Genomic DNA, 72,089 nt, shown 5'->3' with positions numbered 1-72,089 from the left:
GTCTAGGTATATAAAGCAGGTGGCTACCCTTAGTAAACAAAACCCACCAGTCACTTGCGCTTTGTGAAACACCTGCAGGTGTTCTAAGATCCTTTCTCAAAATTGAACAATAGAGAAATGTTTGAAATTGAACAATGGGAAAGATAACACTGTAGATAAGAATATTTTAGGACACCTGCAGTGTTACATTTTAAAACGGATGTCGGCGCCGCTTTTGATACCTTTCTCATTGTTCAACTTTGAAAATTTAAAGGCTCTTCAAAAATAAATTTTTACCACCTGTTGTGTTTGCTCAATTCAATAAAAACCGGCAGATAAGTGAACATAAAGGGTGTCGGCTTTGCTTTTGATAAATATAACACCAGAGGGGTCGGCCTCGCTTTTGATAAAATCTTTTCTATTGTTCAATTTTGAAAAATAAATTTGAAAATTGAACAATAGAAAATATTTTAGAACCCCTGTGGTGTTACATAAATTTCGAAATTTAACTGACGGCGGCTTCGCTTTTGTCGGCTTCCCTTTTGATGTGGCCCTTTTCCCCTTTTTATTCTTTTTTTGGTACAAATTTTCGTAATTAATTGCAATTACTCAAGAAGCTAATTGAGTAATTGCAATTATAATTACGGCGTTCCATGCCTCACGTTAGACCACATCTACGTGTGAAAATTTCAAGAAAATCGGCCCCTCCATCTAAGAGAACATTCGTTCCAAAGAATTTTTTCACTTTCAGACCGAAACTAATAGTGTGCTACGCACACTAAAAATGAGTGATTAAAATAAATTTTGAAAAACCAAAATTGAACTTTCATGGTGAAAACTCGGCTTTTAACGATGAATTTAAAAAAAATGAGAGCTAAAAATTTGAAAAAAAAAGTTTTTATAGTATCGTTAAAAAAAATTAATACTCGACGAACTTAGCAACCAAAAATTGGGAAAAAATCTGTGAATCAAAAGGCACAAATAGGAGCGGGGAGGGGGCTCAAGGATTAGATAAAAAAAATAGCCCACACATGTGAATTCACCACTTCCAAATTATTAGTTACTAAAAATAATTGGTGCACTATACTACGCTAGAAATTCATTTTTGACTTGAAAAAAATTGCATCTCTAAACCTCTCTAAACCTCATAGGGACCTATAAGTACCCCTCCTCTCCCGCAATTTTGATCAAAATTTAGAAAAAATTGTTATCGAGTAGCGTATAGATTTTTCATTTTCTTCATCATGAAAACGAGTTTAAAAATCAAAAACATCACTTTACGTCTTATTTCGATATTTCAGTATTTATTTTGGTTCGACTTTTGATTCAACATTTTTTTTCTATCTGCAAATTAAATGAGTTTTGCAAAATTTTCCAATTTTGAAAACAACTGTAGTCAACTTTTATGATATTTTTTTCGTGTTAATGGATTAAAATCTCAAAAATATCGAATATTGTTGCATCTAACATAAGTGAGTGCCTGCCTATTCCTGTCCCCAAAAAGATGGCTCACTAGTTTCTCAAGGGTGTTAAATAAGTTGCCTATACCTTGTGCCCAAATATGTGATACAGATGATCCAGGAGAGATTTTTACGGCGTCGATATAGGCAACTTATACAACACTTAGTTCGATAATGACTGGGAAGTAGGCTATGTTACGTGTGCGGTGCTTTTTATGCAACATTTGAGTTTGTTAGCTTGCCTTGCCTTTTGATACAGAAGTTCATTTTTTAGGGGGAGGGGTGAATTAAGGGTCGTCGAAGTCGAAGCAGGTTGGTATTTTAACCGATTCTAAATTCTAATAATGACAAAGTTTGGCAATTTATTGAAAACTGGACAATTCAAGGATTCGATGATGGAGGCGCCAGAACAGTTCAAAATCGAGACAGATCGACTTTGAAGGTATAAAACAAAGTAATACTTAAATAATAATCAAGAAACTCTTACTTTAATTTGATTGATTTTGCTTATGGGAAATGAATGCATGGGTCAAAGTTGATCTCTTGAAAAGGTGCCAATTGAATTTCAATACCTGAAATTGTCACTAGTGGTGCATTTTAAGACTCATTCAATTCTTTTTTGTCCAATCCAAAAAAATTTTGTGCCAGTTTGGATATGTTTTAAAACTTTACAGAATACGAGCTTGAAGATTTTCTAAACCTGATCTTATCGATTCTCAATGATGAGTGTAAATGATCCATTTTCCGAAAAAAAAATTGAAAATGTCCTTCCGGAATATAAAATATGTACAATAACAATATTCCTTCATAAAAATAACGATAGAGCAGTAAAACTCGAAATGGATTATTATGCTTGTGAGCCTTTCTCAATCCAGACTCTGGTGTGCTACTGCTACTGTATTGTATAAAAGGAATTTAAAAAAAACAAAAAACAAAATGAATTAAACGAATCTTTTTTATTCTACCCGTTTATTGTGATTTTCGCCTACAAGGTATCCCGCTCCCTGCGATAAGAATCATTTACAAAAGAGGAAGAATAACAACTGGGCTTGATTTAAAAAACCAGTTCAAGTTCAGCTATGTATTCGACTACTTAATTGCGAATGCGTTTTGGAATATTGTGTTGTTGTTTATTCCTTTTTTTTTTGCTTATTTACATTTTTTTTTCTCGACACAAATATTTTTTCAGCGGCGTGTAAAATTTGCATATTATACCGTACGAGAGCCGAGACGCGCGAATGCTAGAAAAAAAGTCAACATCGCGAACAATGCTGTTGTATTTGTGAAATGCGACATTATTTAGGTGGCTTAATCGTTCAGGGGGTATTAAATTGCTTTAGAGGTTGATCTGTGGTTGGGAAGGGGAGAAGAAATCATTCTTTGAGACATTTTTTTTTGTGTTTTGTACTCGTACACCCTTTGGTAATGACTGAGGAAGTTTTTAGGTGAAGATGACATGTTGATGAAGTTCTCAATAAAAGTAACTCTGGCACAGGGCTTTTGAGGAAGGGAGCATTTGCTTCGGATTTCATTTTTCTGAGGAACGTGAAAAATGAAGGATCTGATCCAGATGATGAATTATCAATTTAGCCCAGTCAAAATGCAATTTGACCCAAACATTATTGCAATCAAAGGGTTTTTTTTGGTGAATATTGTCTAGGGTGGTATGCTGAACAACATACTAAAAGTTCCCGCCCCTACCCCACGAGCTAACCCCTCCACAGTGGATCAAAGCCCCCCCAAAATCAGTTTTTCATCAAGAAATCCTGAAATATTGAATTTTGAGTAAAATGAGCTCAGTGGTCATTTCATCTCCTCTCCAATACCTATCAAATGAGCTATCGACCAACTCCCTAGCCTCAAGGGGGGTGGCTCTACGACCCCTCAAAGTGATGTGATTTCAATAATTTTACAATTTTATGACTTTGGACTTGTAACCTGTTCTAATTGATAAAATGAAGTCAAACTTGGGGAATGGGATTCTTTTGGGAGCTGGAGTTGACCTCTGGAGTGGGGAGGGTCAAAATTGAAAATTACAGAAAGGTCATTTTTTTGGAGGGGCATAACATGACCCCAAATGGATGAAAAGGGTCCAAAATCATACCATCGGACAGTACCCCATCTGTGATCAACATATCCAAATTTCAGCTTCCTAGGTCATCCCCACTCCTTATAAGATGGAAAAAACCGAAAATAGGGGCAAAATAAGGGGATTTTCACCTTAATTCCGCTTTAAATGGGGCGAGGATGACCTAGGAAGCTGAAATTTGGATATGTTGATCACAAATGGGGTACTGTCTGATGGTATGATTTTGGACCCTTTTCATCCATTTGAGGTCATGTTATGCCCCTCCAAAAAAATCACCTTTCTGTAATTTTCAACTTTGACCCTCCCCACTCCACAGGTAAACTCTAGCCCCCAAAAGAATCCCATTTCCCAAGTTTGACTTCATTTTATCAATTAGAACAGGTTACAAGTCCCAAGTCATAAAATGTAAAATTATTAAAATCGCGTCACTTTGAGGGGTCGTAGCGCCACCCCCTTGAGGCTAGGGAGTTGGTCGATAGCTCATTGGATAGGTATTGGAGAGGAGATGAAATGATCACTGAGCTCATTTTACTCAAAATTCAATATTTCAGGAGTTCTTGACAAAAAACTGATTTTGGGGGGCTTTGATCCACGGGGGGGTAGCTCGTGGGGTAGGGGCGGGGACTTTTAGTATGTTGTTCAGCATACCACCCTAGACAATATTCACCAAAAAACCCTTTGATCGCAATAATGTTATGTGTTCTGTGATGAAATAAGTTATCTAGAGTATAGAATCAGATATATTCATGATCTGAAGGCATCAGAATCTTGAAAGGATCTTCCTGAATTCTTCTGAAAGAAACATTTCTGCGTTTCTCCATTAATATGGTTCTGATTTTTACACAAATTCCCAAATCAGAGTTTTAAAATGTGTTCTGGGGTGAAATTAGTTATTCTAGAATGGAATCAGAAATATTCATGATCTGAAGGCATCAGAATGTTGAACAGATCTTCCTGAATCCTTCTGAAAGAAACATTTCTGAGTTTCTCCATTATTATGGTTCTGATTTTCACACAAAGTTCCAAATCAGAGTTTTGAAATGTGTTCCTGTTCTCTGATGAAATTAGTTATCTAGAATAGAATCAGAACTAATATTCATGATCTGAAGGCATCAGAAATTTGGAAGGATCTTCCTGAGTTCTTCAGAAAGAATCGTTTCTGAGTATTTTTGGTGATATGATTCTGATTTTCACACAAATTTCCAAATCAGATTGTTGAACTGTGTTCTTTATTGATGAAATTAGTTATCTAGAATAGAATCAGAAATATTCATGATCTGAAGGCATCAGAAAGTTGGAAGGATCTTCCTGAGTTCTTCAGAAAGAATCGTTTCTGAGTATTTTTGGTGATATGGTTCTGATTTTCACACAAATTTCCAAATCAGATTGTTGAACTGTGTTCTTTGATGAAATTAGTTATCTAGAATAGAATCAGAAATATTCATGATCTGAAGGCACCAGAAAGTTGGAAGGATCTTCCTGAGTTCTTCAGAAAGAATCGTTATCCATTAATATGGTTCTGATTTTTACACAAATTTCCAAATCAGATTGTTGAAATGTGTTCTTTGATGAAATTAGTTATCTAGAGTAGAATCAGAAATATTCATGATCTGAATGCATCAGAAAGTTGGGAGGATCTTCCTGAGTTCTTCAGAAAGAATCGTTTTTGAGTATTTTTGGTGATATGGTTCTGATTTTCACACAAATTTCCAAATCAGATTGTTGAACTGTGTTCTTTGATGAAATTAGTTATCTAGAATAGAATCAGAAATATTCATGATCTGAAGGCATCAGAAAGTTGGAAGGATCTTCCTGAGTTCTTCAGAAAGAATCGTTATCCATTAATATGGTTCTGATTTTTACACAAATTTCCAAATCAGATTGTTGAAATGTGTTCTTTGATGAAATTAGTTATCTAGAGTAGAATCAGAAATATTCATGATCTGAATGCATCAGAAAGTTTGGAGGATCTTCCTGAGTTCTTCAGAAAGAATCGTTTCTGAGTATTTTTGGTGATATGGTTCTGATTTTCACACAAATTTCCAAATCAGATTGTTGAACCGTGTTCTTTGATGAAATTAGTTATCTAGAATAGAATCAGAAATATTCATGATCGGAAGGCATCAGAAAGTTGGAAGGATCTTCCTGAGTTCTTCAGAAAGAATCATTATCCATTAATATGGTTCTGATTTTTACACAAATTTCCCGAATCAGATTGTTGAAATGTGTTCTTTGATGAAATTAGTTATCTAGAATAGAATCAGAAATATTCATGATCTGAAGGCATCAGAATGTTGAAAGAATCTTCCTGAATTCTTCTGAATGAAACATTTCTGCGTTTCTCCATTAATATGGTTCTGATTTTTACACAAATTTCCAAATCAGAGTTTTAAAATGTGTTCTGGGGTGAAATTTGTTATCTGGAATAGAATCAGAAATATTCATGATCTGAAGGCATCAGAATGTTGAAAGGATCTTCCTGAATCCTTCTGAAAGAAACATTTCTGCGTTTCTCCTTTAATATGGTTCTGATTTTTACACAAATTTCCAAATCTACATACAAATTTTATTGAGTAAGTATTTTTAATACTTTTCAGGTTGTCCATCAGTCCTGCCTTTTTGAGTATTTTGGTTATTTTTTGCAAATTGCAGATTTGTTTACTTCCTCAGGATATTGTGCTGTCTCTTCTCTGCCACATCAACAATACTTGTCTGGAAATTGAGACATTCCTGTGCAATCATTGAGTGACGTCATCGTTTAGGTTGTCCTTTATGGTCTTTTGATTTAACCGCTTCATTTTCGATCACGATGGTGGTCAATGGTCATCTTTAACGAACAACTTACCATCTATTACCAAGAACCAAGATGCACCTTACAGGTACCTATACCATACACTATAGATCGAAGATGATTCAAAATACCACCACCATGCCTCGATGGTTCTGCATTCTGCATCTTACCTGTACAGTGTACACGTATCTACCGTTTGAAAATATCACGCGCGGATTAAGTCGCACTCACACTGGCGTACATTTGCATACGCGTCGCGCCGCCAGCTTGGTAAAAACTGCATCGGCAGACGAGCCAGCGTAAACAGGCAAATTCCAGTTAAATGAGTAAATTCTCTCGATATACCATGTGAACTTTACACATAGGTATCTCTCTGTCTCTCTTCTTTACCCTACGTGTTGTGGTGGCTGTGGCGCATATCACAGAGAAAATGCCATTCGACTGGCTCGTGCCAATGCCGATGCTGATGCTTACACAGACCAGCGGTTGTTTAATCCTCGCCTCGTACATTATGTGTCCGTTGACTGGCTGTGGCGCCTGCAACGGTTGGCAATACATTTCTTCGGACCTTGTTCGCGACTTTCTGACTCCAAACTTATATATTTGTACTCAGCTTACCAGATCTCGACGTATACGAGTACTATTCTCTTACAACTCTTCTCTCGTGAACCCATCGTGAAAATTAATTTCAACCTGTTTGTTATCTAGCCTATTTGCCTATACGAACTGCAAGAGGGAAGACAGAGATACACACAGACTAAACGAGATGCTGTATCGAGTACTTATACTACAACGAACGACAAATGCTATTACTACGTACGATTAGGCAGTGCGATTTTATCGCGTGTAGACAACTATCTCTATACGGTAGCAGTAGCCTGATTTTTCTGCATTTATGTATGAGTAGCGAGAGACACGTCGATTGTAAAGTAAAGCGAAGAAATTTTCTTTTTTCGTCGAGGTTCAGTTATTTGACCAAATTAGAATATTGGAGAATGACCGTGCTGTATCAAAATCCAGTTTCCATGGGTCTTTTCCCCTCCTCTTCTTCTTTAATCGAACGAATATGGAATGGTGATCGTATCAGAATCATGGAACTGTTCGTAGGGTTTTTCGGTCAACAAGAACTACTTTTTTTTTTCTCATTTTGTCAGTTGATTAAAATATTTGGCATGTTTTTACGATTTGTTTTGATGGGGTTGATTTTTCTGGCACTAAATCAATGATACGAGGAAACATAGCGTTGGCAGCGCCCATGAAAGACGAAGAAGGGCGTAAATGCTCTCCTCAAACCTCCTGTGACAGGGGTGATTTCATAGTTGTTTGAAAAAAAATGAGCACGTTTCAATACGTGAGAGCTCGAATGATACATATTTTGATAATTTTTACTTACATCATTTTTAATGACATTTTTCTCTGTATATTTTGATCAATTTTTTATTTTGCAAGTTTTTATTCATTTACTAAACGGAATGTTTTCGATATTTTTTCTTTGTTTCGACTATTTTGGGTTAATTTATAGTTGAAAATTATAATGCCCTCCTTTTTTCATGATTTTTTTCAAATGATTTAGTCGGGGAGCCCGCATAAGGATCAATTGCACCCCCTGCCGAACCTCTGGGACAACTTTTTTCTTAAAGTGGGAGTCCTAAGGAACATTTATAGCCCTTGTCCTCAAAAAAAAGTGGCCCTGCTTACAAAATGGCGGCCATTTTGATTGACAGGTCAGCCGAAATCGCAGATTTTGCGTTCCAACTTGGGACTAGCATAACATTTTTTAAACCGTACCTACAAAGGTAGATCGAAAGAGCAGGCAAAAATTCATCACCTGTCAAAATTTCAAGTGCTAAAGCGCCTTTTCTGATTTTTGGTGAATTTTCAAGTATTAAATTTTGGCAAAAAATTCACTGGAGGCTCTAAAATGACTTGAACTCGCTTGAAGTCGTCTTCAGAGGGTGTTAAAATTGGAGTGTATAGTTAATTTCAGCTTTCCATCTCTATTTGATGAAATTTTGGGGAAATTTCAAGCTTCAGAAATTTACTGGAAGCATGGTTTTGAAGCTTCCAGCATCCAGCTACTTTTTGGAAATCTAAATTTCCCAAAAAACGCCATACGACCTTTCAAAAAGTTGCTGGAGGCTCCAAAACGACTTGAAATCCACCAGCAGTCGACTTCGTAGCGTATTGAAATTAGTTTGCAGAATGAATTTCGACTTTCTATCTCCGTTTGATGAAATTTTGGGAAAATTTCAAGTTTCAAAAATCTACTGGAGGCTCCAGTAATTTTCAAAAAATCTCTGGAGGCTCCAAAACGACTTGAAATCCCCCTGGAGTGACTTCGTAGCATATTGAAATTAGTTTGCAGTGTAAATTTCGGCTATTCAACTCCATTTGATGAAATTTTGTGGGAATTTCGAGTTCCAAAAATCTGCTGGAGCCTCCAGAACTGCTCAAAACGGTTTGAAACAGTTTCCAATCGATTTGGCAGGTCGAAAATAGGGTATATCCCAAATTTTAGCTTTCTAGGTCAATTTGGTAAAATTTTGATTTTTTCTCACTCTTTGGCCAAAATTTGATTTTTGAAAATTCACCAAAAATCGAAAAAGGCACTTTACCACTTTAAATTCTGACAGGTGATGAATTTTTGCCTGATCTTTCGATCTATCTTTGTACGGTTTAAAAAATGTTATGCTTAGTCTTATGTTGGAACGTAAAATCTGCGATTTCGGCTGACCTGTCAATCAAAATGGCCGCCATTCTGTAAGTAGCGCCACTTTTTTTCGAGGTCTAGGGCTAGAAATGTTCCTTAGGACTTCCCCTTTCTAGAGAAAAGTTATCCCGGAGGATCGGCAGGGGGTGCATTTGATCCTTATGCGGGCCCCCGACTAATTTTTATGGCGTTTTTTTCCAAGATTTTTGGTACTCAATCAATGAAGATGTTGCCAATTTGAAGAAAAAAAATAAATATTTACTCTTTATTTTATTTGAATATTTTTAGGTTGATTTTCTTAATTTTTTCTAGCACTTTCTGAATATTTTTCAACTGCTTTCATCAATTTTTTCTATTTTTCAACAATTTTTTGCTGGCAATTTGGGCGGTATTTTGTATCGTAGGTAGTTTTTGGTAATAACATCAATGACAATTTTCATCAGGTTTTTTTTTTGGGGGGGGGGATTTTTGACGACTTTCATGTGCATTTTTTTTTTTTTTTGATGTTTGTAGATCGCTTTGTAGAATTTCAAAATCCCCCCCCCCGTATTTGGTATTTTTTTTCATCATTGTTCTATCTCCATGGTAAATTTGATAATTTTCGGATGAATTTAGCAGATTTTTTGTGAACTTTTGACAACTTTTGAGTGATTTTAAATAATAGGTAGGTATGTTGTCTTTTGTCGATTTTATACAATTTTCAACAATTTTCGTGCAAATATCCATTTTTTGAGATTTTAGTCAATTTATTGATTTTTTGGTTTATTTTAGGTCATTTTAAGATAATTATGTTTACCGCATGTTTGTCATTTTTCGTGCGAATTTGGCCAATTTTCTGTAAATTTTTTTTTTTCAAATTTCAGGCACTTTGTAGATATTTTACGACATTTTACCATGAAATTAGCCATCTTTCATGTTGATTCAGTCAATTCTTTGACTATTGCACCTATTCAATTTTTACGACGACGTTTAATTAATTTTGTTAAATTTTTACTCAATTTTGCTGATTCTTCGCAGGTTTTTTCATGATTTTTGGTATTTATTCTCCTGAATATTTTTCCAACTCTTGTGCAATTGAATTTTTTCTAATTCTTAGATTTTATACATTTAGCTATCTATCAATTTTTTTGCAATTTGTATAATATTATGCAATATTAAATTCGTTGCGGATTTTTTGCAACTTTTGGCCCAGTTTTTAACATTTTATCAATTTTTTTTGGATTTTTACTCATTTTTATCGATTTATTAAAATGATTTCAAGCATTTTAATTATTTTTATGCAATTTTTACAGCATTTTCAATCACTTTTTGAAAATTTAGAAAATAAAATTCCCAAAAAACCACAAAATAAAATGATTTTGAAAAATATTTAGAACCATTCAGTACCGATTGGGTTTTGAGGAAAAGAACAACTTGTATCACAAGAACCAGATCAAGATTTCAATAAGAGAACCATCATAAACCCTTTACAGGAATCGGTTCTTTTTGGTCCCCTTATCATTGAAGATTGAACCTTTTTTTCACCAAACTGAAATAAGAATTCGAGTATTTTGGGCAAAATAAGCGAAGTGAAAGGAAAACTTTTTTTGAATTTTTGATTTTGTGCTATGTTTTTGGATTGGATTTGAGGACTGGACCCTGGAACTTCTTCTTTTTAAGAAAACCATCACCATCATCTCCAATTTAAATTCAAACGGTTTTCATCCCTGATTTTTTTTTATGCTAATTTGGTGAACTTCCAATCAATCAATCAATCAATCAATCAATCAATCAATTGTATGGTTCTTGCAATTTGTACAACATTTCATCAGTTTTTTTGTTTTTTCTTTCGTTTTTATTGATATTTTGAAATTTTTAAAAATGATTTCAGGCCCTTTATTAATTTTTTAATTTCTCAAGTATTTCTGGCACCATTTCATCAGTTTTTCTGAATTTTTACCAAGGTTTTTACTGATTTTTTTCGACAATTTTAGTCGATTTATCGATTTTTTTCAAACGTGTAAATACTAACGATCAAATTTAACAATTTTCGTGTTATTTCAATGAATTTTCTGTCAACTATTTGCAACTTTTAGGCCATTTTCGTGACATTTTATCAATCTTTCTGAATTTTGTTTCCATTTTATTGATCTTTTGCGATTTTTCTCTTGATGATTTTGGGTAATTTTTACATTTTAATATCAAGTTTGTCATTTTTTATACCTATTTATTTAATCTTATTTTTTTGTAACTTTTTGAAATTTTTGTGTAATTTTTATGACAATTTGTTAGTTCCCCCCCTCCTGAAATTTCATTAGTTTTTCGGTGGTTTCAGGCAACTGATCAATTTTTAATATTTTTCAATCGAAATGCTGCAACTTTCATGTTAATTCAGTCATTTTTCTGTCAATTTTTGGTCAATTTTCACCATTTTTTTCGAACAACATTTAGCTTTTTGATACAAATTGAACTTTTAGCCCCATCATAATAGAACAGAGAGACCCATAGGTCATGTGGGTCATTCCACGTCAATTCGATCAAGAAGTGGTAGAGGAGTTCGGCGATTTTTCTTGAAATTTTCTCTGTGGAAAGACCTTCCGAAGGGATTACCAATGGCGCAAATCGCAGCCCTGTAGCCCATTTTTAAAGGCAGCCAGGGGGTATGTCACAGTTTTCAGTGAACCTAAAATATCATCCATTTCAGCAGTGGATTACTCGATAACCGCGATACCTACCAAAATGGAACTTTATCCCATTAAACATCGAAAAAAGTTTAAATTTATTCAGTTGTCTTATTTTGACCTCTTTCTGATGTATTTCATGAAAAAGTTTATAAAAATTACACTCACAACAAAAAAATAAAAATTCTTTCATTTTTTGAATCTTTTCGAATTTTGATTTTTTTTGTGATGAGTTCATTTCATCGAGTGAAAGGGGGGTTTCAACTTCTTCAACAGGTACGTGAAAATAGGGGTCAAATGGGTCAACTTCACCTATCAAAACTTTTATTCAAAATTTAAATCAGAAAATAGCATTTTTTCGCAAACTTAAATTTTTTAAAAATCGACTTTGCAACATGTCACCATCCCAATTTTTTAATATGTTGTTCAGCATGAAAAGTTGTGCATAATATATTTTTTTCAGAATTTTTGAGAGTCGGAACGATATGAAAACTACGTTTTGAAACTTTTTGAGCTAATTTTTTGTACGAAAAAAAGTGGCAACACTGATTTTTAGGATATCACCAAAAAGCCTTTCGAAACCCTTAGCTATGGGAAAAAGTTCCATTTTGTTAGGTATCGCGGTTATCGAGTAATCCACTGCTGAAATGGATGACACTGTTCACTGAAAACTTTGACACCCCCTGACTGCCTTTAAAAATGGGCTACAGGGCTGCGATTTGCGCCATTGGTCATCCCTTCGGAAGGTCTTTCCATAGGAAAAATTTCAAAAAAATCGCCGAACCCCCTACCACTTCTTGGTCCAATTGACGTGGAATGACCCATGTGCAACATCACAACATGCTGATGCAGATATAGAAACGCGAAATTGGCGAATTGATCAATAGCGATATTGATTCGATGTTTTCGAACCATTCACCCATGATTTGAAGGGTCGGGGGGAGGGGGGAGTTGATCGAATGCAAAAACCAAACAAAGAAAGAAAAACAAGAAGCCGAATATGATACAGATGATGAAATCAACCCACGATTTACGATTAGTCATAGCATATCCAAATCTTCTTCGCGGATGCTGCATGTGAGGAGTTTCGAGTATATCGGCGTATTTATGTATTTGTAGCGTGTTCATCAAGCGCGTATATTAACCTTTCGTTTTAATGACCATGACCATGTTGGCTTAATAAAAATATAATACCACCAGATAGTTATACTATAAACGAATCGCGAAAACCGAAGAGTTATCCGTTTTATGGACCGCATATTTGTACGATGTGTGTGTAGAGTAGAGCTAGAGAGGTATTAGATTAGGTAAGGTACTGGTACGTGTATTTTAAAAATACGCCAAATTTACGATTCGCGAATGACGTGACGAGTGAAGAGTCGATCTACCCGGCGCCAGGTTCGCGATTACTCACGTTGATAAGGAGTTCTAATTGTCGAAATAGCACGAATACTACGGTGCTGGAATTTTTGTTAATTATCTTTTTGTCAAGTTAGATCAGTTGGTTAGATCATGGACTATAGTAAAATTTTTGTCTATCAGAGAGCCACCATGGGTAGTATTTATAATGAGTAGGTGAGGTTGATACGTTGCTAAATTTTCGTCGAAGCGAAACTATCGGATTGGATTGGATTTTGCACGAGTCAATGACCCCCTGGGTGGGTCTTGGTCCTCCTCATCGTCGTCGTACCCTTATGTTTGTATACACGATTTCCAACTCCAGCTGCGATGACCTCTCTTGTTACCTATTTTTAATTGGTCTCGTAAAATGTATTCGGTCGTCGAGAGAGGGAAGTAGGAAGAGGGGTTAGAATACGATCCAGTAGTGTGCTCCATTTTGTTTTCTGGTACTTTGAAAATTATATTAATATGCACGAAAGTTATTTTAAATGTAGAAAAAAAATCCAAGAGATGGAACAAAGGCCAAAACATCAAATTTGATTGACATGAGTCATTTTTGGAGTAGGTACTTTTCATCGAATAATCCGGAAAACGGAAAACAGACCACAGAGAAGGTAAATGGAGGATAATCCGAGCGTCACAATATTGGCTCATCGCAAAGCACACTTTGGCATTTTTAGCGATACATTCGTCTATGGTTTAGAGACGAAAAAAAAATTTAATGCGCCATTAAACAGCGTGATACGCGCGTCTTTCTGACACCCGGTAATCCCGTTAATATTACGCGCCATCCTGTACCCCGCCACCATCCTCCGGCCCATTTGGATGCAGTACTGGGTACCTGTGGACCCATGCGTGTGCACGCAACTCTTGGCCAATTGGCGCCATCGTCTCAAATGTTAACGTACGATAAAATATCCGCGAACAAATCGCCATCGCCATCATAGCCTGATCCTCGGCTGCTGGCTCCGGCCTGCATTCGCACTGATTAGCGCCAGGCGCCCGCCGCCAGCGCCACTTTGAGTCGTATATGTAAACAATGTGCATTCTGGAATGTCGTAGTATATAAGGACGACCGAATTAAAAAAAAAACTGGAAAAACCACTGGAATCGGATTTTAATCGTGTAATGCGAGTTTAGTTGCTAAAAAAAGCTAAAAATAAACTCCCACGCTTTTGCCCATCTTTGCCTTTCTCTCGCTCGTTCGCTTGTTGTACTCTTATACTCTGTAGGGCTTCTTTTTTTTTTTTTTTTCAATCTTATTAGTTATTACTAATATATCTGCTGCAAACATGAACCGGTAATTTACCAATATTTTTTTTGTCATTTGAGCATTTTTATACGTAAATTACTCGAGTTGATCTGAGCACGCGAGATGCGAACAGCTTTTTTTGTTTGATATTTTTGTTGTTGTTCTAACGAAGCAGGGTGCATTTGGATTTTTTGCAGTGATGATCTGTTGTTTTGTTCTTCGACATTTCTTTCAAGTTCATTGCGTATGAAAACGACAGAGTAAGGAATCTGCCCATGAATTCAAAGTCCTTAGACGAGGGCATTGATATTAATGAAATAACGATTATGTTGGATTTTGAAAAATTGAAAATTTTTCTCAATAAATTCAGTAAGTAATTCTTTCAGAGTTGATTTTTCATTGGGGAAGGGTTGAAGGGGGTGGGGTGAGGGACAGAATCTGAAATGAAATTTTCTCTGCATTTATTTTATTGCAGCTCTCGAGATTGGGTGTAGAGAAAAAACTGGTTTTATCAAGTTCTTTATTTTTCTCGTTTTGGAATATTTTTGAGAATTGTCAGAAAAATGTAGGATTTCTAGTTTCTGGAAACTCGTGAAGAGGGGAGGGGGATTTCGTCCTCGCGAAATACGAAGATTTTTAGCCCCCCAGTGACCCTGGAGGGAAGAAATGAGCACTCAAAGAGGAGGCGTCGTATTAATTATGCCAAAATATTGAAAGGTATCATTCCTCAAATTGGGGAAAATTTTTTTGGAATGCAGTGGTACCAATTTTTTTAATCGTTATTGGCAATTTATTTAGAAAAACTGGAAAAATTTTATAAGTTTTTGGCTATTTTTCTCGATTTTTTGAAATTGGAAATAATCACCAAAAAAATTGGCACCCCTGAGTTACAAAATATTTCCCCAGTTCAAGTAATGATATCTTCGAATATTTTGGTATATAATTGATGCAAAGTATTGTCGAAGAAGAAATCCGCAAAATAATCTCTGATAAAGAATCCTCCCCCCCTCCCCGCCTTTTTTACTACATTGACTAATGTCCTGCGGTCTACATTACAGACTTGCAATTTATTCATGATCAATTGATCATGATGTACTTTTTCAAGATATCTCACTTTAAATTTGAACATTTCAGTAAAAAAAATTTCTGATATAAAAGTAAGAAAACCCTGCCTCCGGAGGGTGAGCCCGCTGCGTTTTGAGTGGTCAAAGGCTTCAAATTAAACTTGGCTAAACTAGCCTAAACCGAGAGGCTGTCTTCCTCATAAATTTTGTAAATTTTTTGTAATACTTTCATTTGGGACTGGACAATTTTTCCACAAAAGAGACCAAGTAAAAGCTAGAGCGAAAAATTACTATTTTTTCGAAAACGTCCCCTCTCTAAGCGACAATATCACCCCCTCCAGGAACATCTCCGGAGCTAAAAGTTTTTCTGAGTGACTTTCAACTCAAAATGAAGGTCTCCTGAGTTTGGTTAGAATCAGTTGATTTTTTTTTTGAACAATCCACCCTAATGTACTTATTATTTGACCCCCCCCCCCGATCAGAATTTTTGGCATAGATAATATTTTTTTCATGTTGGAAATCTTTCTAAAGTGATGCTGATTTTTAAAACCTGGAAATAGAATTTAGCTGACTTTCTTGAAGAGGAAACTCTAAACCAATTTTTTTCCCAAAATTTGACAGTTTTATTGGTGTTATTATCAATATTATATGTAAATATTTTTCTATCAAATTTTCTGAATTGATAGTTGAGTACATAGATTAAATCATTTTAAAAATTTTTTCAAACTTGACAAAAATTTTGGTCATTTTTATTGAAACCTGGTAATTTTTTTTCAAGATTTTGCATGTTTTTCAAATTGACCCATTTTTGTGGCAATAAATTGAAATTGAATTGAATTAAATTTGTTTTTTTTTCAAATTTGTAATTTTTTTATAAAACTTGGCATGCTTTTAGAGGCAATTTTTTAATAATGTGACGTTTTAATTCCTCAAAATTTGACAGTTTTTTTTTTGAATTTAGCAGGTATGATTATTTTTTTGATGAGATTAGATGCAAGAACATTTCGATGGCTTGGGATAAAAACCTCGTAAGTCCAGATTTTTTCGAAAATGCTTTTTTTGTGGTTTCTTTAGTAAAAAAAAACGAGGAATCCGAATTTAAAAACCTCGTAAGTCTAAAACGCATCCTAGCGCTCTAATCGGCGAAAATCCAACATTAAAAAATACGTAAGTCCGACTTACGAGGTAAGTACATGAATTTCATCAATTATAAATTTGAAAACCTTGTAAGTCGTACGTAAGTACAATGAAAATCTCGTATGTCGTCTCTAGAAACCTCGTATGTCCTTCCAAAGCGCTTTAATCAACTAATTATATTTTATCAACCTATAAAATATCATCAGGCCACACCATTAAGACCTCTAAAACATAATAATGCAATCTAAAACTGCAAATAACGAAATAGGAATGTTTTAAACGTTTTTTGTGTTCTCCTGAAAAATTTAGGATTTTGGACTTACGTGTTATTTATACTAAGCCCCCATCGATTTTAACCCCTCTTTCATTCAGTTCTTTTCAAAATCGCATTGCCTCAAAAGTTTCTGATTTTGTTGACATTTTTTTTAAATATTTTGTAAAATTTTTACATTGATCATTCAAAATTTTGTAATATTCTTGCTAGATTTCATCAGCTAACTTAAATCACGTCACTAATTGGTTCAATTCGTTCATCCCCTAATTCAATTAAAACTCTGAATCAAAATATCTACTCACGCTTTGAAGTTCATTAAGAGTTGTAAATTAAAAATCAAAACACTTACCCATGGTTTTCGAGTCAATTAATAAATGGTAAAAATTTATAGCTGTGAGCTCTTCAATTCCCATAGCCACCCCAATTCACACGATAATTTCAGTTTTCATAAAATGTTGAAACTTCAAAATTTTTATGGCTCCGGGCTCACATTTTCACCCTCACGCTCGCGACCATTTTCAATATGATAAAACCGAAATTTGAATAACATTGATATTTCTCATATAAAAAGTTGACATAATTGACAATTAGTACAAAAGCTAATGAGCTTTAAGTACTTGTTAAACCCCTTTTAAATTAACTACAAGTACATTCAAAATATTGACATGACATTTATGAGTTATGACTTTTTTATCACTTACTAATTACAGTGAAACCTCGATAAGTGCAACCTCGATAACTCCAAATTCGCGTTAAGTGCAACAAAAATGTAATCCCCAGTCCCTACAGTCAATTTACCATGTAAATTCACCTTCATAAGTGCAAATAGTAACCTCGATAAGTGCAACAATTTTTTGGTAGTAGAAAGCACTTTCACCTCTATAAGTGCACGTTGCTGTACGTTTCACCTCTATAATAAAAATTGTAGGCGAATTTAACCTCTGTAACTGCAAGTTTCTCTACGTTTTGCCTCTGTAAGTGCAAAACTACCTAGACAATAGAAATTGTAGATGAATCTAACCTCTATAAGTGCAAGTTGCTGAACATTTCACCTCTATGATTACAGGAAAATTCATCGCGCGAAATTCACCGCGCGAAACTCACCGCGCGAAATTCATCGCGCGAAACTCATTGCGGGGTAAAATTAATCGCGAGGGAAAATTCATTGCGGAGGAAAATTCACCTTTGTACTAAATTGATCGCGAGGGAAAATTCATCGTGGAGGAAAATTCACCGTTGTACTAAATTGATCGCGAGGGAAAATTCATTGCAGAGGAAAATTCACCGCTGCACTAAATTGACCGCGAGGGAAAATTCATTGCGGAAGAAAATTTATTGTGGGGGAAAATTCATCGTAGTATAACGTATATCTTGGGCAACGAATGCAAAGTTGGTGTAATCTAATGAATAATAGAAATGTCCTCCACTTCCAACAACTCTAAGTGAGATTTCTTTTCCACCTGATTTAATTGAGACAGCTAAAGGTGATCGTTTTTTGCTGCATGACTCCAGGAAAGATGACTCAGAGAGACTGTTAATGTTTGGCACCCATCAAATTTCATGTTAACAAAGTTGTAAAGAATTAAATTTCCAATTGACATAATGTCATTAGTTTTTTTCTAGAATGCTTAGTTTTTGAGTTTTTCTCAAACAACTAAAATTTCATTATAATGTGCAAATTCATTTTTCTGAAAAGTAATCAATTTAAAATTTTTATGTGTATGTATAATAGGTATGAAAACTGAAGTACATCTATTTGTATGTTGAACTTGAAAAAAGAACTCCCATCTTACGAATCAAAAAAAAACTGGCATTGAATTGGACTAATTCGCGAATGGTAAATGAATGTAGCCCTCGAATAAATTTTGAAAATTTAGCCCAGCAGTGGCGAAATGGTTAAATTCAAATCCCCTGACAGTGAATTTTCCTCCGCGTTGAGTTTTCTTCCGCAATGAATTTTCCCTCGCAATCAATTTAGTACAACGGTGAATTTTCCTCCGCAATGAATTTTCCCTCGCGATCAATTTAGTACAAAGGTGAATTTTCCTCCGCGATGAATTTTCCCTCGCGATCAATTTAGTACAAAGGTGAATTTTCCTCCGCAATGAATTTTCCCTCGCGATTAATTTTACCCTGCAATGAGTTTCGCGCGATGAATTTCGCGCGGTGAGTTTCGCGCGGTGAATTTCGCGCGATGAATTTTCCTGTTACCCACCTCTATAAGTGCAAAATTACGTAGGCAATGGAAATTGCAGGAGAATTAAACCTTTGTGAATTGTTTACCTCGATAAGTGCAAATTGTGGAAAAATAACCTTGCTAAGTGCAAACCTTTTCAAGTGAAAAACTTGATAAGTGCAATAATTTTTCCTGTCCCTTGAGTTTGCACTTATCGAGGTTTTACTGTATTCAGAATTGTAACCCTTTTTCATTTGTCGCACGCATGCACCCTCCAAATTCCAATTTTACAATGTCGTAAAAGTCACCCACATTTCGAAATTGCGCATCCTTTTTGATCCTTTCCCAAAATAAATTTAAATCAAGCAGTCTTACCAATTTGCCCAATTTGAAGCCCTCCCTCTCAAAAACGAACCAAATTTTATTATAAATAGAATTAGGGTGAGTTTACAAATTCTCAGTTGTTTTCGTATCACCAAAATAGATACTTCGAGTTCTGTTTAAATGTTTGTTTCTCAACTACTGAATTTTTAAGTTCTTACTTACGTAATTATCAAATTTTCGAATTCATAAGTTTTATTTATTTTGTTCACTAATTTTCAAGTATCGTTTTTTCGGAGATTTATCGAGTTTATTTGCGAATCAATTTATTGGTCAATTATTTTTAATCTCGAGTCAACGAACGTTTTTTATCGTGCATTTTATAATTTTTCACGAGACCATTTGAGAATTCCGATTTTTGGTTCACAAATCCACTTATGGCACCAGAGATTTCCTGTCTAATTTTACTAGTTCAATTTATTCAACATTGGTAAGTCTCCTTTTTGGAGTTTTATGTATTTATTTAAAATGTAGTTTAATAAGTTTTTCCTTACTTCGCCTAAACTTAATTTCAAATTTTTGTATTTTTGTATAAATAACAATTTAAACATTTTCCGAATTTAACTGTACATAAATTTAGATTTTTATAAAATTAGATTTTTATAAAATTAGATTTTAATACTTTTTATCCAAAAATTTGTAAATTTCTATCTTGAATTTATCAAATTAAATTTTGAAAACTGGAATCTTCGAACGTTATTTAATTAAAACTTGAGGAATATAACAATTTCAAGAATTTTTTTGAAAATTTTATCATCTCTTACGAATTTTTGCAGTCAGTTTTTCTTTAATTTTTGGATAGTTTTTTCATCGTTTTACACATCTTTGATATACTAGTACTTTGTAATTTTCCCATCATTTTCATCGATTTCTAGACCCAGTAGATTTATAAAATTACCTATTACGTATTCCTGAACTTACCTTCTATTTGATTATTTTTGTGTCCTTTTCGTGATATTTTAAAACTTTTTTTCTTTGTCATGTTCAACTCGGTGTCAATATGTTTCTGCTGAAAATTCAAAAGTTGTGCAGAATTTCGCAAATTTTCAAAATTATTCATCAAATTTTTTCGTCATTTTTTTATTGTTTTATGCCAATTTTACCTATTTACTATTTTTTATGTCAGTTTCAAACGAGATGATGATAATTTTTTCCGTTTTGTCGAAAAAAGAGTCTTGAAACTGACCATTTTTCTCAACAAAAAAAAAGTCAAGTACATATGTACCTCCAGACTGAGGCGAAAAAACCACAATTTTTTTGAAAATGCTTCGACTTCGAATACCCATATCTTCCTAACAAGGACACCTCCAGGGTTGGAAATTTTTCTGGGTGACTTTCAAACTAGGAATGTAGATTTTCTCAAAATTTGATTGAAATCCTTCGACAATGAAGAAATTTTCGAAGACAAGAAAATAAACTTTGGGCTGACGAGTGGTAAATTTTAGATTTTGTTACCTTATTGGGATCTTTTCAAGTGTTCTCTTGGAAGCCAGATGGTTAAAAATGTACTTACAGTTGAAGTTTGAAAAAAATAATAATTAGCCGTTCCTGAAAATTCCTGCATGTTGAGTGAAGCTTGAATGACAATTTTCAATTTTCTTGGTGTATTTCACCACGTTCAAAGGCGCTAGTCAGGAAGAAACAGGTGTCAGATCGAGTCTAATTTCATCATTCTATTTCTTTGCTAGTAATTAAATAAAGACAGTTATTTTATTCTCGATTCTCGGAACACATCATCTTTCTGAATTTTCTCATTTTGTACCAATTTTCTCAATTTTTTCCCCGCAAAAAATACATGCGTAAATTGGCTCGTAAAATTGTACAAATCACCCTGCTGCATCATTTTCGTATACGTACGACCGACTATAGGTACCTAAATGAAAAATGGTACAATGTCGCCTTGACAAGGTCGTCGTGCTGGGGCAGAGAGACAGAGAGAGATGAACATGTAAAAATTTCAAGTTCGCAGTTTCTTCTTTATTGTTACGCGCGATACAATTTACAAGCTGCATAATATTATTTGTATTTCCTCTTCGGCGTACGTAACCGGTTTACTATTTTATACCTATTCGTATTATAGGCTGCTACGAGCGTACGTATTTTATCGTACTTATTTACTCGTAAGATTTGCTAGTTCGATTAAATTCTTGCGTTTTTTTCTCTCTGATTTTTTTTTTTGGGCGAAAACAGTTGTATCGGAGGAACGAAATTTATTACCTTTCGTTCGGGAATGTGTACCTAATTTTTTGCCTCTTTTTCGTGCATGTGTTGTTTTAGGTTCGGGAGTAAGAAAAAAATGTGTTTCGGATTGCGTCGTAATAATAAATTTATGCCTTGAAGTTTATTTGCTCGTACGAATAACTTTACTTACTTATAGTGTATATCCATTACTTGTACGTTTACCTACGAATTTTTTATCAAATTAAAATATGTACACGAAACGTTTCATGAGGTGGGCAGAAAGGCACTAGATTCTTTCCTTCGGATGTTGTGGTGGAAGGGAAGAAGCAAAGATTGCTTCCTTCTCCTTTAATATAGTGCATTTTCGTTCAAAAGTTGAAAAAATTTGAATAAATTTTATGAAGCTTCTGTTTGGTCATCTCATTTTTTGCCTCTCAAAGCCTACTTTTGTTAAGTCTGATTCCTCATTTTTGAGTACCTAAAAGTTAGGGAGGAGGTATTAAAAAATTAATCCTATTCGTTACTCATTCGAAAATGTGTATTTTAAAAATTATTTTCATATCAATTAGAAAAATCATTCAAATGGCATCACAACAATAAATTAATATTATACTGCGTCTAGATACACATTACTAAATACATGTACATGAAAAATTTCATTTAAATAATAATACGATGCTTTGATTGGAGTATTTAAAAATGATACTTAGTCTCGCTAATCACTTGATACATAATACGCATAGGGTAAAATTAAATTAATATCACATTCGAATAATTATATTTACAATAGACTACTTAAAATTAAAATTATAGGTATCTCTATAATATCGTAGTAGGTAAGGGGAGAAAAAAAAATGCTTTCACAGAGTGTACGAGCACCCTACCTATGTTTACCTCAAAAAAAAAGAAAAAAAAACATCTTGAATTCGAATAGCTCAGCTTCGTCGTTCAACACAACATTCAAAAATTTTCTACACCCCGAGAGAAAATTCGACCTCGATTGAAGCACATACCATACGTAAATGTGTACTACTTACAAATTACAAAACAGGAAGAAGAACATGCTGTTTGCTGTTGTTGTTCTTGTTGTCCCCCCCCCCCATTATCTTATTTTTAAAATGTTTTTCATCTTACAAAATGCAAATCAGAAATCACAATTCGCATAGAGATATTTTTATTCGACGAGGCGTCGGTCAGGCAAATTTTTCGATTATCGACCAACAGCATCTTGCATAATTACCTACTCGTCGTTTGTTCTACATAATGTATTTTCGAGATCATAGCAATGCAGATAAATATATCGTAGAAATGGAGCGAGCAATGGTGACCTTGGTTCTGACAAAAACGTTGGTGAATTCCGGAGATTTTTCGTGCAGAGTTATGTGTAGGGCTGGGATATTGTACTGAAGCGTACACAGATGTCGAAGAAGTTGCCTAATTTAATTTGTCATGTGATCGAGTAGGAGAATGTGAAACGTGTAAGTTGGGCACACCCCAGGTTGGTCAGACTGATTCCAATGAATAGTTGGATGGGAAGAGGGGAGAAGAGGAAGGTGGAAATCGAAGTCCATATAAATTTCCAGTCTTTTAATTGGAAATAAATGTTTAAAAAATTTGATTTTTTGCCACAGATTTTTGAAAATTTTCAAAATTAAAAAAACATGAACTTCATCTTGAGAAATGTTTGTATTTTACCCGCATTCTTTGAAAGGAAAGGAAAGATAGAGAGGGAGGGAGGGAGGGAGGAGGGGGGGGGGGTCAAAAATGAAGTACGCGTACACTTGGACCATAATAGAATAATTCTCCAAAATTAATTGACTTGACCACCCAGATTAAACGAGAGCAATAATTATTCATCAAGATTGTGTTCATGCAAAATGAGATATTCCTGTTCTCAAATTTCTTGCTTCTTTGAATTTTGACATTTGAACCACTTTCAATTGATAGGGGATGAAGGGGGTGGGGGGGGGGGGTAAAAAATGAAGCACTTGCCAATTTTCAGCTCTTGAGTCGATTTGCTCAAACTCATTTTTTCTGATTTTTGACCCAATTTCTCAAAAATTCATCAAAGTGAAGTGATTACACCTTGAAATTTTGACCTTTTAATCGACAGGTGAGGGGAGAAGGGGTTTCAAAAGTGAAGTACATACCAATTTTCAGTTTTTTATTTCAGCTTGATCAGTAAAAATTTAATTTTTTCAAATACATATGACCTCTAGATTTTTAATGGTTTCCCAAAATTTTAAAAATAAACTTCTACCTGATTTTGAATTTAGGGTCTGAAATTTTACTCGGATTTTTTTTTGTAGGTTTCTCTCATTGTGAAAAAAAGAAGACCGCTAGCATTGGACCCTTGGGGCTAGTTTGATGGAATTCAGAATTTTTTGGAATTTTTTGAAATTTCTCGTCAAGATGTCCAACTTTGAATTTTAATTACCTGAGACTGCTGCTGCAACTTGGGAAAAATCTGTTCGCGAGTAACTTCAAAAATATTTGCCAAAAATCTCAAAAATTTAAAATTGAGCTTTTTTGAAAGCTCTAAGATTTCCAAAAACATATCAAATTTTTGAGCTACTTACCTACGTATTTGAGAAATTAAATTTTTTGCCACAAATGTTTGAAAACTTGAACATTTAAAGTATGAACTTCACCTTGAGAAATTTTTGTATTTTACCTGCATTCTTTGAAAGGAAAGGGAGGGGGGTCAAAAATAAAGTACGCTTATGTTTGGAGCATAATTTATTCTCCAAAATTAATTGACTTGACCACCCAAATTAAACGAGAGCAATTCACTAATAAGAATGTGTTCATGTAAAATGAGATATTCTTGTTCTCAAATTTCTTGCTCCTTGAAATTTTGGCATCAGAACCACTTTCAATTGATTTTTTTTGGGGGGGGGGTGAAAAATGGGGCATTTGCCAATTTTCAGCTCTCGAGTTAATTTTCTTGAACTTCCATTTTTTCCCCATTTTTGACCCAAAGATCTTTAATAATTTTTCAAAATTCAGGAACGTGAAGTGATTACATCCTGAAATTGTAGCCTTCGAATCGCTTTTAATCGACAGGTAGGGGGGGGGGGTTCAAAAATGAAATTCATACCAATTTTTAGTTTTTTATTTCAGCTTGATCAGGTAAAATTTATTTTTTTTAAATATTACCTCAAGATTTTTAATTGGTTCCCAAAATTTAAGAAATAGACTTTTACCGTTGGGTATTCTTTGACAAATCTGTCTGGGCTTGAGTTTGGGGCTTCAAATTTTACTCGAAATTTTTCTGCAGGGTTTTCACATTATGAAAAAAAATACCTCTATCATTGGGCTCTTGAGAGGGCTGATTTGATGGAATTTGGCCTTTTTTCAGTTTTTGAAATTTATCGTCACGATGTCAACTTTGGATTTTAATTACCTACTTGAGACTGTTGCAACTTGGGGAAAATTCAAAAATATTTGCCAAAAATTTCAAATGTTCAAAATTGAGCTTTTTTTAAAGTTTTATTTTCAAAAACATATCAAATTTTTTAGCCATAATTTTAAAATTTAAAAATCAATTCCAGGAAGCACACATTTTTTTATAATATTCACAGCTATGAACTTTTCGCGATGAGGTTTGCAAAACCATGGAGAGAGGGTGAGAAGATGGGGGGGGGGAGAGGAGGGAGGGTGTTCCAAAATTTTGGTCGAAATGTAAAAAAAAATACAAATATTGTGTGACATATCGTTTCATGCGTTTTTGAGAATGTTGAATATGAATATCAGCTTATTTTTTTGATTTGATCCCCCTCCCAACAAGCCCTCATTTTCCCCCAAAATTTTCTGAACGTCGAAAAAATCACGTGACAAATGCTTTAATAGGTTTTTATGAGCGTTGGATACGAATTTCAATTTATTTTTTTGATTCATCCCCACCAACGCCTCGATTGGCTCTCAAAATTTCCTGAAAATTGAAGAAATCGTATGACATATGGTTCATTAGATTTTTGGGAGCACTGAATCATAGTAATGTCAATTTATTTTTTGAATTTCGAGCAAAAATAGAGAATCCATCCAAAACCGAGCTGATTGAACGTGGCATGACACAACGTTTATCTTTAGACCACTTTCAATCTATCTGTGAGGGGGGGGGAGGGGTCCAAAATATGTTGAGTACATGTATCATTGAACTGCTCTCTGTGATCAATTACATAAAATTTAATTTTTTCCCACTTTTGACCCAAAAATTCTCAATAATTCGCCGAAGTTCAAGAAATCGACTTGAAGACCTGAAATTTTGGCTCATTCGGGACTCATATCCAACTTTTTTCCAAGTAAATTATTTATCGAGTTTTTTTTTGTTGGCAATAATGGAGTACGACCCCTGCAAGTGCCATTTTTGTGGCGTGTTTACGAAAAAAAAATGTCATTTTTTGGATTTGAGGTGTCGATCTGGTCCGATTTCATGTTTAAAAATCCAAAAATGGTAAAAATTCTGCAAAATTTTCAAAACAGTGTTGGAAGCTTCAGAATAGCTGGAAATAGTGGCATTCGGCTTGAAGGAATCAATATTAGGCTCAGAATCACTTTTCATCATTTTAACTAAAAGAAAATCGTCAATTTTAATTTTTAAAAATTTTCTAAAAATCTGGAAATTGATTTGAGCAGCTAAATTTTGGATACAGGGATTTCAAATTGTGCCAAGTGTATCCAATTTATATTTCTCCGCAGATTTTTTTTGAGTTTTTTTTTTTTTATTAAGAATTAAAATTCGTTTGAAGTACTTTTGAAGGGAAAGGAGGGGAGGCGGTAAAATGCAAAACATTTATTGTTCAATGTTTTCACATTGCTTTTGAAAGCATGGAAATCAATAAAATTGCTGAAAATTTGGTTTCTGGCTCATTTCTTAGAGGTACCTATTCATTAAAGGTGAATGGCGAAACAAAAATTTGAGGATTTTTACAAAATTCAATGCAAATCTTCATTTTGAATTGATGGTCACCCAGAAATTGTTTTTTGCTATGAAGGTGCCCCTGAAGGGGAGATGATGCATTTTCGAAAAAGTTGTGGTTTCTTCGTTCCAGCCTCTACCCAGCCTGTTTTGAGATAAATATTCCAGTTCTAAAAGATAGTATTTGAAATTTTGCGTCGATGTCCCAGGGCCATTGTCCTAAAAATCCAAGACCACATTTTACGATATGTAGGACTAATGAGCAGTTGAAAATTTACAAATCGATTATCTTTTGAGTGAATTAAGTGTTTGAAAATTTCTTCTTCTCAAATATTTCGCATCACTTACCTACGTCACAATATATCGAAAGATATCATTTCTGAAACTCGGAGGAATATTTTGGCCATTACTGTTAATTTCAAGAAACTGAAAAAATTGGTAAGTTTTTGATTATTTTCCACGTTTGGGTGGAAGGGGCGAAATGCCATTTGTTCAGGGCTCGTTTTGGCTCACGACTGCTCGGATTAAACCCTTCGAAATCTGAAATAAGTTCAATAATTTTGAAGTCTTGATTTTGAAAATAATTTGTTGGAAGAAGTCATCGAGAAATACATAAGTCTGGTAGAATGGAATATATTGCTCAAAAACTTGGTATTTTTGATGTTCATTCCTCTTTATTTCGTCTCTGCTGAGAATGAAGAACACGAAAAAGCGTCTTGGAGAATTGGAGATTCTTCAAAGTGCACCAACAATTGGCAGATGTTGACTTATGTCCTGTCAGGTTACGATATTTTGAAAATTTTGGAAATTTCCATGATTATAAAACTGCAAGACTTCTTCGAAAACATTTAGGATCTATTTAGTAATTAACTCATTTCTCATTTTTTCCCATAATTTTCTGATAAAAATAATTAATTACTTTTCCAATTATTATTCTCAGAAAATCGAAACGAAATGGCCCAGTTGTTTCTATAGTTTTTCTCAAAACTGAACAATTGGATTCAAAGTCGACCTTTGATCGCTCATCACCTCTGAAAATGATATCAGGGCTGCAAATGTGAAGTTCGATCATGTTGTCATTTTGACATTGGAACGTACACGAAATGCATTTCTCGACTGAGAACGAAATTAATCGAAAAATTGACCAAGATATTGCACCGATAAGGAAGCAAATTGGAGGCTGAAACAAGGAGGGCATAAAAATGTATCTACGGTAGGTGGACTTGTGGTAGATAGAAATACTGAATAATATCAACGATAAGGGGGGAACAACGTATAGAGTATAATTTTCTATCCTTTCACCGTTTATCGATGTACTCGTACTTGCTACGTTGAAACGAGAAAAAAATTACGCGCGTATTAAAATTACGTATGATTAAAACCTTGAAGATAGGTCGCAGGTTTAATGATTGAATTTTACGAGCGGAGATTCTTAATCGACGTTGGTCAATTATCTCTGATTTGGCTCATACGTACGATTCTCGAATCACAATAAACAACACGATGAAAAAATTGATCTGAAATTGATCAGATTATCGTACTTAAAAGATAGAAAAATGCTGCTGATGAAAACAAAATTGATAAAAAGTCGATCGGTATTAAAACAATTGAAAAAAAAAACGAATAGGGAAGAGAAAAATGACAAAAAAATGTACAATTTAAAGAGAAAAAAAAATGCTTACTCGATACGACAGAATATCTACATCGTTACACATCGAACATTGGACTTAGAATCTATTTGAGCGATAAAAATTTGACTAAAGTTTCGTAAATAAGCGACGGATTTATGTTACTATCGGCGGTATACCGAACACCTCTGAGACTTCCGTCCTGATGGCTGACCATACCGTATTCGCCGACGATAAATCCGTCGGGGGTTTTCTCTTCGACTCGGTACTTACGATAGGTGCCATTGTCGACAATATAGCTGGATTTCTTATCGTTTAATTTGGTCGTATAGGAAGCGTACGATTTGGCAGGAGCCGGAGCCGGAACTGGAGCTGGACCCTGGCCCTGAGCTTGAGCAGGCGCCGATGAAGGAGGCGGATTCTCAGACGAGCCCTCTGGCATTTTGAAATCATTGCTGTCGTCGTGTTTGTCGAAATCGTTTTCGGGCGGTTCTTCGGCTACGACGTCGTCCGGTTTGTAAGCTTTCTCAGATTCTTCGTAGTTTTTCTCTGGTTCACCGTACGTTCGTTCTGGTTCTCCGTAGACTCGTTCTGGTTCACCGTATACTCGTTCAGGTTCCCCGTATACTTGTTCCGGTTCACCATAGACTCGTTCTGGTTCACCGTACACTCGTTCTGGTTCAGCAGAATGCTCGGATTCGTTGTAAAGGGCTGACTCAGGTGCAGCTCCGGCGGCCTCTTGGTCATTGGCGTCGTTACTGCTGTCATCTTGAGTATCGTAAGATTCATCCAAAGCGTCCCGATTACCTAGAGTGTGTTTTTTCAACACTATACGTCGTACGGTGGTATCGTCGACGTAGTCTTGATCCACATCGCTGCTGGAGTCGTTGAAAGTGGACTTGGATTCACGATGGAGGTCATATATGGTAGTGCTGCTAGTAGTGGTACTGGTGGTAATTGAAGAAGATACACTGTTGCGAGATTGTTGACGAACGACAGCGATAGACGAACGACCATCGATCACAGAAAGACTGGAGGGTGATGAGGTGGCGATTTTTGGCACATCTTCGTCAACGTCCAAACGATTCTTTCGCAGAAGTGATACGAAAGGCGTTACGTAGCTTTCGAATTTGTCTACGAGGGTTTTATTATTGTTATTGGCGTGCTTCGATTTCACGCTGACGGATATTTCGTTGGATTTGTTGACGATGACTTTTGGCTTGACGACTGACGTTGAAGATACTCTGACTATGGAGATGATACGCTGGTGTTGTGGCGGTGGCAGTGTCGGCGTGTCGTCTGCTGCAGGCGATGTTGAGGTGGAGCTTTCGTCGTCGTCGTCGCCTCGTATTCGACGGATAATTAAATTAAACGGACTAGTATAAGTGGCTGGCTGCGGTAAAGACTGATCAAATGTATCGATAATACCTTTGGATACCTGTGTATCCCCAAAAATCTTCGATATCGTTTGTATGTCTCGTAATGTTGCCGGATAACCAAACGTAACACTCAGTCGAATCCATAATATTACCTGCGACAGAAAACAAACGACAGAAAATCAACCATTAGTTAGAGTGAATGAATAAATGTACAATTCAAAATTTATTTGTGTGGGTAAGTTTAGGGAATTCTTAAGGATTTAAAGGGAACTTGGCGGAATAGAGTTTTGGTGGCTGGTCACGTAGTCAGGTACTAATTTTGTCGGTTCAGCGGATGTTAGGGGGTAAGGAAGGGCTGTATCCAAAAAATGAGCGGATATTTGAAATCAGCACCCTAGAAAACCTTGAAAACGAGGTGTCACTCGTTATTTCCAATTTTTTTTAATGTTGGTCATTTTTAAGAAAGCTGGTGTGGGGGAGGGGGAAGTGATTCAGAAGGGTTGGATAAAAAAAATAAGCCGATATTCGAACTCAGCACCTTTGAAAACCTAGCAAACGAGGTGTCACATCACATGTGATTTTCAATTTATTTTCATAACATTAAGGGCGAGATGAGAGGTACAGGAGGGTTGGATCGAAAAAACAAGTTGATATTCGAACTCAGCATCCTCGAAAACCTAGCAAACGAGGTGTCACATGCGATTTTCAATGTTTTGTTATCTTGACCATTTTCAATAGCATTAGGGGTGAGGGAAGGGGTACAGGAGGGTTGGATCGAAAAAGCAAGCTGATATTCAAACTCAGCATCCTCGAAAACCTAACAAACGAGGTGTCACATGTGATTTTCAATTTTTTGTTATCTTGACCATTTTCAATAGCATTAGGGGTGAGGAAAGGGGTACAGAAGGATTGGATCGAAAAAACAAGCTGATATTCGAACTCAGCACCCTCGAAAACCTAACAAACGAGGTGTAACATGTGATTTCCAATTTTTTGTTATTTTGACCATTTTCAATAGCATTAGGGGTGTGGAAAGGGGTACAGAGGGGTTGGATCGAAAAAACAAGCTGATATTCGAACTCAGCACCCTCGAATACCTAACGAACGAGGTGTCACATGTGACTTTCAATTTTTTGTTATTTTGACCATTTTCAATTGCATTAGGGGCGAGGGGAGGGGTACGGGAGGGTTGAATCGAAAAAACAAGCTAATATTCGAACTAAGCACTCTTGAAAACTTAGCAAATGACTTGTCACTCGCAGTTTTCAATTTGTTTTGTATTTTGACCATTTTTAATGGAGTTTGTGAGGAGGGAAGGGATTCAGAAAGATTTAATCGAGAAAATAAGCCCATATTTGAACTCAGCGCCCTCGAAAACCTTACAAACGATATGTCACTTCATCACTTGCAATTTTCAATTTTGTTTCGTATTTTGACCACTTTTTAATGGGGTTTGTGAGGGGAGAAGGTGTTCAGAAGGGTTAAATCGAGAAAATGAATTGATATTCGAACTCAGCACCCCCGAAAACCTAACAAACGAGGTGTCACTTGCAATTTTCAATTTTTCTGCATTTTGACCATTTTTGATGGCATGGGGGGGGGAGTGGTCCAGAGGGTTGTACGGAATAAATAAGCTGATATTCGGACTCAGTGCCCTTTAATTAATAGCAATCAATACGCCACTCTAATTTTAAGATTAAAAGAAATTAATCCACATTTAAGGCTCTGATTTGGATCTTGACATTTCTGAGGGGCATTTATGCCCCCAATTGATCAAAATACAAAAAAATTCCAAAAATTGAGTGACATAGCGATTGTTACTAATTTGAAGGTGCTGAGTTCGAATATCAGGTTATTTTTTCGTTTCCACCGCAGTGAAACCTTTTCCTGTGCAGTAGTGCCATTGAAAATGGTCAAAATACAAAAAAATTGTAAATCACGTGTGACACATCGTTTGTTTGGGTTTTGAGAGCAGTGAGTTCGAATATCGGCTCATTTTTTCGATCCAACCGTTGTGAAGCGTTTTTCGCTGCAGTAGTGCCATTAAAAATGGTCAAAATATAAAAAAATTGTAAATTACGTGTGACACATGGTTTGTTTGGGTTCTGAGAGCGCTGAGTCCGAATATCGGCTTATTTTTTCAATCCAACCGCTGTGAAGCGGTTTTCTCTGCAGTAGTGCCATTAAAAATGGTCAAAATACAAAAAAATTGTAAATTACGTGTGACATATCGTTTGTTTGAGTTTTTAGAGCGCTGAGTTCGAATATCAGTTCATTTTTTCGATCCAACATCTCAAAACCCCCTCCTCCACCATACCAAAATTTGAAGAATATGAAAATACGATGTGACATGTTGATTTCTACTAATTAAATGTCGCTGAATTTGAATATCTAGGTATTTTTTGCATTAGACCCCTCCAAGATCCTCCCTTGCTCAATATTTTCACATGGGACAGCGGTGGAAGACTCTGTGAGATAAAATCGTATAATTTTTACGATTTGACGAACTCCAGATCAAAATACGCAGACGTGTCATTATCAGCTAAAGAATTTCAGCAGGGTCAAACGAAGATTTACAATTGAAAAAAGCAAAAAAAAAAACCTGAAAGAAATGAATTAAAGGTATGTTATGTCGTGGGTATTGTGCAGCTTACTTCATAATAAGATAGATTAATTACCGAATAAGCGGGCTTTTTTTTTTTCATTCGTCGACTTGACCGGAATACTCGCGTATAATACTATACATAAACGCGAGGCTAATTTAAGCGTGATTATGGCAAGGTCGTTGCTAGTATGGCGGATGATTAAGCATCGAAGATACGCCCGAATGCATCTGTACTGTAGACGTTAGCGATATCGGATCGAGATGAATGTACTCGAGAGTAACTTCAGCTCGTAAGCAAACAGTCGTCGATCGCTTTAGGGCGCACGTAAGTAGTAGATTAACTGCACATTCGATGCTAATGTCAACAATTTTAATACATCACAGTTACGCCGATGGCGGTTTTGTAATGCAGCAGCTGTGTGCAAAGGTGGAATCGAAGAATTGCTGTGAAAAAAATTGATTTGTTCGATACCGCAGACGTACGTGTACGTGTAATGTGCACTGCGTATACAGAACTACTACCTATCCATGGTGTGTGCACTGCAGAGTGTTGTTGATGGTGTTGTCGTTGTTGTCGTCGTCGTCGTAGTCGTCGTCTCGTAATAATCCATGTCGTCCTATAGTCGTCAATTATTTTAAATGATTCGACAATTAAACGAAACCAGATAGAGGAAATATTTTCAACAAGTTCACGAAGACCATTTATCAAAAAATACACGAGATGATTGTTCAGAATTCCTGTTTTGCGTTCTCTCGTGATGAACAGCTTCTCGATCTCGATCGTATCATCGCTGGTATGCGTTGACGTACATGTGTAACTCGATCGTCCTTGATTTTGCAGCCGAGAAAAGGTTTAAAGTCTTCTAAATATGGGGAAAAAGCGAGCCAGAGGAGGAAGGAGAGTGAAAAGATGGGAAGTGATTGGACGACGAATGATGAAAAATTGATCAGAAATTTGGATGGATTCAAATTTTAGCTTTCAGGCAGTTTGATGAGTTGCTCGATCAAAAGTATATTGGGGATTTTTTGAGTAATTTTTTCCGAGAAAATGGAGTATTTTTTTTATGATTCTTTCAAGGACAAACTCATCTGTTCACATATGAGGAATTACTCGTTCGAGAAATAAATTCGATTCGCTCCCGACCTGTACGAACGAAATTAAAAAAACGTACGAAGCATATTATAAGGCTTGACCATTCCAACTAACTGATGGATGCCAATTGTAGCGACGACCGAGCGATGTAGACTGAATATTCGTATAGTTGGTTTTTTTTTGGCGCCTTTCGAATCAATTGGACATGCGGTATCATCTAGAATTTAGGTGCAAACCACGAAATAGTAACTCTCTACACGATGGTCCATCTCCATATTATAATCATATACGAAAGTGGCTGTAAGTGTCACATTCTCTGAGAAGTGTGGTCTTCCTAGTAATTCGCCGTTTCCGTTATTTAATAATGCAGAAACGATATTAAAAATAAAAACGTTTTCCTTTCGTTTTAATTTTAATTTTTTTCCCCTCTCCTATTTTATGCACCTACAATCGCGCAGAATTTTTTTTCTCTCTTTTAAAGACTACCGTGGCAAGGTTACAACTCTAGAATGTGGAATAACAAAAAGCAGTCTGATCAGATGATTATATGGAACGCGCGAGGCGCGAAAAGAATTATCTACCAGTAACAAAAGTGGACAATGCATTGAACTCGTAGATACTCTCTCACATATGTACAATAATTCGAGGCTTTGGTGCAGCGTTTGTTGTTGGAAATGAAGAAAAAATAGAGTAAAATATTATCTAAATCTCTCGCAATGCGATTGCTCGATTGCATAGCTAACTTCGTAGTTCGTTTAACCTTAATGCCATAGAAAGAGATCATAGATTTGTAATTGTTCAATGCAGCCAATCCAATAGTGGTTGACAATCCTGCAGATCCTGATTCCACCTGATTTTTTTGGCATGGTTTCAGTGATACGAGCAGATTTGGTATTTATATGAGCAATCAACATTTTAGAGGTAGCTTTAGCTACTTCCTATCCAATTTTTGTACGAGTAAACAACTTTGAAAATGCCCATTGCGTGGGATATCAATGTGAGAAAATAACTTTTCGATCGGCAACTTTGTTGTAAGCATAGAGAGGTACAAGGAAAGAGAAAAGGGTAGAGGTGTGTGATCTTATACGCAGACTAGTGATGTTGATATTTAGAAAAAATTTATATCGATATATCACGATATTTTTCCAACAGATATCGATATATCGTCGATATATCGATATCTTCAATATTGCCTTGAAAGTACCTATTTTTCCCATTTGTATACTCAGGGCCATATTTATAGACGATACTTAGCAATTGCTTGGCTAAGTAATGATTTTCAAAGTTAATTTTCCAGTCATGATTGAATTTCTAAAAGTGGATCTATCATTAAATTGAGAGATTGGATCCTGAAGTATTCATAAATCAATTCAAAAATGTGAAATTTTCAATTTATTTGCTAGAAAAATTGAAAAGAAATCCGCTACTTAGCCAAGCAATTGCTAAGTAACGTCTATAAATATGACCCTCAGTCATTTAAGTTTAATTGCGAATTAACAACTGCAAAAAATTTGGTACGACAAAAAGTTTTTTTATAGATTTTTAAAAAAGTGAGAAAATTTTTTTTTGAAAAAATTTTAAAAATTTCTTTCTAATTTCAATTTTTACTCATATTTTTGGCTGTTTTCGTGCATTTTTTCCTCAATTTTTGACGATACGATATATCGTCGATATTGATTTTTCATATCGATATGTCGATATTGGATCTCATATCGATATATCGTTTAAGATATCGATATATCAACACCACTAACGCAGACAACTGCCATGCCAGCTAGACAAGGTATGAAGAATTTTAGTGTATACGAAGTACCTACACCTACCTACCTACCTATGTATGATGATTCGAACGTACGCGGTTTATGATTTAACAATTATCACGTGCGTGCATTTTTTTTTTTTTAGTATTTTATTTGTGAGAGTGTTTTTGAACGTTGATGGAAGATGGTTTTATTATGTAGTCTGGTCGAATTCTCGAAATAGCCTATCGACTGACTGCGTCTTTATATTGACGTGGAAAAAATATACTCGTGGAGTGCTATGTACGATTGCGAAGATTCTTTGAATTGGTACTGGTACATAGATGTGCAGGCTATAGGGAGAGATGTGATTTCGTACGATGATCTGTTCTGCCCTACCCTTTACTTGTTTCTTTTGCTGTAACGCCGCCGCTGTCTTTTTTATTTACGAGGATAATGATTACGTAATATAATTATCGCTCTGTTAGAGGTGGGTTGAAGAGGTTAAAGTGGTGTTGAGATGGTGCAGAAATTCGAGTGTGAAAAGGTTATTGGATGCTGAACCAAAAAGTTTTAACATTTTACGTAGTTGGTAGCTTTTCTATATGGTCTCTTTTATCAGAGCTCCCAAGTTTTGGGGAGATCAGGGTAGCTAACAGGTGGTGAAAGTAGCGAAAGTAGTGAAAAAGTAGTGAATTTAGTCAAAAAGGTAGTGAAAAAATTAAAAAGATCCATTAGGTATGTAATGCCTTTATTTTTTTCATTTTAAGTATTTTTTTATAATTTTGATTGAATTTTCTTCCAATTTAAATTTTTTCAGAAATGTTCCTGTGAGAAATTTGACTTTGTTAATTTTTCTTTGTATTTTTTGGGGGTGGGGAGAGGAGGGTGTAGGTCGTCGAGTGAAGAGCTTTCTAAAAATGAAAAAAGTAGTTATTTTTTCAAAAAAAAAAATCTGCTAGATCAACAATTTCTGATGATTTTAAATTATGGGGGCGAGGGCGGGGTGGAAGGGTCAATGTGACACATTTTATGACATTTTCTGCAGTTCCTTTCAATCATTGTTCAATTTTGAGAATTTCCGATTAATTCCTGGTATTTTTCAATAATCTAAGTAAGCACTTGAGCAGTCTGTGCAAAATCTTGGTCGTTTTTTGATGGTCTATCAATTTTGATATTTTTGAGAGATTTTCACAATCAATTTTACAATTTCTACGATACTTTCTTTGTGAATATTAATTTCCAGATCTTCACTAAGCGTCGAGATTGTCAGAATTTTTACTTGGGCCTTCGACCATTATTATTTCATACATCTGTTGATTGATCAATAATTTTATAACCAACTAATCCACCTTAACTTTGCATTGTTTCAGGTGAGTACAAATTTCCTTCCAAAGATGATAGAATATGAACTTACGTATGAGAATGAGTAAGTATGTAAGTAAGTAATTTCAAGTCACTTCTACACCTGTGTCCATTTATTTTCAATGGCAAATCAAAAAAAGCTAAAATAAGTGCCCATCCGGTTTGAATTGAGGTGATCAGAGATCAAATTTTTGATTTCACAACCGGTTTTGATTTTTAATGAATTTTTAAAAAATTAAACTTGGGTCAGAAATGAAAAAAAATCAAAATTTTACCAAATAGACCTAGAAAGCTGAAATTTTGCGTGTGTCCTGTTTTCGACCCTCCAAATTGATAGGAAACGGTTTCGAAGCATTTTGAATGGTAGTTCTGGAGCACCCTAGCAGATTTATGAAAATTGAAATTTCCACTACAGGGTCATTCCACGTCAATTGGACCAAGAAGTGGTAGGTGGGTTCGGCGATTTTTTTGTAATTTTTCCTGTGGAAAGACCTTCCGAAGGGATGACCAATGGCGCAAATCGTAGCCCTCTAGTCCATTTTTAATGGCAGCCAGGGGTGTCAAAGTTTTCAGTGAACCTAAAATATCATCCATTTCAGCAGTGGATTACTCGATAACCGTGATACATACCAAAATGGAACTTTTTCCCATAGTTAGGGGTTATGAAAGGCTTTTTGGTGATATCATAAAAATCAGTGTTGCCACTTTTTTTCGTACAAAAAATTAGCTCAAAAAGTTTCAAAACGTAGTTTTCATATCGTTCCGACTCTCAAAAATTGTGAAAAAAATATATTAAGGACAACTGTTCATGCTGAACAACATATTAAAAAATTGGAATGGTAACTTGTCGCGAAGTCGATATAAAAAAATTGAAAGTTTGCGAAAAAATGTGATTCTTTGATTTAAAACATGAAAAAAGTTTTGATTGGTAAAGTTGACCCATTTGACCCCTATATTTACGTATCTGTTGAAAAAGTTGAAAAAACCCCTTCACTCGGTGAAATTAACTCATCACAAAAAAATCAAAATTCAAAAAAATTCTAAAAATAAACAAATTTTAATTTTTTTGCTGTAAGTGTGATTTTTGTCAACTTTTTCATGAAATACGTCAGAAAGAGGTCAAAATAAGACAAGTGAAAAAATTTAAACTTTTTCTGATGTTTGGAATTGAAAATTGAATTTTTTCGAATTTTGATTATTTTGTGATGAGTACATTTTATCAAGTGAAGGGGTTTTTTCAACTTTTTAAAAGTTCCATTTTGGTATGTATCACGGTTATCGAGTAATCCACTGCTGAAATGGATGATATTTTAGGTTCACTGAAAACTTTGACACCCCCTGGCTGCCATTAAAAATGGGCTAGAGGGCTACGATTTGCGCCATTGGTCATCCCTTCGGAAGGTCTTTCCACAGGAAAAATTACAAAAAAATCGCCGAACCCACGTACCACTTCTTGGTCCAATTGACGTGGAATGACCCTACAACTTACCCACATGAGAGGTTGAAATGAAATTTACTTATAGTGCTCCATTTTCAATATGCTGAGTCGATTTGAGGTAGTTTCAGGTTATTCTGGAGCCTTCTGGTATATTTTGGAAATTTCAGATTCTTTAAAATGTGGTCTAAAAACCGTTCAGATCGACTCAAGCGTCTTTTCTTTTATTTTTTTCAAATGCAGGGTATCTAACAGGTAGTGAATGTAGTGAAAAATTGGTGATTTTAAAAATTGGTTATTGAGGGGAGGCTGAAAAGAACCAAATATACCTAAATGAATAAAATGAAGAAGGCTAATACCCATAATTCCAGGCAATTTTTACCCTTTACCCCTCCCCCTCCCCCTCCCAATTTCAACTTTTTTTTTCATTCAGAGAAAGGATCACCTTCGAGTATTATGATGCGACATTTTTCAATTTCAAAGCAATCACGAACATAGAACAAAACAAGGACAAAAGTGTTCTCCAAAATTCATAAAAATTCAAATTCAAAAAATGAAAAACACAAAAAAATGATTTTTTAATTTCACAAGTTGATTAAGTTGGTTTTAGCCTGTTTCAAATTTGAACAGTTGAGTATTTTTTTGCAAATTTCTATTTTGAACAAGAAAAGAGAATTAGCCCCATCGAAGCGAAGGAGAAAGTTTTTCGAAAATTCATTTTTAGCTGCTCAGGATGATTTCCACGCCTTCTGGAGGAGTTTTAAAATTCAGGAGAAATCGGAAATAACGCTGGAGGCAAAAAAAAGTGAAATGGATGAATTTATTGATATTAATTTTAGGACGGATTTCCTTTATTTTCTTTCAAAAAGAAACAACAAAAAAACATGAATTGCCAAAAACAGTTGATTTTAAATTTCTCAAAAATCCGCCAAAAAATCGAAAAATCAATTCGAGTGGCTGAAATTTTGTTTAAGGGGGTTTCATACCTCCCCAAAAATCATTGTCGAGCCAAATCGTAAGCGGACACCTCGAGAGATTCTCTAGTCAGCACAATCCTCGTATGATTCATAGGAACATATTAGGTACACATAAACTTGTTCACGTTACTATAGACAAATACCATACCCATATCTCACATTTCTCACGAAAAATAGGCCAAACTAGCGCGATATATTACCAGCTATGTATGTATATCTGTATCATATTGCAAAGAGGTAGCTGAATCTCGTCGGTCGTCGATACAATTAAAAATTATATTATCGTCGTCGTCGTCGGTCGTCCAGTCGCCATTAAAACGCCGCAAAATCGCTACATTCAGCTAGTGTGGGTGTGCTCCGCAGCTAGAGAAGGTTATATTGGCCACGTACCGCGCACGCCGTTGCTGTCTATGTCTATATGGTCCATACTCATGCAACTAGTTGCTGCGGTAATGTACCATTTGGATGTGTGGTGTAGTGGTGCTGTACGAACTCACAAAATCAAATCCCAGCGTACAGGTCAAAGGCTACTATAACTATATGGCTGCGTATAGATTACCACACACATGCATACCTTGCATATACTCGTACCACAGGTACACCATCGTCTCTCGCTATAGATATGTACACTAAGTACTCACATACGTACAACACACCCCAACCCAACCGATCTAATCCACACAATGATCTCATATCTTGTATACCAATCCTATATGTGTATTGTGTACTTACAACATCGCATCTTTTGCAACGAAAATACCTAAATTGATATTAGACGATCTTGATCAGATGCTGAGAATTCTGGAATATCTCGTATAGGTATTTATCTACAGACTAGCAGACACTGTGTCACTGATTCTCTCATCTCGTATATTTACAGAAAAGGACAACGACACCAGACAGGATACACTATTGGTCTGCGGCCGATGCGATAAGAAGATGTTAAAATTTCACGCATCTATTAAAAATCCATAACACTTAATCGAGCGTAACAACTTCTTCTCGATCGCCGACGCTTCGCATAATTTCATAATTATACCCTATCTATCGATCGATCGACGCGATGTAGCAAACAAATTTCCAGTCGATCGTTTTTTCCTCAGCTATATCCGCTTCGATGCTGCAAAAATACCTATAAATACGTACCACTTAGGGTGTGGTACTTTAATGTACAGATACATCAGCGTGTTGGCATTTTAAATTCAGTCCGTCAAGGTCATCGTCATCAACGCCTTCGCTAATTTCAGTTGTAAAATGTCGTCGATGTTCTACAATATCGACAATGATTTTTCGAAGATTGGCAGGGGAGAGGCAAAAAAAATCACGATCCCATCAAAAGTATTAGGTACTTCCAGGGACGGCGAGAACTGAAAGCGTGGCCTCAATGCAGTAGATAATTTTACAACCCTCTAGAGCTCATTTTGACTCTGGTGTATGACCTTCAACAATTTTTTTGCAATTTTTCACACCTCATTTCGCGGATGAAAAATTGTATCGTTTCTTAACTCAAACCACCATCAATCGAATCGGAATTTTAAAAGTAGAGGTTAATGTAAATTTTGGCTTTTCAAAGCAGGGACGAAACTAAAGGTTGTGTTTGGGAATGAGGGAGGGGGTGGGGTGTGCAACCAAAAATTTACCGACTGACGTAAGAAAAAAAATACTAATTTTGCCAAATAAAACGAAAGATGAGAAAACAATTCTGCTAGTTGACATTATAGGTAGGTACGAGTAGGTCTTCTTACATCCAATCAAGACTTATAAAAAAAATTTTCGTGTTGCCTGTTCAATTTTTAGAAGCCTCAAACGTGGAATTTTTTTATTTTAGAATTTGAACGATGATTTTTTTAGAAATTCCAAGTTTGAAAAAAAAAGCAGACAGACCCGAATGAACTGAGGGCAAAATCTTTCGAAAATTAATATTGATAGGCGAAAGAGCTAAATTTTTTCATGTGAGGATTTTGATTTTTTCGATTTCAAAATTTTAGAATTTGAGTGATTATTTTTTAAAAATTCCAAGTTTGAAAAAAAGCAAACAGGTGTGAACAAATTAAAGGCGAAAGCATTCGAAAATTTGTATTTTGATAAGTGAAAAAGCAATTTTTTTATGTGAGGAGTTTGATTTTTTTGGTTTCAAAATTTTAGAATTTGATTTTTTTTAGAAAATCCAACTTCGAAAAAGGAACGCAAGCTGACCCAAACGAACTGGGGGAAAAACTTTCGAAAATTCGTATTTTGATAATTGAAAAAGCATAAGGAGTTTGATTTTTTGGTTTCAAAATTTTAGAATTTGAATGATGATTTTTTTTAGAAATTCAAGTTTTAAAAGAAAGCAAACAGGTCCGAACGAATTGAGGGCGAATTCTTTTGAAAATTTGTATTTTTATAAGTGAAAGAGCTTTGTTTGTTTGTTTGTTTGTTTGTTTGTTTGTTTTTTTAAATGTGAAGAGTTCATTTTTTTGATTAAAACATTTTCTGAGGGTAACTGAGTGGAGCGAGAACCAACATTTTCAAAAATTTATTATAGTAAAAGCTCGTTATAACGCTTTCGGATATAACACTGATTTCTTCCGGTCCCTTTACATCCCCATTTAAAGCAATGTCAAATGAATCGCGATAATATAACGCTCATGAGAAATTATAAATCGCGTTTTAACGCTCTAAAATTCAGGAAAAATCACATTTTTTTCATAATTTTAACAACAAAAACCTAATTTGTTGCAAAAAAAAGCTTACTCATGTGTAAAAAATTATCACTTTCTGAAAATTTTGGCCGCAACAATAGTTTTTTTTTGCAATTTTTATAGCTTTGATTTTTAAAAAAGCAAAAAAAACTTTTATGGCAAAATTTTGTCAAAAAATCATTTATATTATTATAGCAGACCTCAAAATCAAAGTAAAATTTCAGATTTTTTTAGTTCCAACTGGAATAGTTGTTCAAATTCAAAATAAAGTTCACATTTCCACTTCCTTTATAACACTTTTTTCGCTTTAAAATGAGAATTCGGGGTATAACACTAATCAGCATTAAAACAAGACTTTCGGTTATAACGCGCTTCGGCTTATAACGCTCTTTTTCTCAGGTCCCTTGAAGAGCATTATAACAAGCTTTTACTGTATTCAAAAAGTAAATTTGACATAGTGCAGCATGCCTCCACCGTTTAAGGTGGTGCTTATATTACGAACCCCTATATTGAAAATATTTCGTAACATGTGAATCTATAGATACTTAGAATGATGTAAAGTCATAAAATGATCTTGCCAAACAGCATGGGCCAAAAGACTATAGGATCATTAGATAGAAGAAGAAGATCTTGTGTCTATATTACGAGTACAAAGGGATTTGTCATGGGTGTGCCCTTTTTGGGGAGACCATGGCATAGTCTTTTTCTGTTTAATACCATCTCACGCATGGTTAATCAACTTTTTTCATATTAATCAATCTGATGATTGATCAATACCTAGTATCATTTTTGGTAAATTTGGGATGTACTGGTCATCACCATGTTACACAAAGTTCAAAGTGTGTCTCATTTAGTCAAGTTCCATCAACAATCAACACCCTTAGTATTAGGGGAACCACTGAAAGAGGTGGAAAAAAGCATATACCCTATTGACAAAATTATGCTTAAAAGCATGTGTAACAATGCGTGATTTTGGACTGGTGTAAAAGCGTGCATTATCGCGTTAAAAATGTGCATTTTTGCATGGTAAACAGAAGCAATCTAGCAACCAAGTATTTTCAAAAATGCACCAGTGAGTAAAAATTTTTCCAAGTCCAAAAATTGATAACATTTATGCAAAAATAACCTCAAGTCTATTAAACTGCAAGGTGGCCGGCTTGAGTTCAGTGGAACGCAGTAACTGGGGATCAATCCCCGCACACGTCAGACATTTTTTCAATTTTTTTTTTCATTTTAAAAAAAGTTATCTAAGTATTGGTTGGAATGTCTTAAAATTCACAATTAATTGGTAGATGATATTGCCTGTGAGTTATGAGCAATTTTTCTGCTAAAATTTCCACACTTTTTGTACATATTTTTAGTTTACTTTTAAGCATGCTATTCACTGGCTGAATAGCATGCGATTTTTTGAAAAAGTCCAAATTCACGCATGCGTGTGATATGCAAAACAGCATGCATTTCAGCATGTTGTACTCACAATTTTTGTCAATAGGGTAATGTCCAGTAGTGGTGAAATACATTTACTAATTAATTATAAGTTATCTGACCAAGGAGTCGAAATCTATGATTGTAAATATTAGGAAGAGACATAATTTTTATTATTTGTATTTAATTTACCCATCCAACCTACCCGTGAGTGGGTGGATGAAGTCTCAATACTAGTTTATTGTCATTTCTCTGTTGATCTAGTTATCTACGAATAGCTAGATCATTTATTTGACCAAGTTCATTCATTTGCATACTACGAGGGTTGGTCTATAAGTAAGTTCGTATTTGCCATTCGATAAAAGCTTACATATTTTTGGAAACTAGTCTCAATCTACAATTTTTCTACGTAATCGCCACGCACCTCTACGCATTTGGTTGAGTGTGACACGAGTTTGAAAATGCCTTCCTCGTACAAATGCCATCCAAAAATTATATTTAAATAAAAATCAATTTTTCAAGCTGACAAAAGAAAAATTCATCGGAAAATTGATTGAGAATCACTCGAGACATACTGTACTAACATTATTTTGATTCAAGCAATATCCAAATGAAGTAGATTGTTCGGTGATAACCTGCTGAATGTCAGCAATGCCCAGAGTGACTCTGGACCAGAAATTTTGCAACCATCACATTAACAATTTACAGCACCAAATAACGTCACAACTTGAAATAACGTTAGTAGTAGTACGATACGTTTTGAGTAATTCTTGATGAATTTTAGTCATAATTATTACAACAAAAATTTTATTTTGGCCAAATACCACTTTTGGATAGAATTTGTACGAGGAAGGCATTTTCAAACTCGTGTCACACTCGACCAAATGCGTAGAGAATCGTAAATTGAATCTAGTTTCCGAAAACATTTTTAAACTTTTATCGAAATATACATTTTTACACGACTAAAAGGCAAATATGAACTTATTTATAGACTGTACCTACCTTGTACATTGGAAAATATGTATAATGATGTATGTCAATGATGTTTCGTAAATAGTGTGAATATACATAATAAGTTTTGAGTTTTATTTATTATGTATCTCGTAAGCTAATGTGTATAGTGATTTATTAGAACTGTACCCCATCTGAGCTTTCTTAGGTATTAGGCAATTATTCCCCTTGTAGGGAATAATTCTAATCTTCACCCCCATCAAAATTATTATTATCTTCCACTATATCAGTAGGTCTTCCAAATTACACTATATCAAATTATTGGGTACTTTTTTTTTTTTTTTTTTACAAGGGAGTCAATTTCTCCACATTTGGCATTTTTGAAGGTCATGTAAGAAACAAGTGAGTACTTGGAACAGACATTATATCCATGTGCAGAAATTCATAATAGAAAAACTGCTCGCTTATTTAGGCCAAGCGAAGCAGAGTCAAAAGCTTTAAAAAGTTCCATTTTTTGATTATGTTAGGGGCGGCGAAGGTGATCAAAACCAATAAATACTGTCATTTTTATGAAAATCTACTAACTTCAAGGATTAGAATGTAAAATTTAATGAGGAAATGATTTCTGGGATTTTCTTACTTTTTGAGAAATTTGTGAGGAGGGGGGGGAGGAGGGAGATTTCCGTGAACTAAAATTTTCTTGGCATATATATATTATTTTCCATAAGAACCGACAACTTTGAGGTCGGAAGTAAAAAATTGTGAAAAAGATGTTCGTAAATTCGGCGCAATCTTTTTAAATTTTTTTTGACGTTTTTAAAAATTATTTTCACATCAATTTTACCGAAATTTTCAAAGCTAAAACGTACGTTTTTTGTCGACGAATCCTTGATCTAGAAGAGGCCACACTCGAATATTTCAACTTCACGCCAACAGTCGAGTTATGAAGACTGGTGGGCGCACGATGCCTTGTCTGTACCCACCTGAGACTGGGTTATATAACACGTGTTTTTAATAGATGGCTTTATTTACCAGTATCGCGATAACGACAACGACTAATGTAAAACCCATCCATCGTTTATTCGCATTACATTCGCTCATGAGATATTTATCAACACTCATCGCCTCCGGCCCGTAGTCAGCTGTTCTCTAAGGTGGTAATTTGAAAAAATCTAATACTGTGCTCCTCTCGGGTGCTCCACAGATATGTGCAGAAAAGTCACCAGATGACAGAATTGATACTCAGTCCTTAGTGTTTCACAAACATCGATAAAGCCATAGATATACTTTTAACACTGGAGATTCGAATGCAATTCTTATCAGTTTCTCGTTATTATGCAGTTAATCGTTAAATTATGTTCCAGATTGTGGTCGAGTCGCGAGAAGAGATTAGACGAGTTAGCGACCGCGTCACGTCGTTGCGCGCAGCTACCCGAATGCTGAACCGGTTCTGCATCGGGTACCTCGACAGTCGACGCAACTTCCTACCCTTTTCGAAGCGTCTTCTTCTGGGATATTGCACTATGCCTAATGATCTGAGGTGGCGATTGATTAATTCCAAAACTTGGCTCGACCTTTGCAATATTGAATCACATACAGGATGAACAAAATAATATGATCGAATGAAGTGCGATTTTTCATCTGATTTGTTCTATAAGGAATGACCGCAAAAATGATCAGAAATCCGTGAACTTCTTATCAGAATTGAAATCTGGACCAAATGCAGGTGAAAAATGCTTGCAATGTTTTCCAAAATGTTGATTTTGTTCTGCTTAAATCGAGGAAAAAATTGTTATTCGAGATGGATATTTGAAATATTTTGATTGGCGATATGTTTTTTTTACATAATTATGATTCTGCTGCTCCATCGATACCTCGGCCACTGATCTTTCCACGACTCGTCCCTTGTCTCTGTGATATGATTACTTCGCGATTCCTAGCGAATATGCTCGTATATGTTTTATACTAGTTATCTAATCATAATCAACGTGTGCGATGCACATTACTCCACCCTGCAGCTATCACCACCAGTTCAACACTAGCACCCACATGAACGGCCGCTTGACCAGCAGAAATATAAGGCAGCTCATCGATCATAACGCAAGCACGTCCGTCCACGACATTCTAATTAATATGCCAGCACCGGGTTCGCTTTCAGGGTACTGCCAGATGATAGGGTCATTTGGCTAGAGGGTGTTTTTTGCACACTCGTCCGTGTTTTCTTGTCTGGTCCGCGATGAGCTGAGCAGTGAGCATCGAAAAATGTTCGCCTGTTGCGAATAATACGTATATGAACCTGGTTGAGGGCAAAGAAGAGGTATTTGCGCCGTCGCGTCGTCGCGTCGTCGTCGTCGTCGCTCGGTCTCTCTACCATCTACCAATACATCAGCAGTATTTTCTGCTCATTGACGTAAATTGCGGAGGACGCCTTGAGCGGCGCGACATTCCAATATGATATTCAATATATACACACATAATCTAATATACAGGTACCTAGACCTACGTATGGTACTAGCAGCATATGCAGCAGTGACGCGGGCGCTGTCTGCCCTTATAATACTCGAAGCGGATTTTTTTTTTCTTTCTTTTTATTTCCTATACTTACGCCTTTTTGTTGATGTTGAACCATGTAATTTTCACATCTGCGGTGTTCACCTCATGTGTTGATACAATGGCGAGGAAAAATTTAACGTGTGTTTGCGGAAGGTGTGATAATATTCTACCTTAGATTTTGACCAAATTCGTAGAAAACCCTCATTTTCAAGCAGAAATTTCACCAAAAAAAAAAAGGGCCAGTGACGTGCTTATTGGCATGTCCTTGGAGATGCTGAAAATGAATATATGACCTTAGTTTTTCGATTTTTAATAAGCTTCGAAGACTCTAGAGACAGTCTAGTCTCCTTCAGCTAAAAAGAATACAAAAAAATGACCTGGGATTGGATTTTGACCAAATTCACGGAGATAGTTCAGCCTTGAGTAGTTGAAAACGTTCCATAAAAATTTTTTAGACCCCTGGGCAAAAGGAGGATGGAGCGATGGGTACCCAAAGTGAGGTAATTTTTTCATTTAGAGCACGGGTTTTTGAAATGTCACCCAAGAAAATCTGAAAATCTGTTGATTGGGTTTAGTCACATTTGGGTTGATATATCCAGACCAGGGCTGTTGAATTACCGTAATTTATTCGCTGGTAAAATACGGCGGTAAAATACGGTAAAATACGGTATTTTACCGTATTTATGGTATTTCACTAATTAGGATATGAAGAGTTATTTTTTGTAGTTTGACTTCGAAGTTCTGAACTTCTGACCTGCCTCTGAAGTAAATTTTCATCTGTTTTAAACAGGGCTGTAAGGTAATTTATGTTGGTAAATTACGGCGGTATTTTACGGTATTTTACCAAAAGTTTATTACCGTATTTTACCATAATTTACCAAAAAGCCAAATTAACACTTTTTTTCCATCTTTCCCTCATAAATTTCCAAATTTCCATGGAAATTTATGATTTGAAAGTTACCAAAAATTTTTCCCATAAATTTCCAAAAAATGTCCATGGAAAATTTTCTATAATCTTTAATAACACCTAAAACAGATGAAAATTTACTTCAGAGGCAGGTCAGAAGTTCAGAACTTCGAAGTCAAACTACAAAAAATAACTCTTCATATCCAAATTAGTGAAATACCATAAATACAGTAAAATACCGTATTTTAACGTATTTTACCGCCGTATTTTACCCGCGAATAAATAGATTATAGAAAATTTTCCATGGACATTTTTTGGATGGGAAAAATTTTTGGTAACTTTCAAATCATAAATTTCCATGGAAATTTGGAAATTTATGAGGGAAAGATGGAAAAAAAGTGTTAATTTGGCTTTTTGGTAAATTATGGTAAAATACGGTAATAAACTGTTGGTAAAATACCGTAAAATACCGCCGTAATTTACCAACATAAATTACCTTACAGCCCTGATCCAGACATATTGTATCTCGAATGCGTTTTTTTTGTTTTGTTTTTACTTACGTCTAGAAATTGACACAAATGTGAATAAACTCTTTGAGAAGGTGAATCTCGAGCCAAAACTCAATTTCTAGGTACCCGAGTTGATTTTCACTACTTTTTGAGAAATTTTTAATTTCTGAAGTAATTGAAAATCACCCTTAGAGGCTTCAGAAATGGCTCGAAGTTGTGATATTCGAATTTGAAGGCTTGTCAATTTTAACAAAATCCAGCAATTTGTGCCATTTTCAAGAATTTACTTTCGAACAGAAAGATTCTGATTATTTCAATTTTTTCTCTACAATAAAGTAGGTATTCTGATCAAAAAGACTCACTGTGCATGCATTTTTTAGTCAAAAACAGTTTTGGTCGCGAATAAATTTGAAATTTTGTTGCTGGGAGGGAGGGTTGGGTTGGCTATTTCATTTCCCAGATTTTCACCAGAGTGCACCCTTCGCTCAGAAGCGGACCATTTTTGAGCTCAAAAATGAGCCAAAAAAAGTTGTCAAATTTTGAATTTTTTTAAGGACGGTTTTTGACTTATTCGAGGTCGCTGAGCTCGAATCTGACTGCAGATTCGGACTCTGCGACCTCAAATTAGTCAAAAACCACATTTTACTCGATTTTTTTGGAAATAAAAAAAAATCCAAAAAATGCAAAAGGCTTGTGCATTTTTTTGAGCAAAACAACTTTTGGTCGCGAATTGATGCGTCGAAATTTTGGCTAGGGGGGTTTTTAGGAGCGGCGAATTCATTTCAGGTGTCAGATTTTCACCAGAGCGCACCCATCTCTCAGAAACTGGTCATTTTTGGGTTAAAAAATGAGCCAAAAAAAGTTGTCAAATTTTTCAATTTTTTAATAATGGTTTCCAATTAATTCGAGATCGCTGAGCTCGATTCTGACGTCCAAATTGACGCTATAGCCTCTTGAATTGCCAGATAATGGCCAGTTTTTCATGAAAGAGGAGCGATCGTTCATAATTCGGACAGCAGATTCTAATGCGATGACCTCAAATTAGTCAAAAACCACCTTTTACTCGATTTTTCATTTGAAATAGAAAAAAATTAATCCAAAAAGTGCAAAGGGGAAATCTACCCAAATAGTCCGGCATATGACAATAGGAGTAATTGCACCCACCCCCCCGCCGATCCTCCGGGACAACTTTTTTCTTAAAGGGGTCATCCTAAGGAACATTTTAAAGCAAACTTGCCCAAAAAAAAGTTGGCCTTACTTACAAAATGGCGGCCATTTTGATTAACAAGTCAGCCGAAATCGCAGGTTTTGCGTTTTAACATAGGACTTGCACGAACTTTTTCAAACTTTACAAAGGTACATCGAAAGATCATGCAAAAATTTATCACCTGTCAAAATTTCAAGTGCTAAAGTGGGTTTTTCGATTTTTGGTGAATTTTTGAAAATCGAATTTGGGCCAAAAATGAGGGAAAAAATCAAAATTTTACCAAATTGACCAAGAAAGCTGAAATTTGGGATATACCCTATTTTCGACATGCCAAATCAATTGGAACCGGTTTCGACCCGTTTTGAGCAGTTCTGGAGCCTCCAGCAGATTTTTGAAACTCGAAGTTCCCACAAAGTTTCATCAAATTGGAGTTGTAAAGCTAAAATTTATTCTAAAAACTAATTTCAATACGCTACGAAGTACTGCAGGTGAATTTCAAGTCGTTTTGCAGCCTCCAGCGACTTTTTGAAAATTCCTAAAGCCTTCAGCAGATTTTTGAAACAATAAATTTTCACAAAATTTCATCAAATGGAGATGGAAAGCTGAAATTTACTCTACACTCCAATTTTAACACCCTCTGAAGACGACTTCAGGTGGGTTCAAGTAATTATAGGGCCTCCAGCGACTTTTTTTAAAAAATTACTGGAGCCTCCAGCAGATTTTTGAAAATTTAAATTTTCACAAAATTTCATCAAATGGAAATGGAAAGCTGAAATTTACTCTTCATTCCAACTTGAACACCCTTTGAACTTGAAGACGACTTCAGGTGGGTTCAAGTCATTTTAGGGCCTTCAGCGACTTTTTTGAAAATTACTGGAGTCTCCAGTAGATTTTTGAAACTTGAAATTTCACCAACATTAATTTATCAAATGAAGAGTGATTTCCAAAACTCGCTTTGTTCATTTTTGTCGAAGTTGGGTTTTCAGCGGTACCGGGTAGATGAAGTATTAACTCACATTCCTACATCATCAACTTACCAAAATGAGGTGTTAAAGTCACCTAAATAGCCAATTCACTAAAAATTTAAAAAAAAATAATGTTCCAAAACGCGCTTTGTCCATTTTTATTGAAATTTTTTTCAGCAGTATTTAGTGGATGAAGTGTATACCTATACTCCTACATCATAAATCCACCTAAATAAAGTGCTAAACTCGCCTAAAAATCCAATTTACCCGTTTAAAGGGAAACTGTTTTTCCTCTCTCCTGAAAAGTTGTGAAAATGGACAGAGCGAGTTTTGGAATATCACTCTTCAAATGGAGTTGGCAAGCTGAAATTTACTTCGCAGACTACATGGTGGTTTCAAATGGTTTTGAAGCTTCCAACTACTTTTAGGAAATTTAAATTTTCCAAAAAAACGTCATACAACCTTTTAAAAAGTTGCTGGAGGCGCCAAAACGACTTGAAATTCACCAGCAGTTAACTTGGTAGCGTATTGAAATTAGTTTGCAGAATGAATTTCGACTCTCCATCTCAGTTTGATGAAAATTTGAGGAAATTTCCAGTTTCAAAAATCTACTGGAGGCTCCAGTAATTTTCAAAAAAGTCGCTGGAGACTCTAAAATGACTTGAACCCACCTGAAATCGTCTTCAGAGGGTATTAAAATTGGAGTGTAGAGTAAATTTCAGCTTTCCATCTCCATTTGATGAAATTTTATAAAAATTTGAAGTTTCAAAAATCTGCTGTACTTATTGAAATTAGTTTTTAGAATAAATTTCATCTTTGTAACTCCAATTTGATGGAATTTTGTGGGAATTTCGAGTTTCAAAAATCTGCTGGAGGCTTCAGGAATTTTCAAAAAGTCGCTGGAGACTCCAAAACGACTTGAAATTCACCTGCAGTACTTCGTAGCGTATTGAAATTAGTTTTTAGAATAAATTTTAGCTTTACAACTCCAATTTGATGAAACTTTGTGGGAACTTCGAGTTTCAAAAATCGGCTGGAGGCTCCAGAACTGCTCAAAACGGGTCGAAACCGGTTCCAATTGATTTGGCATGTCGAAAATAGGGTATATCCCAAATTTCAGCTTTCTTGGTCAATTTGGTAAAATTTTGATTTTTTCCCTCATTTTTTGCCTAAATTTGATTTTCAAAAATTCACCAAAAATCGAAAAACCCACTTTAGCACTTGAAATTTTGACAGGTGATAAATTTTTGCATGATCTTTCGATCTACCTTTGTAAAGTTTGAAAAAGTTCGTGCAAGTCCTATGTTAAAACGCAAAATCTGCGATTTCGGCTAACCTGTCAATCAAAATGGCCGCCATTTTGTAAGTAAGGCCAACTTTTTTTTTGGCAAGTTTGCTTTAAAATGTTCCTTAGATGTCCCCTTTAAGAAAAAAGTTGTCCCAGAGGTTCGGCGGGGGGAGGGGGGTGCAATTACTCCTATTGTCATATGCCGGACTAAAACGGTGATAAATTCTTTGAACAAGTCGAAAATGAACCAAGACTCAATTTTTAGCTATCCAAATTTAATTTTAATACGTTCTGAAGAAGTTTTAAAATTCTGGGGAAATTTTTTTAAAAGCATATGCCGCCGAAAATGGCTAATTCTGTATTTTCAAAAATTCGCCAAAAATCGAAAAATTAATTCGGGCAGCTGAATTTTTATTTATAGAATTTTCAGACCTCGGTCATTCCAAAAATCATCATCTGATCCAAATTGAAGGGCAGAAACCTCGAAAGATTCTCTTGTGAGATCAGAGATGAACAGTGCTGATGTTGATGATGACGACGACGGAACTACCCAAGTGTTTGAATATTGATATTATGCTGCTGTTTATGGCAGTTTCGATGAGCCAAGATCGTTAACCGAAGCGACCTTGAGAAATTTACCAAAGTGACCGGTAGACTAGGGCGTAACTCGGTTAGGTCTTCGAGTAGGTATACCTATACCGTATAGTTTACCTACGTACGTAGCTGGGATTGGGATACTTATGCCACAGCTTTAGCCATCCAGAATTTGCCACCACTACCCCGCTACCTCATCTACGTAGGTATGGCGAATACGCAGCAGAGGTAATTTAAAATCGTTTAATCATCGCGGTCAAGCAGACGATTAATGAGCCGTATATACTACTTATATCACGCTATGGTGTAGTATAACGTTCCTAATGAGTCGCGAGATACATATTACGTAATGCACGCTACACATACGTATGTAATACGGGTGTATACGTATAGTATGAAGGTGTATTTTACTCGTGTGCAGTGCTATAGAGGTGAGAAGAGGGAGTCGCGGAAATTTGAGTACGTTCGAGTGGCCCAAAACTTTCCCATTATGCTCTCAAGTTGTTACATACCTTATGGTTGATATCAAATGCTAAAGTGTGTACAGTGTGAATTGTAGGTTGTAGGTACACCTAGACCTACTCATCGAATTAGCGTAAATGGACAAGGGTTCAAGGAGACGATCGCTACAGAGAGGCTGAGAGAATTCGACAAAGCATAAGCAGAATTCATTGAGTAGGTACGACAGAGAGCACATATTATAACGTTAATCGATCGAGAATAATTGACATTTGCGTTATGAATGAATGTATTTCGCCACAACGACGACGACGACGACGATGTAGGTAAAGTATATGGCGTCTCAAGTCTCTGGTAATGTGTTGTGTACGAGTATGTGTACTACAAGTGTCAAAAATACATCAAGGTGTGGTGAACAAAATTACATATGGATCCGGTTTACGATTTTTTTTTTCACTTACCTACTGTACAACAGTGTAGGTCTAGGTATCTAATGTGCCCGTCAACAGGAAAAAAAAAGAGCGTTTCGCAAGGAGAACTGGGAAATTTTAACCGGACCTGATGACCTAGCTGAAACGAAGGGTAGGGTGTGATCTGTTTTGCGGTATCGTTGATTGGGTTGTATTAAGTACACATGTACGTATCGTATATTGCTACTGATATTGAAAGCAATCGAGGTAAAAGCGTTTTTTTCTTCTCATTGAACAATCAAAAAAATTCACGTTGGTCTTTTGAACGACGACCAACGTTTAAATGGGTATGATATCTTTGTACTAGATCGATCGATGTACGAGTTTAGGTAAGCGTACTGTGATATCGAGAAAGGCCGCCTTCGCGTTGGCGTCGAAAAAATTCATCACGTTGGAATGGTCTTGGTCTTGGAAATGGGTGACTGGTTCACACATGTGTACCCTGTAACGTGATGAGGTGGGTCTGGGTGTCGGTTTTTGTCTGAAGTGTTTCTCGAATGGATTATTTCGAGTCGAAATTTATTTCTATTTTTACTACTCGACTGATGGAAATGGCTGATTTCAGTCGAGTGTTAGAGTTGCAATTTTTTCACTACTTTGAATTGATATTTTTTGATTTGAGGTATTTTCGGATCAGCTGACTAATTTTTGCCCAATTTTTTTTGTTACCAAAATCGTGATCTTGGAATTGGAATCGAAATTTCCGCATGAGAAATGACGAGTGGCTGGTGAATTTTGGAAAAAAGCACGGTCTGAAACCCCCATAACCAAAACTTAAGCTGCTTAAATTAATTTTTAGATTTTTGGAAAATTTTTGAAAATCCAAAATTGATCATTTTCGACGATTCGCAGATTTTTTAAAGAAAATAAAATATGATGAGTATTGTATTCAGTAAGAATAATGAGTCCTGCTCTTGTCCTGCTCTTGTTCTGCTTCTCCTCTCCAAAAAATTCATTGCGAAATTTTTTTGCTATTTCTCAGCTCTGTTCTCAGGATTGAAAATTTTCCTTCTAAATTATTTTTAAAATTTCAAAAAGTATGATGAAAATTTCATTAAAAACATCCAAAAAAATTTTTTTTTTTTAAATTTTTAAAAAATAATTATAGGTATTGTCAACACCCCCCTCCCCCCTTCAAAAAACACAAACATTGGAATATCTGAAAACAATGGCAAAAGCGAAAAATCTGACATGTAAAATATTAATCCCTCTTACCCTCTTCAAAAAACAGAAGTGGGTAAATGTTTGAGAAGTGCCCTGCACACGAAAAGTTGAAACAGAAAAAAGGTATTTTTAATACCCCCCCCCCCTCAAAATGAAATTCCCGAAGACATTGGCAAGTATAAATTAAAAAATCGACGTGTAAAATTTTGACCTTCCCCTTCCCCTCCCCCTCCTCCTTTCGCAGAAAATAGAATCGTGAAGTACATACTAATGCCATGTCCACAAATTCGAGCGGTAAAAGTATTTTTGATACATCCCCTCCGCACTGAAAAAATATCAAAATTGCTGAAGGCATTGGTAAGTATAACTCAAAAAATCGACGTGTAAAATTTTGACCCGCCTCTCCTCTCTCAGAAAAATGATCGTGAAGTATTATGTGCCCTGTCCACGAAAAATTCAAATGGTAAATGTATTTTAGATACAACCCCCCCCCCCCCCCCAACGAAAAAATTGGTAAGTAATAAGTATAACGCGAAAAATCGACATGTAAAATGTTGAACCCCCCTTCCTCTCTCAGAAAAATGATCGTGAAGTATTTGAAAAGGAGGAGTCCCGATGAGGCCACTTATCGACTCGACCATTCTTAAAATGTTGTAATAAATGTCTCAAATACGAATCCGTGGTTAGATAACCCAAAATGACCATTTTTTGGGCTCCAAGGGTTCCCAAAGTTGTGAATAAAAAAATGATTTTTGGAACCACTGAGTATCATTTTCAAAACCTTTTTTAGCGTAAGATTTTGTTTGAACCCGATAAACGTTATGCGACGTGACTTCCCCATTTTCGACCCTCCGGGGGCAGAAATGGGGGGGGGGTTGATTTTTGGAAAATTTTGAAACCATCATTTTGAACTTACCCCTTTGAACCTTCTCAAAAAGTTTTTTACAGTTTTATTAGTATCTGAAAGACCTCCATCCTACCGAATTTTGAGCACAATAAAATTTTGCGCTGGTACTCAAAAATCCAATTTTCCAATTTTTCGTAATTTCAAAATTTTGGGAACCCCTGGAAAACTAGAAACCTGCGATTTGCGCTAAACGTACCGTTTTGAGGTAGATATATATTCAATTATCTTGATGAAAAAGTTTAATTAAGCTCCCTGTATACTCGTAATTTTGAACCCTTTTTTTAGAGCCCCTACTTTAGGCACCCCTAAAAAAGGCGTTTATGCATATTTTTTCAAATAAATTGAAGCATTTAAGTTTGAAACATACTAGCAAGAGGTCGTTAATTTTTCATTCGATTTTACCAGTAACCTTCAAAATTAAATTTTTTTGGGCCAAATTCTGAGATTTATTTACTTTGTTGAAATCGTGAAAACGTGATTTTGGCGTGCCAAAAAGTCTCATTAAAATCCTGCTTTTTATTTTCGAATTTTTTTTACACGCCTCTCGCCCTTTTGAACCAAACTTCTTCATTTGAGGACATTCTGCAGCCTCTGCGTGATTTTTGATTTATTGAGGATTTTTTAATTTCTCCAGAAGACGAGGAAATTCATTTGCGGTGATGAAAATCGAATTGTGGTTTATTATCAACCGGTTTAACGAGTTTGCAGTCTTCTAGAAACATCACGAAAACTTTTTTTTTTCGACCAAGATGAGGGAAAAAATTCCAAAAAACAAATTAAAAAAAAATCTATGTCAAATTTCACGCGAATAGGTAGCTGTATCTTGTCTAAAACTGAACCCCTTCTTGCCTCTTGGGTCCAAATTTCACCCTTTCAAGGTATTCTGGAGCTTCCAGCGCGGTTTTCGATGTCTCGATGAATTTTTAAATTTCTCCAGACAAGACACGATCAACTAGTTTGGAAATGGCTGAATTCAGTGAGACAGCTCGTTAATCAAGTCGAAAAGATACCATAACTTGATGTTCAGCTGTCAAAATTGAGTTTTACTCGAATTGTGAAGAAGTCGAAAATCGCACATGCAGATTGTCCAATGTCATGACTTCGAAACGACGGAATATGGATAGGGGGGGGGCAGGATGAAACCATTCGTATTTATGTTCAAAACTTTTCTAACGAACCAAATTTTGATTTTTTTTTCTATACATAAATCTATGCTCACTAAAAAAATACACTGGAGGGGTGTGCCTGGAAACCACCCCTAATGTGGACCAACTCTGTAGATAAAAAGTCGAGAATAAACCGTAGGTCGATTCTTAGCTATTCAAATTAATTCCACGCCTTCTAGAGAGATTCGAAAATTCTGAAGAAATCGAACGTCGCACTGGAGGCTTCAAAATAACCCGAATTGGTGAAATGCGATTCGGGGGAGTTGATATACCTATTACAGTTTCTGGATTAGGTCATTTTTATTATTTTTATGAAATAATATGCATTTTATTTTTTTTAAAAAAAGGTCCATTCTTGGTTTTTAAAAATTTTCCAAAAATCGGAACATCAATATTTTTAATAGCTGAAATTTTGGTTGGTAAAAATCTAATTCAAAATCACTCATTGAAGTTTTTGTAGGCTATAAAAATGTGTAGGTAATTATTAAGGTGTTCCTCTCAGATCACGAAAAATTAAAAATCACGTAAATTTAGGAAAGTGGTCAATGTTCAATTGGTCATAATGATCTGGAACTGTAAAAACTCTCGAGAAAGTCACAAAATCTGCTCGAAAATTGATTCTGTAAATCAAATGTACTTCTAAAAGTTCATGGAGTCGAAAAAATGAATAATTTTTATCAAAGATCCTACCTAAGTATAAATGCTACCCTAGCGACGAGTTCGACGATTTTCCTGGGGCGAGGGGGAGAGGGAGAAGGGGTGGGTGATTGTTGAAAATTCCCACGAGAATCAAATCAGTAATGAACTTGGTACTTTGAACTCTTTCTCATGTTGTTGCACGTTTGAAAGTGAACTAACGAGGTCTTGAATTTTACCCCAGAGCCCAGAGTAATGTCTTCTTCAAATTCAAACCTGAAAAATCTAATAAAGTATTAAGTTTTATATTCAAAATTCCCCCGAATATGATTTTTCGATCAAATTCATCGTGTTTTGAATCTTAATCTCGATTCAAACTGATTTTTTTATGGATAGAACATGAGTGGAGGGAAAGAGGAGCAAAACTGATCAGAAAAATGACCTTTGCAAGGCCATGTTTTGAATTCGAGGTATGTATCTGAATTTTCAATCTAGTCATAAAAAAGACCACAAATTTTGAGATCACGTAAATTTCAACTTTTTTTTATTGAAATGAAGAACATTAACGTGGCTGAATCGTTCTGGGGGGGGGGAGGGTTAAAAATACCAGACGTGCCTAAAAACGACGAAAGAAAGTATTCAAGCTACATATTCGCTTTGTGGCATTTATCAAAATATTGAAATTTTAGGGAACATAAAATAGGCAGGAAACTCCAGTTAATACCTACGTTTTTGAAAGATTGGAAGCGTTAATGAAGCTGATGAAGAGAGAAGAATGATTTGCAAAAGTCGTCAAATACCATACTTAGAAATTACGAGTACAAAACCTTCTCGAAATGTCAAAAATGAAATAAAAAATCTCGTCAGCGGCTTTTGAAGAAAATCAAACCGGTTGGGTTTGAAAAATTTCATAAAATTGCAACACTACTAAAAATATAATCCAAGATTGGATTAAAAATGTTGTTAATATTGCAATTGAGGATAAAAAAAAATTGTTTAAAAAAACTTGTAAAAGCAGAAAAAAACCAGTCACTTTTGAAAAAAATAAAATGAAAAGAACTTACGAAAAAAAAGCAACAAATAGCTAAAAAAAATCAAACTTTTTAAACCGGTTGCAACCACTTTCGATCGATTTCAAAATATTCGCGTAAAATTGGCCAAAATTTAGCAAAAATAATCGCACAAACGGAAAACAAAAACGCGAAATCGATAAATTTTAGAGCCATGTCGATGACCAGATATCTCCTCGACTTTTTTTTTTCAATTCAATGCACAAGTTTGAAAAACGCGGAAAACACTTCTATGTACACCGAGGGTTGACGTGAATTACTCGTATATCTACATTGTATTAATAGTACTTAGGTACTAATTGATGTTTAGTTATTTACCATAGATGAAGGTACATCATTATTAACGAACGTATGTAACATATACGTAACTTACCAGTACAGCTGGATTCATGGCTAAGAACCTGAGTGAACCATGGTACAGCACAGCTTCACAGAAAACACGCGCATTTGCTACTAAATAGAAGGCGAATAACATAGCGCATATTGGGTCGTCGTGGTCGTCGTCGATTATCGCGTGTGTCCTGATGTGTATACTGTATAGGTACCTCTAAGTATACCTACGAGTATAGGTACGTTGGGCACTGTGTAATGTACTTACATGCGGTTGGACTTTGAGGCGCAAGGCGCAACTTTAAACGAGAACCAGGCACCAGACTAAGGACCCCTCCGTCCCTTGGATTATAACGTGTTTTTTTTCCTCTTCATCTTATTTGCTCTTTTCGTTCAACGACGACCTTCAACCAATTCTGGAATTCTGCTACTTCCTATACCATAATAATGAACGCTGTACGCGGTGTAATAACTTACATTACTACTAAGGCTCTACGTAGGTCTGCGAACACGTTACGTCGGTGTTCGGATTTGAGCGTCGCGTCGGGTTGCTTTGATCGACGATCATTTTGGATTGGGTTGTTTGGAAAAAAAGTTGAGGAGTTGTGTCTAAATGTGAAACATCCGGTGATCCTTACTCTCTAATGGTGAAGGAAGGGGAGGGGAGTGGGAAGACTTGATTTTGGTCAGAAATTGATTCGACCTTTTCCAATACTTAGTCGTGGTCAAATTCGATTTTTAATGAAAATTTTCGTAATTTTATGGAAAAGATGAAATTTTGATCCATCGGAATTAGGCCAAAAATGAGGGAAAAAATCAAAATTTTACGAAATTGACCAAGAAAGCTGAAATTTGGGATATACCCTATTTTCGACATGCCAAATCGATTGGAAACGGTTTCAACCAGTTTTGAGCAGTTCTGGAGCCTCCAGCAGATTTTTTAAACTCGAAATTCTCACAAAATTCCATCAAATTGGAGTTGTAAAGCTGCAATTTATTCTAAAAATTAATTTCGATACGCTACGAAGTACTGCAAGTAAATTTCAAGTTGTTTTTGAGCCTCCAGCGACTTTTTGAAAATTCCTGAAGCCTCCAGCAGATGTTTGAAACTTTGAATTTTCACAAAATTTCATCAAATGGAGATGGAAAGCTGAAATTTACTCTACACTCCAATTTTAACACCCTCTGAAGACGACTTCAGGTGTGTTCAAGTCATTTTGAAGCCTCCAGCGACTTTTTTGAAAATTACTGGAGCCTCCAGCAGATTTTTGAAACTTGTAATTTCCCCAAAATTTCATCAAACTGAGATGGAGAGTCGAAATTCATTCTGCAAACCAATCTCAATACGTTACGAAGTTGACTGCTGGTGGATTTCAAGTCGTTTTGGAGCTTCCAGCGACTTTTTGAAAGGTTATATGGCCTTTTTTTGGAAAATTGAAATTTCCTAAATGTAGCTGGAAGATTCAAAACCATTTGAAACCACCATGTAGTCTGCAAAGTAAATTTCAGCTTGCCAACTCCATTTGATAAATTAATGTTGGGGAAATCTAAAGTTTCAAAAATCTACTGGAGGCTCCAGTAATTTTCAAAAAAGTCGCTGGAGGCTCTAAAATGACATGAACACACCTGAAGTCGTCTTCAGAGTGTGTTAAAATTAGTTTGCAGATTAAATTTCAATCTATCTCAGTTTGATGAAATTTTGGAGAAATTTCAAGTTTCAAAAATTTACTGGATGCTCCAGGAGTTTTCAAAAAAGTCGCTGGAGGCTCCAAAACGATTTGAAATTCACCTGCTGTACTTCGTAGCGTATTAAAATTAGTTTTTAGAATAAATTTCAGCTTTACAACTCCAATTTGAAAGAATTTTGTGGGAATTTCGAGTTTCAAAAATCTGCTGGAGGCTCCAGAACTGCTCAAAACGGGTTGAAACCGTTTCCAATCGATTTGGCATGTCGAAAATAGGGTATATCCCAAATTTCAGCTTTCTTGGTCAATTTGATAAAAAATTTTTCCCTTATTTCTGGCCTAAATTCGATTTTTAAAAATTCACCAAAAATCGAAAAACGCACTTTAGCACTTGAAATTTGGACAGGTGATAAATTTTTGCATGATCTTTCGATCTACCTTTGTAAAGTTTGAAAAGTTTCGTGCAAGTCCTATTGAAACGCGAAATCTGCGATTTCGATTCGATTTTGAATTAGCAGTGTGTTGAATAAGATGGGTAATTTTTGACCCCTTTAGAGAAGATGGGGAGGGGGGAAGGAGTTGGATGAAAGTTGAACAGTAATGTCAAATTCAGAGGGTTTGCATTATTTCTTAATATGTTCAGAATTGTCGAATTTTCAAACCTCTGAAAAAAAATGAGAAAATCAAATGGATATTTTATTCGTATCAATTCTCGCTTGATCAACTTTTGAAAAAAATTTCTTTCTATAAATTTTAAATTTTGAGACCAGTGTACACAAAAATGAGGGGTCAAGTGAGGGATCCAACATTTTTCTGGTGATCTTCGAACATCATCCGCAAGTTTTCCGACCCCCCCCCCCGTTCAACCTCACCAAAAAAAACCCTAAAAGGCCAACATGGCCTGCATTTGGCGAAGTGATGTTGAAAGGGTTTATTTTCAAGATTAAGAGTGGAGAGAGTGGTGAATGAATACTTCAGTCGTCAAAAGACCAGAGGAATTTTTAAGAATTCTGGCAAGTTTGTGTTGTTTTTTTTTTTTGTTAGACAACATGCTCTTGTACAAAAAATGTTCTCTTTGTATTGACACGAAAAGTGGAAGACACTGTTTGGTGTCCTAAAAAATCCAAAATTTTTATCAGCATTTGAAAAAACTCGAGGAAAATGATTCATCTGTACCGAATAAACCCAGCTTTGATATCATCAAGTTAAAAACAAACAGTGATTCGAATTGATTGAAAAATTTAATCGATGGTGAAGGTGAGATCACGAAAGGGAGGGGGAAAGGGGAAACTGAATTCCCAAAATTGAAGCCAACATATTGTGGGTACAGAAATTCATTCAAATACACAAACAGGGTTTATTACAGTTCTGCTTATTCTGTTTTCCTACTTTTGCCCTGCTTTTTTGCACAATTCCTTTTAACTAAACTTGAAACTGCAAAGAAGTCCTGGTTTTGAAAAAATTAATAAAACTTCCGGATTTTAGTCAAAATTGCGAGAAAAAAAGAGTTCTTTTCACAATTTCACCATTAACAAAAAAAATCTGTTTTACCCAAAATAGCAAAAATTTCAAATTTTGGTTTCCAAAGTTGCAATAAAGTCTTGCTTTTGTCAAAATTGAAAAAAAAAGTTCTGTTTTTGTCCCAAAAATAAATCTCATAAAAGTCTTCTCTGTGTCGAAATATTGCAAAAGACTCTGCTTTTTCAATTTCCTCCTCAAATGCTTCAAAATTTTGCATTTTCTTTTTTTTTTCTTCAAAATTTTGATTTTTTCTTCATTTTTATATACTTAAGGTTTTTTTTGAAAATAGAAAAATTTTGACTTGACCCTCCCTCTAACCCCCTTTCTCCTCTTCATCTATCTCTCTCACTTGAAAGTTGAAATAATTTTTTCTCATAAGCCATAATTTTCTTCCAAAATTACCAAAAATGTGAAACCCATTTTTTTCATATCTAATTTTTCCAAATTCACAAAAAAAAATCTGTTTTACCAAAATTCTAAAAAATTGTCATTCTGTTTTTCAAAGTTGCAAAAAAAGCTTGCTTTTTCAACTTTTTAAAAAAATTTCTGTTTTTGAACCAAAATTGCATAAAAGTCTTGTTTATGCCGAAATATTCCAGAAAAATTCTGCTTTTATTTCAATTTTTCTCAAATAAACTTCAAAACTTTACATTTTTCTTATTTTTTCTTCTTCAAAATTTTGATTTTTTTTCTTTATCTTAAACCAGTTTCTATCGAAAGTAAAAAGTGAAGAAATTTCGACTCAACATAACCCTCCCTCTTACCCCCTCCCCTTCTCCCCTCCGCACCCATCTCTATCTCTCTCACTTTGAATACACTTGAAAATTGAAACAATTTTCTCTCATGAGCCATAATTTTCTTCCAAAATTACCAAAAATGTGAAACCCATTTTTTCATAATTTTTCCTTTCTAAAAAAATTCTGTTTCACCAAAATTCTAAAAAATTGTAATTTTGTTTTCTCAAGTTGCAAAAAAAGCTTGTTTTTTCACAATTTAAAAAAAAGTTCTGTTTTTGAACCAAAATTGCATAAAAGTCTTGTTTATGCCAAAATATTCCAGAAAAATTCGGTTTATCTCAATTTTCCTCGAATAAACTTCAAAATTTTACATTTTTCTTCTTTTTTTTTTCTTCAAAATTTTGATTTTTTTTCTTTATTTAAACCAGTTTCTATCGAAAGTAAAAAGTGAAGAAATTTTGACTCAACATAACCCTCCCTCTTACCTTCCCCCTTCTCCTCTCCTCACCCATCTCTATCTCCCTCACTTTGGAGCATTTGAAAGATGAAACAATTCCTTGCTATAAGTCCTGATTTTCTGCCAAAATTACCAAACACTTGAAATTTCTCATTTATTTCGCTCTTTTTTCCAGAATTTTGATTCCTCTTCCAATTTATTGTAGTTTTTGTGCGAAAATTGAGAAATTTTGGCCTAAAAAATTGAAACTTTTGGAAAAAAAATCTTCTCAAAAGTCCTTCATCTTTTACTCTGATTTTGCACGTAAATTTTTCGTACTCACTGTTTATCATTTTTCATTCTAAAACATGAAAGGTGAACATCGAGGACTCATTTTAACCCTATAAGAACCCAATTTGGAAAAGAAGCGAAAGAGATTCATGTTCTCAAAATGAATTTTTTGCTTTTAGGGTCGAAGAAACTGATTCGGTGACAAAATGAAAAAAAAATGATTAAAATGAGGATTTATTGCTGGGACATTGTTTCATAATTTTTGACTTCTTTTTTTTCAAATTTCATTATTCCTAGAATTTAAAAAAAAATAGGAATTTACGTGTCCCCCTCCCCCTCTCCAAAAAAATATTTCTCTTTGACGTTTTTTTTAATTTCATTGGTTTTAGGAATTTGGAAGAAATGCGCATCTTCATTCCCCCTTCCCCCTGCCCTCAAAACAACGATAAGCTGAGAGTAAATGGAAAATAATTTCTTCGAAGACAACATTAGAAATTATTGATTTAGGTGCTCAAAAAACACTGCTTTCTGTATCAAACTTTTGAATGAGCGAAAATCTACTTACCTGTCAGTTTTATGGATTGAATAATTTTTCAAAAAAGGACTTCGCTGAATCGAAAGTTCATATTGGCATGTAATCTTTTAAATAAAGATCACATTTTCTTGGGCCTTTTGAACAGGCAAGGTGTTTTTTGAAACTCAGTTTTGGGCATGATTGTCTTTGGCTTGTACAACAGTCAGTTTTACCTGCATTATATTTTATTCCTCGAAAAAAGAAAAACAAAGGGGGGCTGATGTACATGATACTTTAGTCTTTAAAGGTCAATTGACGAGATATTACGTTATAACGGGTTGTTTTGGCGCGATTAATATTTAAACATGTTTAACGACTCGTCGTACGACAGCATTGCGTTAGACTATAGGTATGAATATGCAATATTGACGGTACTGCCATAGAAGAAAATATTAAATAAAAGGATAATTACTTCGAGGACACGACACTGACCTTATGTCAAGTACGAGTACATGTTTATGGGGTTGGTGAGCTTACTCGAAGCTATTGGGTACTACGAGTACATGCCACCGGAAAAGTAAACTGAAAAATAAAGATGTTACGCCACGTTGTTCTTGGTAAAAGGGGTAAGATTTATTAATATTAACGCCATAATCCGCCAGCTCCTTCTATGTAAGCCATCACCATACCTAACCAATACTAACCCATAATGCGGAAAATTCTGCAATAATGAGCTTTTACAACCGATAAGAGGGAGTATGTCAACGCGATTCAATCCATAGAGACGAAATTCGCTGCTAATTTTAAGTTTACCTTACGCGTAAAAAAAGTGTTACGAATCATTAGGCAATTTGTGTTTTTCACGCGACGACGATGAGAACATGAACAGCTGGTCAGCCTAAGTTGGCCCACCTTTTTTTACACCAAAGGTGGTATTATTATTTGACGCCTCGCACCCTCAAACACTCGCGAATCTATGTGTATTACACATCAGAATGAAAAAAAAACAACCCCTACCTTGAATTCTGCTCGGAAGTTTCCTCCTGCGATGAGGTTACAGCATTTTTATCCATTCCCCTCCCCCCTTCACTTAATCACCGGTGAATAAATATCGTGTTGAGGTACGAGTACTTTTCTATAAGTATAGGTGAGGTACTTAATAACGTACGTCGCTTTCGTGCCGGATGAATTTTTCAAACAGTTTAAACGAGTGAATTTTTTATAATTTTTGTTCTTTTTTTGCTATCGCAACTCGGTGAATTATTTATACGACGACTTCCAAGTATTTTGATAAACGATTCGACGTTGACGTTTTTTTCTTCTCTTTTTTTGAAACGCGTCGTATGTAGAAAGATACTAATGTGGAAATTATCGAGGGTGGAATTTTTTTCTAACAAGTTGAAATTATCGAATACGAGAAATACTGGTACTATGTACTTATCTGCTTATTGTGCCATTTGAGCGTATTCAATGTCAAATATCAAAAATGGAATGGAACTGTTTCGTGAAAAGTTGATATGAAGTTGAAGGTGGGTGGGAGGGATGGGGGGGGGTCATATGTGTGTGTGTGTGTCTTTCTCTATGAAGTATTAAGGGCATGGAATGGATCGGAGGGGGAGGGAGGTGTTTTTGTACCTTCTCGTCCTCTTCTTCAAAAAATTTTTAGAGACTTGGAAATTTTTGTTCTTCAAATTTTAGCAACACTGTGGCAGATTTTGGTACAGATTTTATACAGATAGCTCTGTAGGGTAGTTGATTTCAAGGGTATAAATTTTAAAGCCTGAATTGAGAAAAGCTGTTCCATTTAAACAAAACGAAAAAAAAGTGGGACGATTTTCCAAAATTAATTTCTGCTTGTTTGAATTCAAGTAGAATTTTTGTTTTGTTTTGATTTTCATTTATTTTTTTTTTCAAAATTAATTTAGAAAAGTATGAAATTTGGAAAATCACTCATCAGTTGATGGAGGAAAAAGTCGCAAGTAAGATTGCTAAAAATCTGGATTTGAGAAAAAATCATTCGTTGGCATTTTTTTTGTGTGCCAAAAAATAGTAAAAGTCTCGTTTTTTAACCGAGAAATTAAAAGAAAGTCTCGGCTGTTCTGACCGAGATTGCAAAAAAAAATCTTTTTTTTACTAACTGTTGCCAAAAAGCCCTACCTACCTTTTGCTAAAATTCTCATTCTAAATTTTTGCCAAACATTTTCAAAAAATCTCGCTTTTTCAATACCTAATTGACAAAAATTGCTAAAAGTTGTCACTTTTCTGCTAAAAGTTCCAAAACGTTTTACTTTTTTTCCAAAAATCATCCAAAAGTTTTGGGTATTGCCAAAATTGTCAATAATTTTAGCTTTTCAACAATTGAAAAGTCTCGCTAAAGTCTCGCTTTTATCGATAGACAAAATAGCCAAAAGTTACCAAAAAGTCTCGTTTTTTCCCCTAAAAAATTCGAAAAATTTCGATAAAAAATATAATTATTTTATTGCCAATACTTAATTCTCCAAAATTTTCTACTGGGTTTGATAAAATTTCCAAATTTTTGCTTTTTGGCGAAAATTTTCTTTTTTCAGCAGCATTGCCAAAGATTTTGACCTTTTTTCAAAAAAATTCCTAAAACTCTCGCTTTTTCTTCAGAATTTGCCAAAAAGTATCACCTTTTTGACGATAATTCCCAAAATGTCCTGCTTTTTGCTAAAATTGTCAAAGTCTTGCTTTTTGCCAAAAATTTTAACAAAATTGCCAAATGGTTGTCTTTTTTTTAAATAAAAAATGCCAAAAATTCTCATTTTTTTCCAATAATTATTGTCCTGCCATTTTTTTGCTAAAATTGTAAGAATCTCGCTTTTCATCTTTCTGGTTTTTTTTTGGGCCAAAAATTGTCAAAAAGTTTTATAGTTAAACTTTTTAAACTTGTAATGTTTTGTTTTTTTTTCATTTTTTTGTTTCATTTTCGATTTTTGGTGAATTTTTGAAAATCAAATTTAGGCCAAAAATGAGGAGGAAAAATCAAAATTTTACCAAATTGACCAAGAAAGCTGAAATTTGGGATATACCCTATTTTCGACATGCCGAATCGATTGGAAACTATTTAAAACCGTTTTGAGCAGTTCTGGAGCCTCCAGCAGATTTTTGGAACTCGAAATTTCCACAAAATTTTATCAAGTGGAGTTGGAAAGCTGAAATTTATTCTGCAAACTAATTTTAATGCGCTACGAAGTACTGCAGGTAAATTTCAAGTCGTTTTGGAGCCTCCAGCGACTTTTTGAGAATTGCTGGAACCTACAGCAGATTTCTGAAACTTTAAATTTTCACAAGATTTCATCAAATGGCGATGGAAAGCTGATATTTACTCTACACTCCAATTTTAACACCCTCTGAAGACGACTTCAAGTGAGTTCTAGTCATTTTGGAGCCTCCAGCGACTTTTTGAAAATTACTGGAAATTTACTTCGCAAACTAATTTCAATACGATATTGAAGTCGACTACATGGTGGTTTCAAATGATTTTGAAGCTCCCAGCTACATTTGGTAAATTTCAATTTTCCAAAAAACGCCATACGACCTTTCAAAAAGTCGCTGGAGGCTCCAAAATGACTTGAAATCCACCAGCAGTCGACTTCGTAGCGTATTGAAATTAGTTTGCAGAATGGATTTCGACTTTCTATCTCCATTTGATACAATTTTGGGAAAATTTCAAGTTTCAAAAATCTACTGGAGGCTCCAGTAATTTTCAAAAAATCGCTGGAGGCTCCAAAATGACTTCAAAACCGCCCGAGTTGAGTTCGTAGCATATTGAAATTAGTTTGCAGAGTAAATTTCGGCTATTCAACTCAATTCGATAAAATTTTGTGGGAATTTCAAGTTCCAAAAATCTGCTGGAGGCTCCAGAACTGCTCAAAACGGGTTGAAACAGTTTCCAATCAATTTGGCATGTCGAAAATAGGATATATCCCAAATTTCGGCTGTCTTGGTCAATTTGGTAAAATTTTGATTTTTTCTCTCATTTTTGGCCTAAATTTGATTTTCAAAAATTCACCAAAAATCGAATAACGCACTTTAGCACTTGAAATTTTGACAGGTGATAAATTTATGCCTGATCTTTCGATCTACCTTTGTACGGTTTGAAAAATGTGGTGCAAGTCTTATGTTGGAACGCAAAATCTGAGATTTCGGCTGACCTGTCAATCAAAATGGCCGCCATTTTGTAAGTAGGGCCACTTTTTTTTGAGTACAAGGGCTTTTTTACGTTCTTCCGTTTTTTTAAAATCATTTTTGGTTACTTTTTCGAGCTGCTTTGGTGACTAAAGTTGAGTATTTTTTTTGGAAAAAATTGAGCAAGTACGAGCCCCGATTATTCCTAAACTGTGATTTTGAAAATTCGCTGGAGGCTCCAGGAAGGCTCGAACCTTCCTCCAATCTGTTTGGAAGGTCGAATTACATTGCATATCATTCACGAGCCGTAATGGAATTTTCAAACTTTCTCAAAATTGAATAAAACAAATCCTATCTTCACAGCATTAAATTTTTTAGTTAAGTTTTATTTTTGAAAAAAAATGGTCAAAAATGTTTTATGATGTTCAAAAAATTTTTGGAAATGTATTTTTTCAAGATTTTACGTCCATCAGAATTCAAAAATGTGAAGCTGCGGAACTACCCCCAGATTTCAGAAAATCACTAGTAACAAATAAATTCATTACATCAGCCTCAGCTAATCCATCACATCCCCTCCAAAATCTTATCTCAATATTCAGCTTACATCATTTCCAACAAAATGACAACCCACTTGCTAAGTTCATCTCAGAAATAAAAAACCTTGAAATTGATCTCAAAAATCTCATCCAAAAACCCATAACATACCCTCCTTGGCTATTAAAACCCTTACAAATTGATTTTCAACTGAGAAATTATCCTAAAAGAAACCATTCCCCATTAGAAATCAAAACCCACTATCTTGAACTCATATCAAACTACACAGAATTCAATTTATGCTTTACTGATGGTTCCAAAATCTCTAACCTACATACAGGATATGCTTTTTCAATAAATGAAAAAATTTTCAATTTTAAAATTCATGAGGTCTCTTCAATATTTACTGCCGAACTTCTTGCAATTTACCATTGTCTTTTGAACATATCCACCACTCAGCTTGAAAACAAAAACTTTTTAATACAAAGTGACTCTCTTAGTTCCTTGATATCCATACAAAACATTTTTTCAGATCACCCTATTGTTCAAAATATTCACAAAATTCTGCTAGATCTCCAAAATTCAAACCACACCATCCACCTTATGTATACTCCTAGTCATGTCGGCATTGAAGGAAATGAAATCGTTGACACCTATGCAAAATCAGCCACTATCCCCCCTCCCTTCACCATTTTCACCCCTGACGATATAAAATCCTTCTTCAAACAAAATACTCACTCTAAATGGCAAAATTTCTGGTCATCACAGACATCAAACAAACTCTTTCAACACAAAAAAACAATCTACCCCTGGAAAAATCTTGATCACCTAAACAGAAGAGAAGAAATAATTATAACCCGTCTAAGAATAGGCCACTCTAAAATCACACACAATCATCTCTATCAAAGAATTCCGAAACCCCCCTGTCAATTCTGTGAAAATGAACCTATATCCATCCAACATTTACTATTCACCTGTCCTAAATTACAGCAAACAAGACTATCTCTCCAAATAGACCCAAATTCAATGACCATTCCAGATAACCCTTCTGAAATCCAAAAATTTATAACCCTACTTAAAAGCACCAACCTAATAAACCAAATCTAAACCCTTCTAGCCACGGGTGTAATAATCGTGTAATTATAAACACCCAAAACAAAAAAAAAAAAAAAAAAAAAAAAAATGAAAAAAACAAATATTGAAAAATCATTCTCGATGATCTTTTCAAGTTCAACTTATAGTGCATAACCCCTCTCTTCACCTCCCTTTAAAGTCTTTTTACAATATGTAGGTAGTTTTTATATTTTTCTACGAGGTAAGACTTGTGAAGGAGAAAAAGTTGATTGGGTAAAATGATTATTTTTTCTCAAGGTTCTGATGATGTAAAATTGGGTGGAAATACAGCCATAGAGAGGGAGGGCTCTTGCATGAAGATTGACCAAGTCAGGAAAACGTTGTTGATAATTTTTGTGGAAAATCAGTTCGAAAAAACGATTTTATTAAAAGTAGATATTTTTTTATAATTTTTGAAAGAAATAATACATCGAATTCGACGAAGAAATTACTCCTCCCTAAGAAAATGCAATACATAGAATAATTTTTTTCAACAATATTTGTAAATTTTAAAGTACATAGATACCTAAGTACGTGACATTTTTTTTTGAATTTTTTTCCGATTGAGTTGGTTAAGAAATGGAAATAAATCAACTGAAATATTTTTAAAAAAGTGCATTGAAAAAAAAAACGAAAAAAAGACGTATCGATTGCAGTTTGATTACGAGTATGCAACTCATCGAACATATGAGCAGATTAACTTGTATACATCAAAAATGGCAGGAAGCATGGTATGGTCGAGTCGTTGCCAGCGATCAAACAAAAAACAAAAATTCTGACCAAATCATAAACGACAGATCCTAAAATTTCACAATTACCAAAGATTTTCTGAACCGAAAAAAATTCACCAAAATTTTGTTATAACCTACAATACGAAACGTACGCATAAATTTTTTTTCTAAAGAGGCAAAGAAACCAGACAATGAACGGATAGCGAATTCGTCTACACGGGTTGTATTCGAGGTCTGATCCTTAATCGGTACTGCGTTCTTCGCCATTCTTTCCATAAATCCCAGACGTACAAGCAGAGCAGAGGCGAGTACGATATTATGAACACGGATCCGAAAATGGCTATGTTGGCGATAAAGGCGATGAATTTGTTGGCGTTGGAGTCGTGCTTGAAATTTAACCGGTCTATGTACCACATGGCGGTTACGTATACCGCGATACCGGCGATAATCATTATCACAAATAGTTGGCTTATTCTACTCGAATACAAGAATACCGGTATCGAACGCAGTATGCCAAATTTCGGTAGTCTTTCGATGTAGATCTTCTCCAGACAGACTTCGCAATGGTCACGGTTACTCGACATAATCCATGTTTCTAGGCATTCGATGTGTACGTTTCCCGAAGCTCCTGTGTGGAAAAAATAGATGAGCGATGAAGTGGCTGAAAAATTATCGAAATTGTTTTTCAGGAGGAGTTTACCCCCCCCCCCACCTCTTTGAAGGTTTAAAAAAATTGAAAGTTTCCATAATTGTGTTTTGATTATTGAAATTAAACGAAATGTGGGTATTTTGATCCAGAAATATGATCGGATGAAATTAAAAATTTGATTTTTTTCATCTGTTTTGCAATTTGAAGGCAAAATATCAATTTTGTGTTTTCTAGTTGAATGTCTTCAAATTTTGGATTTTTTCAGACAGATTAAATTTAGGACAGTAACATTTCAAAATCATTTTCTTTCTGGGAAATTTCAAAAACAATTCTCTCATCCCCCCTCCTCCTTCCATAAAATTTGAATAAGTATTAAATACGTACGAACTACGAAGGGAAAAAATATCCAACCTGTCTTTACGTACGTACCTTTACAATTGCAAATATTCGTGACTAATTTTTTCTTAGATTCTTCATCGTTCAAAAGGCATATCCGGCATCGTGATCCGCCATGTCTTGGACTGATACCTTCGTACACATTTTTAGACACTTCTTCCATTTAGAGAAAAATTTTGATTATCACTTTGACATTTTTTTTTCTTGTTTTTATTTTATTTTCGTTTCCATAAATGATAAGAATAATTGCGATAAGAAGATTCACGTTGGCGAAATCGATAGCCAATAATTATTGGCGTAGAAAATACGGCGAACCGAGTAGGCAATTTTTTCAACACCTAGGTCTACCCTTCTGATGATTTTTTCAGGCGAAGTCGACCAAGGTTGATTGATCATCGACGACATCGACAGTTCGACACGTCGTTTTTTGTGATGAATTATTTTACAACGTGTCGATTACGTTGTGGTTATTGAATCATCCATCGTCGTCGTGGTCGTCTTGGCTATAACTGGGTTTAATTATTTAGCACACGTCGTAATTTATTATAAGCAAAATATTATGTGTAGCTATCGAAATCTAGGTGGTTTCTATTTTATGTTATCGTTATTACGAGTAGGAACGACGAAACTGTAATATGATTACAGATGCCGATGATGTACACGTTGGTAGTTGGTAAGCGAAACATCACTTGAGGCATTGTAAGGTTTTCGAACATGGGAATACCTTTACCTATCTTTATCCACCTTGCGGAGTTGAATGTGTCGTTGTTCGTATTTCGACCTGAGTATTTCTTTCTCTGTAGACTGGCTCATGCTATGTACATGTAGATCTGATGACATCGATTTATATTGTTACGTACAGGTTGAATTCTTCGAAAATGGCGAAATTGACCAATTCATCACATTTATGGTTGCTGCTGGTTGATCAAAATTAAGTTATCTAATACTAGGTGAAAACCCAAATGGATTGTTTTTATTTTTGGATTTAACGATGCAGAGGTTTGTTTTGATTTGAGTGTGCTTGAAGTAGTGAATTAAGTCAAAAAGGTAGTGAAAAAAAAATGAAAAAATTCGTTAATGCGTTCATTCGAATTGTTTTTTTTTTAAATTTTGATTGAAATTGAAAAATACTGTTTTTTTGGAAAATTTCACTTGGTTAATTTTTTTGTGTGTGTGGGGAGAGGTGGGTCGAAAGAAGAGCTTTCTGAAAATTTGGTTGAAAAAAGGTACCTGCTTGATGATTTTTTTCAAAAAAAAAAATCTGTTACATACCATGATCAACTTGTGATAATTTTAAATTGGGGGGGGGGGGGTCAATTTGACAAATTGTGTGACACTTTCTGCAGTTTTG

General features: G+C 35.1%; 2 protein-coding genes across 2 annotated transcripts; both read right to left on the bottom strand.

Moving 5' to 3' along the window:
* Positions 1-22,075: 22,075 nt before the first annotated feature.
* LOC135846566 (uncharacterized) lies at positions 22,076-58,266 on the bottom strand. The gene is made up of 2 exons (XM_065365742.1): positions 58,026-58,266; positions 22,076-29,635 (listed from the first exon to the last, which is right to left on the bottom strand). The coding sequence occupies exons 1-2, from the start codon at positions 58,125-58,127 to the stop codon at positions 28,211-28,213; spliced, it is 1,527 nt and encodes a 508-aa protein (XP_065221814.1). The 5' UTR covers positions 58,128-58,266; the 3' UTR covers positions 22,076-28,210.
* An 11,243-nt stretch (positions 58,267-69,509) lies between these two features.
* On the bottom strand, positions 69,510-70,954 carry LOC135848717 (E3 ubiquitin-protein ligase MARCHF2-like). The gene is made up of 2 exons (XM_065368682.1): positions 70,772-70,954; positions 69,510-70,321 (listed from the first exon to the last, which is right to left on the bottom strand). The coding sequence occupies exons 1-2, from the start codon at positions 70,899-70,901 to the stop codon at positions 69,906-69,908; spliced, it is 546 nt and encodes a 181-aa protein (XP_065224754.1). The 5' UTR covers positions 70,902-70,954; the 3' UTR covers positions 69,510-69,905.
* Between the last annotated feature and the right edge of the window lie 1,135 nt (positions 70,955-72,089).

The sequence above is a fragment of the Planococcus citri genome, chromosome 5 (genome assembly GCF_950023065.1).
Source record: "Planococcus citri chromosome 5, ihPlaCitr1.1, whole genome shotgun sequence".
Lineage (NCBI taxonomy): Eukaryota > Metazoa > Arthropoda > Insecta > Hemiptera > Pseudococcidae > Planococcus > Planococcus citri.
The sequence above is the reverse complement of the archived record's forward strand: the minus strand, read 5'-3'. Positions and strand labels throughout refer to the sequence as shown.

Bases quoted from the DNA above. Each gene is read 5' to 3' on its own strand.
- LOC135846566 (XM_065365742.1), bottom strand. From the start codon at position 58,127: ATGTTATTCGCCTTCTATTTAGTAGCAAATGCGCGTGTTTTCTGTGAA. The intron at 29,636-58,025 runs GTAAGTTACGTA...TTTCTGTCGCAG, and splicing joins CCATGAATCCAGCTGTACTG to GTAATATTATGGATTCGACT.
- LOC135848717 (XM_065368682.1), bottom strand. From the start codon at position 70,901: ATGGAAGAAGTGTCTAAAAATGTGTACGAAGGTATCAGTCCAAGACAT. The intron at 70,322-70,771 runs GTACGTACGTAA...TTTTCCACACAG, and splicing joins GAATATTTGCAATTGTAAAG to GAGCTTCGGGAAACGTACAC.